This window comes from Musa acuminata, chromosome BXJ1-5, assembly GCF_036884655.1.
Source record: "Musa acuminata AAA Group cultivar baxijiao chromosome BXJ1-5, Cavendish_Baxijiao_AAA, whole genome shotgun sequence".
NCBI lineage: Eukaryota > Viridiplantae > Streptophyta > Magnoliopsida > Zingiberales > Musaceae > Musa > Musa acuminata.
The window spans coordinates 5,733,239-5,794,186 of NC_088331.1; the positions used below are offsets into that span (position 1 = coordinate 5,733,239).

Sequence of the window (60,948 nt, forward strand, 5' to 3'; positions counted from 1 at the left end):
ACAACGGTACAAAAGCTCACTATGTCATAGGCCTGCGCCGCTTGTTTGTGCTTACGCCTACTTCTCTTTTGGCGTCGGGCAATACTTTGATTATGCCTCTACTCGATCTTAAAGTCAGGAGTGAGTTTTGATCTCAATAGGATGATCGAGAACCAAGTCATGATTTTGTGTACCAGTTAAAAATTTTATTCATGATTTTGCTAATGCTAAATAGCTCCTAGTGAGATCCATGATTAGCAAAATCATAAATTTTATACACTTCCTCATGCTCTAGAAAAGTTCATGAAAAAAAATTGTTGAACTAAAACTATGATAATATCAAAAATAATTTAAAAAAATATATTAATTTTAAAATTCTTATTATATATGGGATCACACATCCTAATTAAATATTGATAAAGACATTTAGTGTCACATTAGTTGAGAAGTTAGAAAACCAAAGGACTTACTCTTAGAGGTACTTTTTAAGACTTATAATCCCGAGGACAAATCATGCAAGCACGCTTAAAACGAATAATTCCTTATGAGCCTACACAATCACACCATTAACAAAAAAATATTTAACTTATCAAATATGATAATAAAATATTAATAATTTTTTAAAATAATATGAAACAGAGCAACATATATTGTCTTAAATTATGAGATTGATTCTGTTTATGAATGAACCTCAGTGTCCTGATCATTAGACTTGGATTCCTCATCCCCTTGATATTATAATCTTTTGATGGAATCAAATAAAAAAATATATAAGGGCCTAAAAATAACTCGTCACTATTTTTTAAAGATTATTATCAAATAATTTACCTTGTCATAAGTGAATCACTAAGCACCAGCTTCTATCTGGATTTCTCACTTCTCTTTTTAATTTCCAGCTTCATATGTTATACACCATATGTGATAATGAGCATGGCAGATGATACAAACAACTAAAACTTCATCTATTATCAGGATTCGTAAAAAGCATAAAACCTAATTATAATTGTCAATATAAAAATTATTAAAATTCAGAAGGATTCGATCATAACCATTCAAGCGCGACTCAAAATGGTATTATGTCAAAACAATGAACGTCCAAAGATCCCCAAGCCATTTAAAAAAGGTATAATTTAGTTATCAGCTATCCTTATGTTACAACTGCTACCTATGTAAAGCCATGAGCTCAATTATATACTGTAATTAAATACAGTAATCTTATGGAATCCAGAGTGAGATGTCATAATGGTATCACACGTGATCAGTCCTATATGATGAGCAAACCTCCTCGGCATTGCCTAAAATGTGTTCGGAACATTTTCGACTAGATAAAAAATATTCCGTAAGTTTAAAATACCACATGCACATAACGAGGCTAATATTCCGTAAGTTTAAAATACCACATGCACATAACGAGGCTAATCAATGTGCTCACTTGTCAGCTTCCTTTGCTAAAAGATCTAAAATGGAGCATGTAGAGAGTAATTAGCTTCCAAAACTTTCTTCTCTGTGCCCTGATCAGCATAGCTTGGGTTGTTATAGACAGTTAGGATACATGTTATGTTAATTAAATAAGAGATTGGCACAAACTTCAAGCACAAATGATCATTAGGATATAGTGTGAGCGATCGGATAACAGAAGCATATCGCAAAGTTCTGATCAAGGAGTCAAAATTACCGACACCCGATAATGGTGATCAATTTTGATACTTTTTTATTAGTCAAGGCAAAAAAAGAAAATCAAGGTGGTCTATAACAAAGAGTCAACTAATTAAGCGACCAAATTAAGCCAATTTGTTACAACAAAGCAATGCAATTTTGCATTTTGAATAATCAAACATGGGTTGAACCAGGCACTTTATCGATCATATGTAACAGGAGTTTAACATGTTCTCCAAGTTCCTATTTTGGTGATTTTTTAATAACTTCTCAAAAATAAGTACACAACAAAAAATAGTAAATCATAAACCGATCCAATTAGTCAGATTTAACCATAATTAGTAACTATGGGCTTCATAAAAAATTAAGTTAAGAGTCATAATAGGACAACATGAAAGTTAGAATCATCAGATTTAACCATATAGGTATTTGGGTAATATCAACTAAACATTATGAAGAAAACCTGCAATCTTACTGATAGGACAACATGAAAGTTAGAAAAGATGATGGGAGGAATAAAACAAAGAAAGATAAGAAGCAAAAAAATAATAATAAAAAAGAAAAGAAAGGACCATGGGAAGTGTAAGACAACGGACAAAGCAAAATGACGATAATGAGAAAAGGAAATTGACAGACAAAGAGAATAAAAAAATTTGAAGGAAACAATATAAGAATGTACCCTTTAATATATTTTCTTGATATATGATTTAACCTATTGATTCACAGGTCTAAACAATTATCCAATAAAACTAAGATTGGTCGAGTCAATGATCAATCGGTTTTGGTAACTACGATTCAACAATTGGAACTGTAACTGTTAAATCGAAACCATCGACAGAAAAAATAATAATAATCTACTACGTGATCAATTGGTATTGTGGATAAGACTGCGGAAATCATTGGTCCAAATGAAAAAAGACGTGAGATGCAAACAAATTTATATGGATGTGAAAATTATAAGCCAAGTAACTTAAAGTAACGAAGGTGTCACCAAATTGCATATGCGGACATGGTTTTTACAGAGTACGTCCACCAAAACAGTAACAATCCAGCAATTATTTTTCCTAATGACTGAAGAAGAAAGCCAAAAAAAAAAATACCAGCAACTAAATTATATATATCAAAAGCTAACAATTTAAAGGTACAAAACATTCACAAATCCCTTGTATAACATAATTTAATAAGATCGTTCACAAAAACAATCCTATAAAGATATCCATAAAAATTATCATTATGCTTGGGGCAGGAAAAAAACATATGAGCGCCCTTTTAATCATGTAAAGCAGACATTAAGTTTCAACTGAATTAAATATAAATCTCAACTGGGAAATAAGAAATTTGAGACATGTAAAGCAGACATTAAGTTTTAATCATCTAGCTCAACAATACCATCAGTACAATCCCAGGCCCTAATAACTGATGTTAACAATTGTGCAAATTATACAAAGATGCATTTGATAGGTATGGGACATACCATTCAAGTCTTTTATAACAAACATATATCATATCAAAAGCTAACCATTAAACAGTGCACAAACATTCAATCAAACACATTGATGGAGAATGTAAATTATGATAGTGTCACAACCATTGCAATGAATACCGGATACTATGGTGCCAAAACATATTTGCACAAACCCAATGTAAAAATCATTCACATATATCCCACATTTGTACCTATGTGATTATAACTCATAAATTTGGTATAAGATTACCGCTACAAATGCTCTTAAAAGAGCAGCAACTCCATGAAAACAAAACATTTAGATAAATATTCAAACAAAACAAGTGGATGCATTCATACCAATCCCTTAAATATCATAATTCAATAACATCATTCATGAAAACAATCCTATTGATACCCATATAGATAATTCTTATGTTTGGGGAAGGAAAAAAACATGTGAGCACCTTGATTGACACATTATAAAATAAAAAATTATAATTCAAGTATAAATTACATTTTGCATCATTTAGCTCACCACTATCAACAGCACAAACCCAAACCCTAAAATTTAAACAAACATATGACACATTATAAACAAAGATGCATCTGCTTGGTATATGACATATCATTCAAGTAAATCATAATATTTAAACAAACATATGACACATTATAAAACAAAGATACATTTGCTGGGTATGGAGCATACCGTTCAAGCCTTCAATAACAAACACAAATCCCACATATGCAGCTATGTAATTACAACTCATAAATTTAGGATACGATCACCTTCAATAACAAACACATAAATCCCACATATGCAGCCATGTGATTATAACTCATAACTTTAGAATAAGATCGCCGCTATAGTAAATTAGTACTAATAGACTATACACAATTGCACATGTACATAACAGGTTCACCATTGTAAGTGCTCTTAAAAGAGAGCAAATAGATGATCCTTATGCTTGGGCCAAATAAAAAACTCATGACCCTTCATGTGCAATCATCCACTTTAACTAAATTAAATATGAATCTCAACTGAAAAACAAAAGATTAGAGAAAAAAATGTCGTCTAGAGCAGACATTATGTTTTACATCATCAAGCTCAACAGTATCACCAACACAATCCCAAGCCCTGATAACAAAAATAACATTTATGCACATTATACAAAGATGCATTTGATGGGCATGGAGCATACCGTTCAAGATTTCGATAACAAACACATCATATCAAAAGCTAACAATTTAGAACTACTCAAACATTCAATCAAACACATCGATGGAGAATGTAAATTATGTAGTGTCATAAACATTGCAATGAATACAAGCATACTAAGGTGCCAAAACATCTTCCACAAACTCAAGGTGAAAGACATTCACATAAATCCCACATGTAGCTAGGTGATGAAAATGACCAACACTTGTTTCGACAAAATGCACAAATGAAAAAGCTATCATATTTTAGGTCCTTTAGATATACATTACACTTGATTGCACATTTACATACCAATACAAAACCACAAAGGCATTTAGCTTGACACACCTGTATGATCATATAAACTAATAAATTCTGAATTGTACATAAATTCCAAATAACAAGTTCTGTACAACGCCTTTGTAGATATCCAAACTTAACACACGGATATATTTGGACCCACCATTATTGTAGGACAATTGAATATGATCATTGGAACGAAAGAAGTTCCTAGTAAATAACCATAGATATGTAACTACTCAATTAAAGATTTTCAACCTTACAACTAAAATGAAGCAATCTTCAAATGTAACCATCCACAATTTCTATTCATTTAAATAAGGATTCAATATCAAATTTGAAAAACTAGAGAAGAATATGTTGGCTAGAGCAGACAACATTCATCAGTTTACATCATCTAATCCAACCAACAAAAGAAAGAAGAGCAATGATATCATCAACACAATCCCAAACGATGCTTACTGAACAAACATTTATGCAAACCATAAAATGGATCATTTACTTTGAGGTGTACCATCCAAACCTTGAATAACAGACAAATATCAATAGCAACACAACAACAAACAAAATAATAGCTTATCTGAAACAGAGAGGAAGCAGCCAACAATGACACACACACTTCCTCTAGATGCCTCATTACTTCAAACAATAATGGTGCATCCAAACATAAGCTTTGCAAGTATAAATCCATGAGGAAGTGAACAGAAAAGATCTCCCAAGGAAAGTTCATTCAAACAAGAAACCCTATTACCACACAGCACGTCACACATTCTGCATATCGAGTAACAACTAGAGAGAATATTAAGCTAGACTTGAGCCATTGGTCTCAACTTGTTTACTTTCCAACAAACTCATAACAAATAGCCAAAGCAACAGAGAACCAGAATAGCAATGTACTGGACACCCAAGTTCGAACAGCAACAACAAAATAATGCAATATTTCTCATCAAAAAGGTGACATAAACCTGTGTCAAACATATGTATCTAGCATAACTCATCGTAGTATAAGACACTTATCAATCACACAATATGCTCAAGTTTCATTTTGAAAAAAAGCATATGCTAAAGCACTATAACATATCTGCGCAGACACAATATGCAGGCACTATGCATAATTCCAACATGAAGCTTATCAGAGAAAATATCTGAACAGCATGTTCTGCAGCACTCCTTTGCAAACAATGTCTTTTTTATATGAATCTCAAATGATAAATAACACATCCTTGGAGCAGACATTACGTTTTACATCATCTAGCTCAACAATATTATCAGCACAATCCCAAGTCCTAATAACATTGAAAATAACAAGTAAACTTTTTCTTAAAAGCATATAATGAACCGAATATTAGGAAAATAACAAAATTTAAGAAAAAGAAGAAATATATAAAGAACACCAAAAATATAAACAATAAAAAATAATCCTATTATTGAAAAGTAAACAAAAAAAAAGTCTTTAAATTGACATGTTAACTTTTCTTAAAGGTCCATCAGAAGAAACTACAAACAGGAATAACATAACTTCAAGAAGCATAAATTATAGAAGCACAACGACCATGAAAATGTTCAAAGTAATTTATCTTAAAAGAGATAAAAGGAGAAAAGAAGGATCGATTGGGCATCAAACTCTTTTATAAATTTGAAGGGTAAACATAACCGAAACAACAATTAAAAAAATTTGTAAGAGGTTCAGATTCATTTTCGTCCATCATGAGAAGAAGACACCATATGTCTACCTTCTTCTTGCCTGGATCCAACCTAAGAGGTAGACATGGGTGCAGTGGTTGCTACATGGGCCATCCAAACTGCCCCGCCATCAACCTGTTTTGGTTGGAAAACAGAGCATTGAAGAGAGGTGACAATGGTCATGCTTCATCCATACCATATGGATCTAGGCTTCAGCATCACCATGAACAATCAATCTGAGTTCGAACACCAACATGGTGAATGATCGAAACCATCATTTATTTTAATTTCATCATCATCACCTCTTAGTGAATCAACAGAAGTAGTAAGAAATTAACCAAGCACTATGAAGAGAAAATTAGGGAGAAAATAAATCTTCAATATTAGAAAGGGAAAAAAGAAGAGTGAAGACGATTATTTCAAAAACATCAATTATTTCCTCATCGCAAGACTACATCTTCAGCATCACCATGAACAACCGATCTGAGTTCGAACATCAACATGGTGAATGGTCGAAACCATCATTTATTTTAATTTCATCATCATCACCTCTTACTGAATCAATAGAAATAGTAAGAAACTAAACAAGAAATGTGAAGCGAAAATTAGGGGAAAACTAAATTTTCAATATTAGAAAGGAAAAAAAAGGAAGAGAGAAGACAACCTTTTCAAAGCTGTCAATTATTTCCTCATTGCAAGACTACATCCTCTGATCCCCAAATGTCTTGTGTTGTGTACTAAACTAACCAGCTAGCAAGGATGACATCACCACAATCCAAGTCAACCATTGTAATTACCTTTCCTTCCCCATTATCAGATAGATCCCTTCTATTATGAACAAATATGATACTCCCAATAGATCCTCCTCTTTTCCATTACATTTTTAATTGTAGTAATCATATGAGTGAATAGACAAGAAAATCTTGGTTCCAACAAATTAATTCACAGAATAAAACAAAAACATAAATTCTGCACAAGAGAACAAAAAGACCAAATCGACATAATGAGCAAAAACACCAAAGACTAACTAACCGAATTCCAAAAACAAAATCATGATACCACAAAATTTTTCACTGATATCATGACATGGACTTATACCAAACTTTTGTATACGATAAATCATGGTATAAAAAGATACTAATTTTCCCAAACAATATGACCAACTGTTGTTTCAAATTTCAATAAAATGCACAAATGACAAACTATAAAATTTCATGTCCTTAAGATATACATAACACTGAATTGCACATTTACATAACAATTCACCACTACACAGACATTTAACTTAACACAACTGCCAGATCATATGACCTAATAAATTCTGAATAGTATATAAACTCCAAACAGCAATAAATTCTGTACTTCTTTGCAAACAGTGTAGATTCACAAACACTAAAATTGTGTCAAACCAGGGCATTATTTGTTGTCAATTCCAGACAAATTTCTAGGACCAACGTATATTATGGCCAAAACAACTATTTATAACTTGCATCAATGTCTTACTCACATATCAGTGCAGATTATTAGAAAAACTACATTGTTGAGGGAGAGGCAATTGAAAGAAACAAGAAGAATAAGTAGCAAACATCCAAACTTAACACATGAATGTATTTGGACCCACCATTAATGAAGGATGATTGAATATGATCATTGGAACAGAAGATGTTCTTGGTAAATAACCATAGAAGTGCAACTACTCAATTAAAGATTTTAAACTATACAACTAAAGGCGGAGTAATCTTCAAAAGCAATCATCCACAATATCTACTCAATTAAATAAGGATCCCATATAAAATTTGAACCACTAGAGAAGAATATATTGGCTGGGGCAGACGACATTGATCAGATTATATCATCCGGTCCAACCAACAAAAGAAAGAGGGCAACAATTTTATCAACACAATTCCAAACGATGCCGCCTGAACAAGCATTTATGCAAATTGTAAAAAGAATCATTTTACTTATGAGACAGAGATACACCATCCAAACCTTAAATAACATATAAATACCAATAGCAGTGCTACAGCAAATAAGAGAACAGTTCATCTGAAAAAGAGAGAAGCAACCAACACCTACCTCCACACTTCGTTTAGGATCTTTAGATGCCTCATTGCTTCAAACAATAATGACACATCCAAACATGAAATTGCTTTGCAAGTATAGATCCACAAAAAAGTGATAAAAAAAATACCTCCCAATGATAGTTCATTCAAACAAGAAACCCTATTACGTCACAGTACGTCACAGCACATCACACATTCTGCATATTGAGTACCAACTAGAGAGAATAACAAGCCAGATTCAAGTCATAAGTCTCATATTATTTACTTTCCAACCAAATAACAAAGACCCAGCTTCATAACATACAGCCAGAGCAACAAACAACCAGAGTAGCAATGTATGAGACACCCAAGTTCTAACAGTGGCATTAAAATAGCATAATATTTCTCATCAAAAAGGTGACACGAACCTGTGTCAACCATATGCACATAGCATAACACATGGTACCATAAGATACTGATAATGTCACACAATACGTTCAAGCGTCATTTCAAAGAAATAGCATATGCTAGGGTGCTATAACGTATGTGTGCAAAGAGAACAGATTATCCGAAAAGGAGAGAAGCAACCAACAACTACATTGACACTTCCTTTAGATGCCTCATTGCTTCAAACAATAATGATGCATCCAAACATGAAATTGCTTTGCAAGTATGGCTCCACAAAAAAGTGAAAAAAAAAAATACTTCCAATGATTGTTCATTCAAACAAGAAACCCTTTTACCTCACAGCACGTCACACATTCTGCATATTGAGTACCAACTAGAGAGAATACGAAGCCAGACTCCGAGTCATAAGTCTCAACTTATTTACTTTCCTACCAAATAACAAAGACCTAGCTTCATAACATACAGCCAAAGCAGCAAACAAGCAGAGTAGCAATGTATGAGACACCCAAGTTCTAACAGTGACATTAAAATAGCACAATATTTCTCATCAAAAAGGTGGCACGAACCTTTGTCAAACATATGCACATAGTATAACTCATGGTAGCATAAGATACTGATAATGTCACACAATACGCTCAAGTGTCATTTCAAGGAAAAAGCATATGCTAGGGTGATATAATGTACGTGTGCAAAGAGAACAGATTATCCGAAAAAGAGAGAAGCAACCAACAACTACATGCACACTTCCTTTAGATGCCTCATTGCTTCAAACAATAATGATGCATCAAAACTTAAAATTGCTTTGCAAGTATAGCTCCACGAAAAAGTGACAAAAAAATACCTCCCAATGATAGTTCATTCAAACAAGAAACCCTATTACCTCACGGCACGTCACACATTCGGAATATTGAGTACCAACTAGAGAGAATATGAAGCCAGACTCGAGTCATAAGACTCAACTTATTTACTTTCCAACAAAGTTACAAAGACCAAGCTTCGTAACATACAGCCAAAGCAGCAAACAACCCGAGTAGCAATGCATGAGACACCCAAGTTCTAACAGTGACATTAAAATAGCACAATATTTCTCATCAAAAAGGTGACACGAACCTGTGTCAAACATATGCAGCATAGCATAACTCATGGTAGTATAAGATACTGATAATGTCACACAATACGTTCAAGCGTCATTTCAAAGAAAAAACATATGCTAGGGTACTATAACGTATGTGTGCAAAGAGAACAGATTATCCGAAAAAGAGAGAAGCAACCAACAACTACATGCACACTTCCTTTAGATGCCTCATTGCTTCAAACAATAATGACGCATCCAAACATGAAATTGCTTTGCAAGTATAGCTCCATGAAAAAGTGATAAAAAAAAACCTCCTAGTGATAGTTCATTCAAATAAGAAACCCTATTACCTCACAGAACATCACACATTCTGCATATTGAGTACCAACTAGAGAGAATATGAAGCCAGACTCGAGTCATAAGTCTCAACTTATTTACCTTCCAACCAAATAACAAAGACCCAGCCTCATAACATACAGCCAAAGCAGCAAACAACCAGAGTAGCAATGTTTGAGACGCCCAAGTACTAACGGAGACATTAAAATAGCACAATATTTCTCATAAAAAAGGTGACACGAACCTGTGTCAAACATATGCACATAGCATAACTGATGGTAGTATGAGATCCTGATAATGTCACACAATACACTGAAGCATCATTTCAAAGAAAAAGCATATGCTAGGGTAGTATGAGATAGCATAACTGTGTCAAACATATTGTGCCACCTCATAAAAAAGGTGACACGAACCTGTGTCAAACATATGCACATAGCATAACTGATGGTAGTATGAGATCCTGATAATGTCACACAATACACTGAAGCATCATTTCAAAGAAAAAGCATATGCTAGGGTGCTATAACGTATGTGTGAAAGAGAACAGATTATCTGAAAAAGAGAGAAGCAACCAACAACTACATGCACACTTCCTTTAGATGCCACATTGCTTCAAACAATAATGCGCATCCAAACATGAAATTGCTTTGCGAGTATAGCACCATGAAAAAGTGATAAAAAAAATACCTCCCAGTGATGGTTCATTCAAACAAGAAACCCTATTATCTCACAGTATGTCACAGATTCTGCATATGGAGTACCAACTAGAGAGAATATGAAGCCAGACTCGAGTCATAAGTCTCAACTTATTCACTTTCCAACCAAATAACAAAGACCCAGCTTCATAACGTACAGCCAAAGCAGCAAACAAGCAGAGTAGCAATGTATGAGACACCCAAGTTCTAACAGTGACATTAAAATAGCACAATATTTCTCATCAAAAAGGTGGCACGAACCTTTGTCAAACATATGCACATAGTATAACTCATGGTAGCATAAGATACTGATAATGTCACACAATACGCTCAAGTGTCATTTCAAGGAAAAAGCATATGCTAGGGTGATATAATGTACGTGTGCAAAGAGAACAGATTATCCGAAAAAGAGAGAAGCAACCAACAACTACATGCACACTTCCTTTAGATGCCTCATTGCTTCAAACAATAATGATGCATCAAAACTTAAAATTGCTTTGCAAGTATAGCTCCACGAAAAAGTGACAAAAAAATACCTCCCAATGATAGTTCATTCAAACAAGAAACCCTATTACCTCACGGCACGTCACACATTCGGAATATTGAGTACCAACTAGAGAGAATATGAAGCCAGACTCGAGTCATAAGACTCAACTTATTTACTTTCCAACAAAGTTACAAAGACCAAGCTTCGTAACATACAGCCAAAGCAGCAAACAACCCGAGTAGCAATGCATGAGACACCCAAGTTCTAACAGTGACATTAAAATAGCACAATATTTCTCATCAAAAAGGTGACACGAACCTGTGTCAAACATATGCAGCATAGCATAACTCATGGTAGTATAAGATACTGATAATGTCACACAATACGTTCAAGCGTCATTTCAAAGAAAAAACATATGCTAGGGTACTATAACGTATGTGTGCAAAGAGAACAGATTATCCGAAAAAGAGAGAAGCAACCAACAACTACATGCACACTTCCTTTAGATGCCTCATTGCTTCAAACAATAATGACGCATCCAAACATGAAATTGCTTTGCAAGTATAGCTCCATGAAAAAGTGATAAAAAAAAACCTCCTAGTGATAGTTCATTCAAATAAGAAACCCTATTACCTCACAGAACATCACACATTCTGCATATTGAGTACCAACTAGAGAGAATATGAAGCCAGACTCGAGTCATAAGTCTCAACTTATTTACCTTCCAACCAAATAACAAAGACCCAGCCTCATAACATACAGCCAAAGCAGCAAACAACCAGAGTAGCAATGTTTGAGACGCCCAAGTACTAACGGAGACATTAAAATAGCACAATATTTCTCATAAAAAAGGTGACACGAACCTGTGTCAAACATATGCACATAGCATAACTGATGGTAGTATGAGATCCTGATAATGTCACACAATACACTGAAGCATCATTTCAAAGAAAAAGCATATGCTAGGGTAGTATGAGATAGCATAACTGTGTCAAACATATTGTGCCACCTCATAAAAAAGGTGACACGAACCTGTGTCAAACATATGCACATAGCATAACTGATGGTAGTATGAGATCCTGATAATGTCACACAATACACTGAAGCATCATTTCAAAGAAAAAGCATATGCTAGGGTGCTATAACGTATGTGTGAAAGAGAACAGATTATCTGAAAAAGAGAGAAGCAACCAACAACTACATGCACACTTCCTTTAGATGCCACATTGCTTCAAACAATAATGCGCATCCAAACATGAAATTGCTTTGCGAGTATAGCACCATGAAAAAGTGATAAAAAAAATACCTCCCAGTGATGGTTCATTCAAACAAGAAACCCTATTATCTCACAGTATGTCACAGATTCTGCATATGGAGTACCAACTAGAGAGAATATGAAGCCAGACTCGAGTCATAAGTCTCAACTTATTTACCTTCCAACCAAATAACAAAGACCCAGCTTCATAACATACAGCCAATGCAGCAAACAACCAGAGTAGCACATACCTTTTCGCTCAACAGCAGAGACTGATTGTTTGTGTGTGTGAGACATACTTGTACTTCTTCAATACAAGCATTGTTAGTCTTAAATATTTGATGACATCAATACAAGCATATGCTAGGGTGCTATAACGTATGTGTGCAAAGAGAACAGATTATCTGAAAAGGATAGAAGCAACCAACAACTACATGCACACTTCCTTTAGATGCCTCATTGCTTCAAACAATAATGACGCATCCAAACATGAAATTGCTTTGCAAGTATAGCTCCATGAAAAAGTGATAAAAAAAAATACCTCCTGATGATAGTTCATTCAAACAAGAAACCCTATTACCTCACAGAACATCACACATTCTGCATATTGAGTACCAACTAAAGAGAAATGAAGCCAGATTTGAGTCATAAGTCTCAACTTATTCACTTTCCAACCAAATAACAAAGACCCAGCTTCATAACGTACAGCCAAAGCAGCAAACAACCAGAGTAGCAATGTATGAGACACCCAAGTTCTAACAGTGACATTAAAATAGCACAATATTTCTCATCAAAAAGGTGACACGAACCTGTGTCAAACATATGCACACAGCATAACTCGTGGTAGTATAAGATACTGATAATGACACACAATACGCTCAAGCATCATTTCAAAGAAAAAGCATATGGTAGGGTGCTATAACATATGTGTGCAAACACAATCTACAGGAATATGCAAAATTCCAAAATGAAGCTTGTCAGAAAAAAATTCCGAACTACAAGTTCTGTAGCACTCCTTTGCAAACAATATCTTTTTTGGGTAAACGTCTCCTTAAAAGCATACAATGAACCAAATATCAGGAAAAATAACAAAATTTTAAAAAAGAAGAAATATATAAAGCACGCCAAAATTATAAGCATTAAAAAACGATCCAAATATTCAAAAGTAAAAAAAAAACATGTGTTTAAGTTGACATGTTAAATTTTCTTAAAGATCCATCAGAACACAAACAGAAATAACATAACTTCAAGAAACAGAAATTATAGAAGAAAACTATCATGAAAATGTCCAAAGTAATTTGTCTTAAAAGAGAGAGCAGGTCAAAAGAGGAATTGATTCAAAGGGTAAATGTAATCAAAAGAACAATTAAAAAAATTAGTAAGAGGTTCAGATTCATCTTCTGTTGATCACTTGAAGAAGAGACGATATATCTACCTTCATCTTGACCATGAATCCAACCTAAGAGGTAGACATGGCTGCAGTGGTTGCCACATAGGCCATCCAAACTGCCCTGCCATCAACCTGTTACGATTGGAGAACAAAGCCTTGAAGAGAGGAGATAATGGATTCATGCTTCTTACATACTACATGGATCTAGGCTTCAGCATCACCTTGAACGACTAATCTCAGTTCAAACACCAACATGGTGAATGGTAGAAACCAATATTTATTTTAATTTCATCATCATCACCTCTTAATGAATCAATAGGAATGATATGAAACGAATCAAGCAATGTGAAGGGAAGATTAGGGGAAAAATAAATCTTCAATATTAGAACGGAAAGAAAAAAAAGATAAGAACCATTTCAAAAACATCAATTATTTCCTCATCACAAGACTACCTTATTTCCTCATCACCTTGAACGACCAATCTCAGTTCGAACACCAACATGGTGAATGGTCGAAACCAATATTTTTTTAAATTTCATCATCATCACCTCTTATTGAATCAATAGGAATGGTATGAAATGAATCAAGCAATGTGAAGGGTAGATTAGGGGAAAAATAAATCTTCAATATTAGAATGGAAAGAAAAAAAGATAAGACAACCATTTCAAAAACATCAATTGTTTCCTCATCATGACTACATCCTCTGATCCCCAAATACCTTATACTGTATACTAAACTAATCAGCTAGCAAGGGTGACATCACCTAAGTCCAAGTCAACCACCGCAATGATTTTTCCTTCCCCATTATTAGGGTTTTAGATGGAACCCTTCGATTATTGAAAAATATGAGACTCCGAATATCTCCACCTCTCTTCCAATATTTTTTTCTAATTGCGGTAATCATATGAGTGAATAGATGCAATTGAACAAGAAAATCTTAGTTCCAATAAATTAATTCACAGAATAAGCCAAAAAAATAAATTCTGAACAAGAGAACAACAAGACCAAATCAACATCCAACAAGCAGAAACACAACAGACTAACCAATCAAATTCCAAAAACAAAACTATGATACCATAAAATTTTTCGCACATATCGTGACATGGACTTATACCCAACTTCTGTATACGAAAGCTAGTGGTATGAAAAGCAAGCCCCAAACAATATGACCAACTGCTTTGTCAACAAAATGCACAAATGATGTTGAAACACACGGGCATTTAGCTTAAAACACCTGCACAATCAATACACCACACAAATGCTATTAAATTTTAGGTCCTTAAGATATACATAACACCCAATTGCACATATACAAAACAATTCACCAATACACGAGCATTTAGCTTAAAACACCTGCATGATCATTATTGTGCGTGTCAAACCTTCATTCTACAAGCATCGATTATTGTCAATACCAACCAGAGTTGGCTTTTCTATATGAATTTTGAGCTACATATATTATTGCCAGAACAGTTATTCATAACTTGCATCACTAAATATTACTCGTATACCACTGCAGATTATTTTAAGAACTATACTGTTAAGGGAGAGGCAAATGCATGAAAAGAAAAAATAAGCAGCAAAACATCCAAAACTCAGAACACATGAATGTATTGGGACCGACCATTAATGTAGCACAACTGAACATGATCATTCGAACAAAAAACATTCATTAGTAAATAGCCATAGAAATGCAACTGCTAAATTAAAGATTTTCAGCATTACAATTAACATGATAGCAATCTTCAAATGCAACCAACCACAATTTCTACTCAATTAAATAACTCAAGAGAACCTAGTGCAGATTATTAACAGAGGCAAATGCATATAAATGAATAAGCAGCAAAATGTCCAAACTAAACACATTGAATCTGATCATTCAAACAAACAAAAAAAATCCTATAAGTAACCATGAGGTGCCAAAAATCTGCTCAGTGGCAAAAAAACTAGAGAACAATATGTTGTCTGAAGCAGGCAACACTGATCATTTCACACCATATAGCTGAAGAATAACATAACCAGCACAATCTTATACCCCATTTAATTAATAAACACTTGTGCAAATTATGCAAAGAATCATTTAACTTATGGGCCATATCATCTGAACCTTAAATGGCAACTAAATGTAAATCACAGCATAGCAACAAACAAAAGAAACAGATTATCTAAAACAGTGAGAAGCAAACCCCAACAACTACATGCATGCTCCACGCAATGCCTGGTTGCTTCATAGGGTGATACATTGAAACACAAAAATGCTTCTCAGTATAACCTCTTCACAAACATATATCCCAACACAAATTTATTCAAACAAGAAACACTAGTAAGACCCTCATAAGAGAGTGTTGTGCTAAAACTTTTACCACGAGTTTCAACTTATCTTCCAACAAACGATTTCAGGTTTCACTTTACTAGAGGGCATATCTCATTACCACATTTTCTTCAGATGATTCTTCACAATGTAATAATAATCCTAAAAACACACTTAACGTTAGAAATAGCACGTCAACTTCATGTAGACACTAAAAAATGATAATACTACTGAAAGGTAATCGAGCTACGGTAGTGTTTGAATTGGCAGGTTTCTAAAGTTTTTTTTCCGACCAAACAATTCTCAACAGTAACAGAAACCTTAAAGTAGAAAAGAAAATGAGAAAATAGGAATCGAAATCTTTAAAATACTCTAAGGTTAGAAACAACAGAGAGATCTAGAAAAACGAGGCTCAGATTCATCTAACGTCGATCATAAGAAGAGAGGACAAAGAACAGAGGACAGAAACATCGTCTCCCTATTCCTGCCCGAATCCGTCTAGTATTGGAGAACAGAGAGGACAGAAGAGAGGAGACAACGGACTTAGGGTTAGGATCAGAAACATACGGACTCGAGGAATATGGGATTCGCCATCGCAATGGACGATCGATCCAAAAGAGCCAAAATAGCAGATGATTGAATCCATCATTGACATTCACCAATCATCATCGCCACTTAGATCGAATGCAACATTCACCAATCATCATCGCCTCTTAGATCGAATGCAAGAAAGGGAAAGGTAAAGAGAGAAAATTAGACAGAGGATTTGCGCCGGAAATTAAAGAGAAAGATTCATCGGCATCGGCATCGGCATCGGCTTGGAGAAAGAGAGGAGGGCGGGGAGAGAACAATACCCTCCTCGTCTTAATCTGTGATTCAAACTAACGAGCTGAAGAGAGCACCGCCTCGACGCCAGTTTATATAGTCGAGCCGCACCGACCTTGGACGAGTTGGATCGGGTAAGAAGGCCCTTGATCTGCCCCAAATTCAATTTACCCGACCCGTTAGCCTGCAAAATTCATTTTTAGTTATTTAATAATGTGGACGGCTTCGAAATTCGGTCATCCTAGCGGACGTCTCACTCTACTTTTAGGTGGGTCCCACAAGTTTCATAACTCACCTCGCATGTGCAAAACGACGGTAGTAGAGGACGTCCTCGTCCCCGCCATGCCTCCTCCGGCCATGCATTGCCTTTTAACTTCTATTTGCCTTTTACTCAACCGTCAAATACAAACAGCAGTTGCCAAGCAGCCCAAAGATGAATAATATGGATTCTTTATATGGAATATGACTTTTTAGTCATTGCCATTTAATGTTCTTCATCTATATGTACGAAATAGTTTATACTGCTCGTGAATGTTTATCCAACGTATATTGATCTATAAGGAGGTGAATCCATTAATTTATTTTCAGTGCTCTGTAATTTATTTGCAAGTTGGACTTCAACTTCGATCTTGATCACACCCAACCAATTAATTTGATGGTGTCTACACGGAGGATTCGACGTAACTTCTTGTAGACGTGCATGATGCGTGTGTACGACTTCGGAGTACGAGAGTCACATGTGCTTGGGAGTGAGATAAAGACCAGTCTATTATATGACCCACGTTCTTTGTTCGGTCAAAATTTGACTAAAATTGTGATAATGAGCTCAGGCGGCCGAAGAAGTCTTCACCCAACTCAATCCGGTGACTCGGTACGTCAGCACCGCCATACACACCTGACCCGCTTGTAGTGCCCACGTCACTTCACACACAACAGGTCCCACATCTCACAAGGCATGTGGTCGGCGAGTACTCCACGAGCCCCAAGGACACGTATTGATCACGTGCCACTAGTTCCGCAACGCTCCCCACGCGTTCGGGTCATGGCATCGACAACTTTTTGCATCCCCAAGTTGAACACCCCTATCGTCTCCGCATCCAGGTGGCACTATCAGATAGTTCTACCCATCTTACAAGTTCGATCTGTGGGAGTCATCTCTCGTACGCATACGTGGCATCTAACTAATTTGTCACGGAACGGTAAGCAAAATTACATATGCTATAAAAATAAAGCAAGTTACCTATTATTCCAAATCAATTTAAATTTAGCTCAAACGAAAAATTACTTTATGATATATATATATATACACACAAATTAAAATTATTAAATACCAAAGATATTTTGTTACATTAATAAAAATATTATATCTGAGTAATATTTTATATATTATTATTTTATAGTAAATGAATATAAAAATTACAAGGTTTCTCATAATGTATACCTAAAATTATGGAAAAAGCAATGACTTATAATCCTTGACTAAAAATATATTAAAAGAATTTTCATTCAAAATGATTCAAAAATTCTCAAATAAATGATTTATTAAAAACTTAAACATTATAATAAATTTAATATTTAATGTTGATGAGGATTTGAAGTAAATAAATTGTAATTGCAATATCTTTCAATGAACTTATAATATTTTTTTATTACTACATCAAAACTTTTTAACTTCATTGAAAAATAATGTAATCGGTCTAGTGAAACAAAATATCATAACTTCATTCAAAAATAATATATTTAAAATATAAATTATTCAATAAAAATATTAAATATATTGGAAAGAATCCAAAATATGAGACTTTTTCGAGTAAATCATTCGAGATAAAATACATTATTTCCAATTTTTAAAGGATTAATCTGTAAATATAAATCAACAATAGACATGTAATTTGTCGCGATTTATGCTCGAAAGTCGACTTTGCCGTGTTCTATCGGGGTTTTTAAAGCATCGAGCACAAGAGTTGACGCCCGAAGCCCGAAGCGAACGCCTCCTGTACGCGTCTCCGATCGCGAGAGGAAGAGAACAGAAGAGAGTCGCTAGGGAGGAAGGTTCAGAGAGGAGGAAGAGGGGATGGCGGATGGACTGGATTGGGAGTCGCTGACGGAGGCGACGTCGGGGGCGGTGGGGTCGCTGGTGAGCACCACCGTGTTCTACCCCCTCGACACCTGCAAGACCAAGTATCAGGCCGAAGTCCGATCCCACGGCCAGCGCAAGTACAGGTCGAGCCTCCTTCCTCCCTCACTCTTTATATATTGTCTTTCATGAGGAAAAAAATGTCATTTTTGATAGAATTGGACGATTTCTTTTCTATCTCTCGATCTTCCGTTTGGGCTTAATATGAATCGTGCAAGTTGGTGTCCTGATCTTAATTTGTACTTCGTTGTTAGTTCGTGTTGTCGTGTGGATACGTTTGCCTGATTGCTTGGTAATTGTTGTTTTTTCTTTTCTCTGGTCTTTTGTTGTTTTTTCTTTTCTCTGGTTTTTTCTTTGATAGAATTGGACGATTTCTTTTCTATCTCTCGATCTTCCGTTTGGGCCTAATATGAATCGTGCAAGTTGGTGTCCTGATCTTAATTTGTACTTCGTTGTTAGTTCGTGTTGTCGTGTGGATGCGTTTGCCTGATTGCTTGGTAATTGTTGTTTTTTCTTTTCTCTGGTCTTTTGGTTTCTTGAATTTTTTTTATATTATCTTATTTTGGATATTTATATTTTTTTCCTTCCCTTTTATGTTCGATCATGTGAGTTAGATCATCTTCAGGATTTCATAGTTTTGACTACTGGATGAATCTCTGTTCCGGATTTATGTAGTGAATAGACAAGTAGATTTGATGATGGCAAGGGGATATGTTTAATTTTCCTTCTTTTCATTCTGGAACTCCTAAGCATATAAAAGGAATATCCATGCTGTTGAATATATTCCTAATTCCCCTCGGTCGAACATCCTTGTGTTAAGAAATGCAAGTTCTTCGCTGTAAATATTCCTTCTCTTAAGCAATTTGAGTTGTTCTCCAGGGATTAAAAAGAGAAATTAGAGTCCGACTAATGACTAACGACTAACGACGAGACTTTTTTTTGTCAAGGACTTGTAACAGGTGGGTTTAGTTCATTGTGATGGGAGTGTTCATTAAATATAGAACAAGGTTGTGGATGAGAATTAGGATGGAACACTTGGAGTTAGATTAGACAGCCTAATCCCCACATAATTCTGGCCTAATTTTGTTCTCTGATTTACTTTTTTTATGCTTACAATTGTAATCTAATCTGCAGCAGGAATTTGACATTCCAACTCATTTGACTTCGATTTGACTAGAAATTTTAAAAAGGATCCTGATATTTGAAACATGCTGGATTGTATTGACTAGATATTAGCTAGTTAAGTCATTGAATGGACACCGAACTATTCTTTAAAACCAATTAGAAGTTGTCAGTAGCCTAACTGAAACTGTAACAGATGCACTTTGTGTATGGTAACCTGAAGCTAGAAGAGCTTTCTATAATTTAATCCTCTAAGCCACTTAATGAAGTTCACTTGATCCGAATGGAAACTCGGATTGCTGAATAGCTTTCTACTGCCTTAAGTCATAACTTTTGTGATGCTTCCCATGAGAAGATGTGCAAATTCAATTAGTTCATCTCAATAGATCTTCAACCAAAAACTGAATAACTAAAAAAAATTCTTTTAGCTGGTTAAAACATTTGACTGTTTGAGTAGCTTTGATTATTTTTAGGGTGGAATTTGGAGAAGCAAGGAACTTTGTGTGGTCCCCTTTAGTGGCCTGCTTGTAAGTTATCTGTAATTCTTTTCTGAAAATTATGGAAAATGATCTTGTGAGGTCATAACTGGTTTGCATAGATAAGTTGAAGTTATTCCTTGATTTTATTAATTAGCAGTGCAATCAGACCTATTCTTGTAGGGCTAATTGCTTCAACTGTTGCATCAAACAATTGGTTTGTTGTTTGATTCACTGATTTGAATTCTTTTCTTTTTAGGAACCTTTCCGATGTCTTGTGGGAGGCAATTTCTAAACGCCAATTCTTCTCGCTCTACCAAGGACTTGGCACCAAGAATTTACAATCTTTTATCTCGCAATTTGTCTATTTCTATAGTTATAGCTATTTAAAACGACTATACTTGCAAAAGAGTGGAGTTAAATCTGTTGGAACGAAAGCTAATTTGTTTGTTGCTGCTGCTGCTGGTGTTTGCACCGTTATCGTAACTCAGGTAAAAGCTTTATATGCTTTTTATTTGATACTGTGTTTATGTAGTTGAGATATTTTTTTCATGATCAGCTAGTTACATTTGGCTCCATCAATGTTTACTAGCATGATTTCTCGTCTTTGCAGCCACTGGACACAGCATCTTCCAGAATGCAAACTAGTGCCTTTGGTAAGTCCAAGGGACTATGGGAAACTCTGTCTGAAGGATATTGGAGTGAAGCATATGATGGTCTAGGCATCTCTCTCCTTCTGACAGCAAATCCTGCAATTCAGGTAACATGTTTTCCCTAATCCATAGTGCTGATTTCTTCGTGGAACTTTTAGTGCTGTGGGTTTTTGTGCATAGTTTTAGCTGATTTTATCACAGAAGCACAAGTCTCATGCTGAGCACAATTTATATTGACGAGACACGTTAAATACATGAACTAATGAAATCAGATAAACAGTGGTTTTATAAAGTATAAACAAGAAGGTTCCACTTCTTTAACCTATCTGATCTTTGCAATGGAGTAAAGATACAAGTGGATTTAACATGAAAAAGAGTCAGATAAATCCTGTAAAGCTGGTTCTTAGGTCATTGGCAGATATGACACAGAATAGAGATATAAATTGTTCAAATGTCTTGTTATGTTGCATGGGTGTTTTTGTGTATCATGAATCCTGGACAGCAAAAAGTGTGATGCGATAGCTATGGAGATTGGGTATTGTTAAAGAAAAATAATAGCTTCTAAGAATATTGGAAGATTGAACACTACAATATCAGCAGACGAATATAGCTAAGTCACTGTTATCTGTTCTTCTGGATTCTTTTGTAGGTTGATATGTAAAATGGATGAGGAGACTGGATGGATCTCCTGTCTGTTTTTATTGTGTCATTTTCTCTGACTGTTGATTTAGGAATTATGAGTTTTGTTATTCCCGTAAAACTCACAATTATGTTATTTTTCAGTGTATGCTCCATTTTTGAGTAATAATCTTATTCATTACTTGTTTGTTGACAAAGTTGTTAATTATTAAACCAAATGTTTTTCATGGTGGAATTACCAAAACTTTAATTTTTGATTCATTGCTATTAATAACCTAATCTCGACTTTGTTCAATTTTAACTTGATAAAACATGCAGTACACGGTATTTGATCAGTTAAAACATAAACTTCTGAGGAATCAAAGCAGTAAAGTTGTGCCGGCAAGCAAAGAATCATCTCCAGCAACTCTCTCTGCCTTCTCAGCATTTCTACTAGGAGCCATTTCAAAGAGTGTGGCAACCGTCTTGACCTACCCTGCCATTAGGTAGGCTGCACAAAACCTTAGCAAATGTATCAGAAAAACATCTGTGATGATTTCTTTCACTAGATGCTTCTTGTGCTTTTCTTTTTGCTTGTAGTTGATGTTTCTATAATTCTTTTTATTCTGAACATCATGCATCAAAAATGCAATTTGTTGACACCTTGTCTTGGTGAGTAGGTGTAAAGTAATGATTCAATCTGCCAATACAGAAGACAAATCCAACATGGATAACCAATCTAAACCCCCCAAGACAATGGTAGGCGCTTTATCTTCTATATGGAATAAAGAAGGGATTCCTGGATTCTTCAAAGGTTTGGAAGCTCAGATTGTGAAAACTGTTTTAAGCTCTGCCTTGCTGTTGATGATAAAGGAGAAGATCTCAAAGTATACGTGGATCTCCATGCTTGCTCTTCGTAGGTTTCTATCGGCTTCACCGAAGAGAATAAAGAACCATTAGATACATATTTCGGTATTTTTCATAATAACATGGCTGATCAACACTGAACTGTTTCAGCAGATTTATATTCTAAAATAGCAAAAAAAGAGTTGAGATGTGGCAGCTTATTGTTTTGGCAATTCATTTGATTTATTACTGTATTCAAATTCCTCAGGATGTTTGTTGGCTACCATTATCCTGACTGTGCACTCATCTTTTCCAATAAATCAAGCTTGGATGTTGTTTTCCTGACAATGATATGGCACAACATTTTCTTCACTTCTAGTTATTCTACTCTTCTAGTGTCAGCTAATTCTGGTTTAATTGTCATCATTATATGAGCTACACAAATGGGCATATAAAACTTCCATACGATGTGATTCAAGGAGCTAACAAGCTACGGTTATCAATTTTTTCTTGATGTTTCATATGTTTTTACTAATTTCTCCAAACATAGATAGCAAATATTTTTGGAGATGAATATGACATGAAAGAAAGCTTCCTCCCTTGATAATAAAAACACCTTATCATTTATTGCCATTTGTTCCATCATTGAGAACCAAAAATAAACAATAAATCATCCTCTCACATAGATGATTTTCATCAATCATCTCTCGTGGACTCGACTGATTGTGTAAACCACAATCTATCCTTGAGTGGATAAATTGCCGTTATATATATATATCCTTAGTTGAGCAATAAATCCTGCGACAACAGCTCAAAACATGTGATTAGTGGCGAGTCACTGTGTCTATATAATGACAAGCTCGGCGCTGGCAAATAACATGTCACGTGCTCAAAACATGTCTTTTTTTATCTCCACATTATCTAATCAAACGACTTGGCATGTTATCATTGCTCTAATCCGAACAGCTAGATTACAGCGCAGCAGCAGATGGGTGGGTGGGTTGGTCGCTGCTCGATGCTGTCACATCTCTAGCAGCAACGACGCGGTTCCACCAACGAAATCCAGACACACCTTCAGAGTAGGTGATCGTCCCCGCTGGCTGCTCGAGTTGTCCCTCACCACGTCACCCTACGACGCTGGAAGCCGTCGCAGATCGCGGAGCCGACGGTGGCGGGTGATCCCCGCTCACGTGCGTCACGGAGCAGATCAGGCGGGGATCCTCTCCAACTCTGTTTGTAAGCGAACCAATGTGCATCAACGGCATCTCAGCCGTTCGTTTCACAGGGCCCCTTCCACCTAAGCACATGGGGTCCGGTCACAGTTCCATTCGAAGTGGACAGGTGGCTGAGGCCAGAGATCGATGACGAGGGCACGAGCTTTGTCCAGTAGCAGGGTAGGCAAGCCGGTCCACACACCACCATCACCGACAGCAGCCGACACTTCACGTATTCTACCGCTTAAAGATAACATAAACTATACATAGCTTTTTCTTTGGCTGCCGTTAGATCTCATGTTCTTCTCTTGTTGCCTCCTCCATCTCCGTCCGCTCTCTTGCCCGCAATACTACTAAAGAATCAACAAAACTAAAAATAGAGAGACGAGAGAGCGCACCACCACCAAACTCGTGGTGGTTCAGTGGTGTTCCCATCAAGAACCAACCTTTGCCACCGCTGGGGAAGGAGGAGGTAGCAGAATGGCTGCAGATGAGAGGTAATTTTTCAGATCCGTGACATTTTTGTGGAGATAAGAGGTGATGATAGAAGGGGAGAGAGAGAACACAAGTTCCTGACCAAAAGTTGTAAGCAATTCTTTCACTTTTTTGTAGATTTCTTTTCGCAGTTGATTCTGGTTCAAGTTTGACTTCCGGAGCTAAGATCTAGATTTGCCATAGCTGTACCACCGGTGCTTGCATGATTTTGTGTCTGATTTGGTTTCTTTTGGGATGAGTTTTGGTCAAATCTTGTGCTTCTTTGGCCTTTTTATCAGGCTATGGATTTCAGGAAGAATGTGAGTTATAAGAATGTGGGATCACTTGTCCTTTATATTTTGGGTGGTAGAATAGAGTACAATGTCGTGTCTCTGTTTTTGTATGAATTTAGGCTGTTTAGCCCTCTGATTTAGTAACCAATTACCAAGCTGTGGAAAAAATTCATTGCTATATTCTATTAGCCTCTTATCAGAAACAAAGCTGTAATCTTAATGTTCGATTTTACTCTGCTAATGATCAGATTGCTTGGTTGCTATTCCACCTGTATCAACTTCTTTATGGAGTCTCATGTTGGAAGTCGTTCACACTCTAGATTAATTCTGAAGACAACGATGATCAGATACTTATTATATTAAGTAGGAATATTGAATATGCCAGATTTTCATGTCAAGTGTTAAGAGACAGAAGTTTCCAACATCAGTCTGTCATAAGAACAATTTTCTATTAGCTCATGAGGCATCCCAAGCTTCGTGGGAAACGCCAAAATGTAGCTCATATTGTGGCACATTTTGGTTGGGATGTAAGGAGATGTCAAGCCTTGAGAAACTGTGTTTGATGCTGAAAGATGCATCTTGTCAAGAAAGGAGGGGATGTAATGAACTTGAAAAAAGAAAATCAAATAGCTGAACATATTTATATAGGAGCCCCAGGTCTTATAATCAAATGTGGTAAGTTTTTTCTTTCTCCTTTACTTATGCTAGTTGTTGTTCACTGTTTGACCAGGCTACATGATTATGACATAATGAGAGAGAAATTTAATTCTCATAAATACTACTTCTTGTTCTCTTATATATTTTTTTCTCATATTTGGTTGCATGCCATTTGTCTTGACTCTTGCCATGCATTCATCAATGTCCATATAAAGTATGTTAATTTTGTTATTAGGTTTCTTCCCTTTGATGTTTTTGTATCACAGTGATAGATTCCTAAGTATTTCAATGATCTACTTGTTAGGTCACTGCTGACTAAGTATGAAATCGATGACACCTGACACTAAGGTTGTAAACCCAGAGGTTTACCTGGCATTGGGTCTGAGCACATCATCCAAAAGAGTTGCTGAGTTCCCAAGGGTATTAACCCTTCTATCCTCAATTCTCGAGGCCACTGTTCAAAAGAATGAAAAGAAACTAGATTCGCTGGAAATAAAGGAATTTGTAACTCTCTTTGATGGTCTGAGAGCACCAACCCTTAGCATAAAGAAGTACATGGAGCGCATCTTCAAGTATTCAAAGTGCAGCCCATCTTGCTTTGTCCTTGCTTATATATACATCGAAAGATTCCTTCAGCAACCGAACATATGTTTGACTTCCCTCAATGTTCATCGATTGCTAATTGCAAGTGTCGTTGTTGCCGCAAAATTCATTGATGATGCGTAAGTTTCAGTTGCACTAAGCCTTCTGAATATTTTTTCTCCTGTTGCTAAAGAAATTCGAGTCTGTTTATGCTCAATATATGTGAATCACATCAATCAATGTGTAAAGAATATCAACTAATCTGAAAGATCACTAGTATCTTTCTATTCACGGATCCAGTTTGATTGTTTTGCAGGCTATAGCAGAATGCTTGCTGTCAATCATTTTATTTAAGTTTGATGTGAAATATTAGACAACTACTTATACATACCATATACTACTAACTAGATTGCCATGAATAGCTGACTTTTACATCCTATTTATAGTTTTCAACATCTTTAGAGCTTTTTTTTGTGAAATTGTGCCTGCAGTGCTTATCTTTTGGTTTTTTTTTTACTTAATAATGCGTCTAAATTTGTTATTTATTGTCTTGGTACAGTTTTGGGTTAAAGAAAAATTTCCACTTGTTGGCACCTATCATGAATAGATACTTCCTCATATACTAGGAAATTATTTGTTAATGATGTGGATCTAAGTTTTAACTAAAACATATCATTAGGTTGAATTTTAGATTCCAATGAGGGAATGATTAGCAAAAGTGAAAATTCTAGTACTGCCTTCATAAAATAATTAAAATTGAGTAGCTCAGGCTTTTATAAACTCAGTCTTTTGGATGAACTGATCTTTCCAGATAAAAAATGGACCGAATTTGTCAAGTTATCCAACAACAAAGTCATGTTTCTCTATCATTGACCCATCAAGTTCTTTCCATCGATCCATATATTTGAGATGTTACCTGGACGATGGCAGTCGTAGGTCCAATACTTTTTGGACCTTTGGCTTGTCTAAGGTTGTAACTATTGACTGAGAGCTGTAGCTATTTTGATGTTTTTCGGTTTCAACCATCAAATTTGATTCTGCCGGGTCAGAGCTATAAAACAGGCTCAAACATGTTATTAAATTGGTTTTAATCATTTTGGGAAAACTGGTACGTCTGAAGTGAATCCACCAGAAGAATGAAAACTGATAAACTCCTAAAACACCTTTGTAATTGGAAGGGATTCAGTGGCTCCATAACACAAGTAACAAAGAGGCCTAAGCCTATAATTGGCAGTTTTCTGAATCTCATCTACCTGTACTTTGTCTCTCTGTTTACATACAACTGTTGCATGTCCTGAAATATGCACATCATGAGTGGTACATGATCTGCTGTGCACATATCGACAATCGATGCACATGATTTTGCATCTTTCTTGTCAGGAAGTGACGCTAGTCTTTTTGCTCCAGATTTTTCAGCAATGCTTATTATGCTAAAGTTGGAGGGATCAGCACAATGGAGATGAATAGACTTGAAATTAATTTTTTATTTAGTGTAGATTTCAGACTTCAAGTGACAGTAGGTACATTTGAGGCATACTGTCTGCGTTTGGAAAACGAAAACAAGGTATACCAAGTCGAGCGGCCGATCAAGACATGTGGACTAAATGAATGGTCAAACATCGAAGATTCCAAATGCCAGTCAGCAGTTCAGAGATGTAGTTGTGGTACCGTATAAATGTTATGTACTCTAGGGCACTTGATCAAGAACTGGAATTTCATGTATCATTTAAGTTTTCAAGCAATATAACTTCTGGGAACGTTTATAGCAAATATGTCGAATATTCATGTATCAACTTTGGAGCATCAAGTTCTTAGTTACAAATGAGCAAACTTCAAAATTGTTGTTATGGGGCAGATCAGAAATCTCTAATTAGTAAATAACTTGCTTTTCTCCATTCGCAAATACGACATCATCAACATGCACCCTTGGAATATTTCTGAAGTAGAAATTCATGTAAATGCACTGTGGTATTTTCATCTGTTGTGCAGTAGCTACTTGTTTGGTCGCATCAAAGAAGAGCTTGTTAAAGGCATTTCTCCCTGCGGAAACACAGGAAACCTCTTCTTATCATCCTTTTTTGTTGAAATGTGTCTGCTTGTCTCGACTCTTTTAACATCTCAAGAAGGTGATGGCATGATATGAATATTCCAACCTAGTGAAGACTCCTTTACATCTCTGTTTCCTAGTACAAGTATCAGAAGGCCTTGGCATCTACTTCCAAGTGTCTCGTATACTTACCTCTGATGTTGGACTCATACTTAAATCATGTTAGTACTGTTCTTGTTTAAGTTTCTTGTATACTTGTTTCACATTATACTTAAATCAAGATGCTGCAGTGGTGTGGGCTTCATGCATTGGTCTGTTATATATTTTACTTCCTTTGCTAGTTCGTTTTTTGGCTGAAATATCATGGAATCTGACTCACAGCACAAAGACTAAACAAAAGCAGATTCTAAAAGCTCCCTAAAATTGCCACTAAAACTAATAATAGAAAATTCATTGTTTGACCTTGAGAACATTTAATCAACTTTACTACGACAGTCAAAAGAAACATAAGCATGGAAGATAATTCTGTATAATGTAAGTGAATGAAGATACTTCTGTTTGATAATACTCTATTCTCAAATCTCCTAACTTTTATATTTATTTTTTATAATTTTTCTTTTTCACTCGAAAGATAAGATAGTTTAGATATTTTATTTCACTTGATAGTCTGAATGTAACATTTCGATTAATCCCATGTTGATAGTGTGCTAAATTAGGATAAATTTATAAGGGTTTAATGATTATATTATTATTAATTTTAATTTAAATATTTTGATGAAGATATATCTCACACGCATCGTATTAGGGTTCGATATACTATTATAAAGCCCTTAAGTGATAATTCACTAATAATTTTTTATTTATTAAAAATTTCTAACCATGTCACGCTTCCGAAAAGCATACGTGATATTTGGTTAGGGGGAATGGAAACCTGATGTCATCCGGATGGTCACATTTCCTGCACACAAATCAATAATAAATTACTTAAATTTGAAACATACTTAATTTCTTTTTGAGAAACGACAAATTAATATTTGAATCGACTATTACTTGTACTATATACCAAGTATATTACGTATCTAAAAATAATTATTTTTGTAGTATTACTTGGAATTAGAGAATCTGTATCCAAAAATAATTATTTTTATATTATCCATTTTGTGATCGTCGTTTGGTTAAAAAAGATTAAATGCCTTGATGAGATAATATTCTCCAGATATAGTGTCCAAATAATATTGATGTGACATGTCTAATTAGCGTTTGACTGAAGTATGTATGCGAGGACAGCTTATCAGTGCAAAGAAAGCACGGGCGATTCTACCTTTTAATGGTCATTGCAGCCGTTTATGTTGACCACATAATGGAGGGTTAATATCCCTTCTTATCGTCATCTCCGACTCTTTAAAAGCCCATTCGACAAGCCCGTTTTGAGCCCAATTCAATGGAGAGCTTCCGCCAGCCCTTGAAACCCCAAGTAGAAGCCCACAGCGGTCGTCGTCCGTTCCTCACTTCTCCATCTTGCACTCCCTCAGATCACTTCTTTGTGCTCCAAACCCCTCGCCTCCGTCCTCGCCGCTTCGGTAGCTGGGATCTATGAGCAGCTGGCAGACTCTTCTCCTGAGGGTCGGCGACAAATGTCCCGAGTACGGCGGCGCCGTCGACTACAAAGAACACATTGTCAGTTCCTCCTTCTCGTCTTCTCTCTCTCTCTCTCTCTCTCTCTCTCTCTCTCTATCTATCTATCTCTTTTTCCGTTGTTTATTTTGGTTGTGTCGTTTCTCCGATTCTCGGGAAGAGAGCCCCAGTTTGTGGTGGCCTCTGATTCTTGAAAAAAACCCTAGTTTATGGTAGTCTCTGTTTCTTGACAAAACCCTAGCTTGTGACGGGTCTCTGATTCTTCGAAAAAAAACCCTAGAACGCGGTGGCCTCTGATTCTTCATAAAAAGGAAAACCTAGTATGCGGTGGCCTCTGATTCTTCATAAACCTAGTTTGTGGTGACATCTGATTCTCGAAGAAAATCCTAGTCTATGGTGGTATTTTACGTATTCTACGATCCCGTTCTAGGGTTAAGTTGAAATTTGTGACGTGGAACAGAATTTGTCCAGGTTCAGCTTGAATCCACGATAGGCAAAATTTTGAGCAGTGTCGTTGTGGAATGCTATAGTGTAAAAATGTAGAAACAGCAGGCGTGATTCTTGTCAAACTGAATAATTTATCTGATTTTCTAGGAATTTTTCTTAGGAGATGTTTGTCAAAGTTAAAAATTACCTCTTGATCTCTTCTTCTTGCAAGAGCTTGATTTCGTGCACTTGTTACTGGAGTAATGATGTAGTTTCTTATAATTGTCATTGCAAAACAATATTAGCAAAATGTTGATAGTTTAGCAAATTTTCCATCGAATCAAGAAACATCGGATTCTCCCAGGCAGTGGTTATTTAATATTTGTTTAAAGCATTATTTTATTTGTCAATTCAAAGGATCAAGTAGGCTTCTCTTCCAGATATCTGGTCAAACTTCATAATAATAATTTCCAGATGCATAATTCATTTGTTGTCTTGATCATATGTTTTTTGTCACAGGAAACATGTTATGGTGTGCTCTGGCGAGAATTTGAACATTCCAAAGATGAAATATCTGAGGTAATGCCGTGTTCAGCTCATGATCTTTATTAGACGTTCGTTGATTGTCGTCACATGGCATAAATGTAACTCAAATACAAGGATGAAGATTTTTATTTGTCTATCTTTCAATATGAGAATCCAAAGAAGCACCCTGCAAAGACATTCTTAACACATCTGTAAAGTTTGATAGTTGGACCAAAAACAACTTTGACAAATTTGATCCATACATCAAACAAATGAGTTGACAAATTTGTTAAATGATTTTCAAGACATCCAGAAGTTACTTTAAGGCATACATCAAACAACTTTGACAAATCTGATGAATTTTCAGCTTCGGTAAATATCTTAAAATCCCATTTAAAAAATTCTTTGAAATTAACCTAAGGTTATTGGAAGTTTTAATAAATTATTCTTCTTGCATTTTAGATTAGAAAACGGTATAGTTGTATCTAAAAAAAACTATCGGAGTTTCTCTGGAAGAATGTGCTTTATGTAAGTTCTAGGAAATATATATTAGAACAGATAGATAATCTGAGCATTGAACTTGAAATTGTGTGAGTTTTTAAATCACCGGATACATGATGCCTTTAAAAATCCTTCTTGTTAGTTTTTTTTTTACTTTCTTGACAAACTACCTCCTGCTTTAGAATTCGTTTTAGATGCAAGATATTCGTGCTTCCAAAATGTCACCCAAAATTCTGTTTGTATGACAGTGTCGTGGGATCTAGAGTGGGGTTGTTACAGCAAAATTATGCTTTAAAAAGAAAAATAACATGCAATAATTTTTAAATGCAGAGATGTTTCAAAGTAAATAATTATAACTCAGAGCTAAATGCAGAAAAACATAGTTAATTCTGATGACTATCATCTTTTAAACATAGGCAATTGCTAGACATTATACAAACTAAAAAATTGTTGTTCCACAAATATTTTTCCATGGTAACGGCTGTGTAGATAGCTGATAGCTAATATAGATCTTTGTGTAATCAATTTCTGACTACATTGTTAGGTCGTCACTTAGAAGTGACACGATGCATCTTCCTTAGTTGCCTCGAAAAACAAAGACTGAAAGTGACCCATTATGTTGGTTCTCATTTGCGTTGAATCTTAAGCAAGGGTTCTATCTTTGCTTTTTGTTGGGGCCGGCTGATATCTTAGTTTGAGACCATAGGGTATGAGCACTGGCAGGAAGGAGGTTAGAACTAATTGTTATAATAATTTGAAGAAGCATTAACAAAATTTGTTTACAGGAATTTTAGCTAATAGCTGAAGTAGCAAGGGAAAATGATTGTTTTTAAATGTAAACTTGGTATACAGAAAAAATGATCATGTAAATGGCATAGGCATCTTGGCATTATTTTAATTAGGTTTATCGGAAAAATAAAACATTGTTGTAATTGTCAATTGGTGGTAGAATTTATCTATTGAAATTTGTTATTAGTAGAAGCAACTACCGCAATACTGAGAACTTTTCTTTTCAAACGAGACTAGATGTTCAGATCAAATTATAACTTTGGATAATCCCCAATTAATTCAAGTTTCATATGATGAGTTTAAGCTATCTTTCCACATGTGAGGGGTTGTGTTAAGAATATAAATAAAATCATGTGTTATTTACTACTATAAGCTTTTAGATGTAATGGCAATGATGAAAAGTTTAAGATGATATCAGAGCAAGGTTTTGATTGGGTTACCACAAGTCTGAAAAGTTAAGCTGTTACAAAAGAGTCCAGCGTATATTAAACATCCCCTCTCACATGTAAGTTAGATTAGGCTTGGTTTTTAAAACTGATCCAAAATACATCGTGCAAACCTATCAGAGAGGACATTTTACAAATATTAATCAAGCACTGAGATTAATAAGGGCAGATACATGATTTGGACTCGCAACCTATCATGATATTAAGATAAACTTTTTTATTGGGTTACAACAAATACCAAGCTGTTAGGAAAGGATCCAATACATTGAACTCTAGCAAAATGTTTGTCTAACTTTTTCTTTACCAATTTGGCCTAATTTTATGGAAAATTATAATGTCATCAGGTAAAGTTTGTTCTCATACTATTGAGTGTCGAAATAGGGCATGCAACAAAGGTAATTATCAAGATTTATCTTATTACTTTTCTCTATTCTGGATATCAGTGATTTCAATAGGTGCTCGCCTAGGCGCTCGGGTGAGGCGAGGCGAGGCCCGAGCGCCTCGCCTCATTTCCAGGCAGTGCGCTTTAAAGAGGCGACGCTTGGGCGCTCGCCCGAGCCCAGGCGCTGGGCGTTTCGGGCGAGCGCCTGGGTTAAACTAGGCGACCGAACCAGCGTTTTAGGTCTGGTTCGATCTCCGTTGCTTTAGTTGGTTCAATCGAACCAACTAAAGCACCGATATCAGCCTTCCTCTCGCAACTTCCCAACCCTAATCCTGCTCGCCGCTCCCGCTGCCGCTGCTTGCTGCTACCACTGCCACTTTCGTTGCTTGCTGCTCTCGCTCCCGCTGCCATTGTTGTCGCTCGTCGCTCCTGCTGCCACTGTTGCTGCTCGCTTCTACTGCTGCCATTGTTGTCGCTCGCCGCTCTCGCTGTCACTGCTCGCTGCTGCCACTGTAGTTGCTTGCCGCTCCTGCTGCTCGCTGCTATCGCTACCGCTGCCACTGTCGTTGCTCCCGCTCCCACTACTGTTGCCACTGTCGTCGCTCGCCGCTCGCTGCTCCTGCTGCTGCTGCCACTATTGTCGCTTTCGCTCTCGTTGTTGCTGCCACTGTCGTCGCTTGCCTCTCCCCCTCTCGCTGCCGCTGCTACCGCTGTCATTACTCTCAGTCAATAGCCTCAATCTTCCTCTTACTCACACTCTTCTCACTTCGATAGTATACTGTTAATAGTATATTAACAATATACTACTAACTGTATACAAGTAACAATATTTTTATTTATTAGATTAATAATATATTATTTTGATTTTAATGCTATTAATTTTTATTTATTTGAAATTATTGTTATTGTTTTGAGTTTTGAGACTTTTTTTAATGTGATATTGTAATTTTACAAGATTTTCTTAATTTAATATCATATTTTTTTTATTTAAATAATTATATTTATTAATTATATTATATATTTTTATATTTTAGCATCTCGCTTTGCTCGGGCGTTTTTGGACCTTGACGCCTATTGATGTTTAGTGCTTTTTAAATCACTGCTGGATATATGTGTGCAAATGCATATGTTTCTAAGTGCAAGCTAATTTTAGGAAGATGTGGGAGAAGTGCATCATGTGAGTATTTTTTTAAAATATGACCACCGGACACATAACTAATAAACAGATGCACTGTAATTTTTGTCTGCCATCAAAGATATTAATGTAGTGTTTTATCAGCTTGGTGCTTTAAATTGTCTCGGTTGAAGAATTTACTGTTTTTGACATGGACTTCATATAGTATACACAAGGTTCTGATCCTGATAATTTTCATTTTAATGTTGAGAATTATAAGAAGTATATTCTGCATGTTTTCTTTGCAGTGCATTATTTAGAAACTAATGTTTCTATTGATGTTATTGTACCTAAAAGCATGTGTTGCTGTTACGTTGATGGATTATTTTGTGCTAACATGGACTTTGTGGATTTAATCAGCTTCTTCTTCAGTGTGCCGAACAGTTGCCGCATAAAATTCCATTTTATGGAGTGTTGGTACGCTTAAATAATTTCTTTACCATTAGTAATATTCTTTTTTAAGATTCTTTATACACTTGTTTCACTTTATAGTTGTTATGGATCAATGCATACCTCTGCTTGCTCTATCATGATTTTATCTTTATTTTCTTCATTTTTTTTATGCCAATCACTTGTAGCCACCTAAAGATGCTGTAGTGGTGTGGGCTTCATGCATTGGTCTCTCTTTTCTTTTCTTTTTTTTTTTCATACAAACCATTCCCAAAATAGTCGAAGAAAAAATTTCAAATATTTCTGCCAAGGAGAGTAACTTTTATGGTTCTTTAACTGTGATATTAAATTTTTCGTTCAAATTTCTTTTCATTTATTTGGGTACTTTCTGGGATCAGCCTTCTTATAGTACATAACTTTCAAGGATTTCTTTTTAATTCCCTGGTTGGTTATATATATGTACATATATATACACATGCATATATATAAATATAAATATGTGTATATATATCTATATCTATATCTATATATATATATATATATATATATATATATATATATGTATATGTATGTATATATGTATATGTATCATTTTTAGGCTTTTCAGGACTTGACATAGCAACTGTAGTTGCCTACCCCTGACCCAACCCCCCCCCCCCAAAAAAAACCTGCACACTAAACTAAAATGTCATGATGATTCTTTATTTCTTTCTTGATTTTGGTTTTAACTGAGAACAAATGAACCCCACATTGGAATAAATGGTGGAAAAATCCAAACAGATTGTAATAAAAGACTGTTACTATTTTCATAAATTTGTTGGATATATATGATAGACTAACTTTGAAACTTTGCATTCTCCTAGCTATATAATTTGCATTTTGCAACATCATTACATCCATCTAGAAGCATTTCATCTGTTCATTTATCGCTTTATTATAGGAGAGTGCAAGTACACAGAAGAGCAATGTGCGTAATTTCTGAGTCAAGATTTGTGCAGATCATTGACAATGTTGTTAGACTTGCTTCATTTTTAATTTGTATGTTCACTTTCTCATCTTCAGGTTGGTATGATAAATTTAGAGGATGAGGACTTTGGAAAAAACATTGTGGATGATCTACACTGCAAGCTACAGGTGAGACCTTTGCTAATCTTTGACATCTTGTTCGCTATACACACACACACACAGAGGAGTTTCCTACTTATTTAGTTTCGCATTGGTGAAGCGTTGGTGATTTCTTGATACTATACGTTTTGGCTCATATATGCTTTTACATCCCTTTGCAACTAGCAAGGTCTCTTCTTTATGACTCTACCGTTCTAAGTCTTTGGTTGATAAATGATCTGTGATACTTCTTTCAAGCAGTGATTTCAATGCCTCGCTTCATTTCCAGGCGGCGCGCTTTAAAGAGGCGCCGCCTGGGCGCTCGCCCGAGCCTAGGCGCCAAGCGCCTGGGTTAAACCAGGCGACCGAACCAGCGTTTTAGGTCTGGTTCGGTCTCCGGTGCTTTAGTTGGTTCAATGCGACTTCCCCAAAGATTTATATCAATGCGACTTCCCCAACCCTAACCTTGCTTGTCGTTCACGCTGCTCACTGCCACTACCGCTCGTCGCTCCCGCTCCTCGTTGCTGCCGTTGCCACTGTTGTCGCTCCCGCTGCCACTATCGTCGCTCGCCGCTTCCGCTCCCGTTGCCGCTGCCATTGCTCGCTGCTACCGTTGCCACTGTCTTCGCTCGTCTCTCCCGCTCCCGCTGCTCACTGCTACCGCTGCCACTGTCGCCGCTCCCACTGTCGTTGTTGCTGCTCGCTGCTATCGCTGCCACTGTCGCCTCTCCCTTACCGTTGTCGCTGCTCGCCGCTACCGTTGCAACCGTCGTCACTCTCGCTCCTGCTGCTCGTTGCTACCACTCCCGCTGCCACTGTCGTCGCTCGCTGCTCCTGCTCCTGCTCCTGCTCCCGCTCCCTCTACCGTTGCTCGCTGCTTCCTCTTCTCACATCGACTTGATAGTATACTGTTAACAGTATATTAAATGTATACTAATAACAATATTTTTTTATTTATCAGATTAATAATATATTATTTTGATTTTAATACTGTTAATTTTTATTTATTTGAAATTATTGTTATTGTTTTGAATTTTGAGATTTTTTGTTAATGTGATATTGTGATTTTGTAAGATTTTTTAAATTTAATATCATATTTTTATTTAAATAATTATATTTATTAATTATATTATATATTTTTATATTTTAGCGTCTCGTTTCGCTCGGGCGAGCATCTAGCGCCTCGGACGTTTTTGGACCTTGGCGCTTTTTGGCTTCTAGCGCTTTTTAAATCACTGCTTTCAAGTATTATAGCTGTCATATTGTATTTGTACTGTTAAAAAATTGTTTCTTATTAATCATCTATATAGCTCACTTCTGTTTACTAAAATTTTCAGGAGGCATTGTCTTCAGAAAATTGTGACAAGATTCGTACATTGATGAGGTTTCTGACAGTTCTGGTATGCTATAGATCTGTGTTTTTAGAGACATTACCAGTTATCAAGCCCCTGCCATTTTCCTTTTTCTGCTTGGTTGTAGATAATTCTTCAGTTATTTGCATCTGTTTTTGTTAGGTTTTTTATGTGAGGTTTTAATTTTTAAATGCATCTTGTGGAGAAACATGCACTGAATCTTGATGTTTGTGACTCCAATTTTACTGATGTTGTCAAACTCGAAATTGGCTTTTTAGTCTCGTTTGAATTTTCATCTTGCTACATTATGCTCCATGTATGTCTCGCTAGTTAACATGGCAATCCTTATCTGTGTCAGAGAGTAATCCATTCTTTCTGAGAAATCGGGTATAATTTCAGGAATCAGCTGGAAGTAGGGAGAGAGATCAGCCGTCTTTGAGATCGGCTGATATCAACTTAATTTTTCCAAGAATTCGGATATATATCAGAAATTAGCCAAAGAAAATTGATCAAATGATTTGTGAGGAGCAAATTAAGGCACTAAGAAGTGGACTTACTGTGATGCCAACAGTCGCCTAGGTCATTCAGGTCCAATATATCTAGTATACACTAATACAAATAATTGTAATTGGACCGGACTCCTGTAAGTATTTTTAAGGTGCTGTGCTTTCATGGATTAAATGATTTAAAACCATTTTGAAGTTGCAAATAACATTAATGAACCAATGAATCCCAACCTGGAAAGAATAATGGGTAGAAAAAGCATGGTTTCAGATACCTTATGGTCCAACCAACATCAGTAACTGATATTTGGAACCTTGAGGAAAAGAACAGTAAATTATCACAACATAATTAAAGTTAAAGATGTGATAATACAAAAGCATGGTTATTTATGTAGTTCTATCATTTTATATGAATAAACTTAACATATTTTTTAAGAGGTATACCTTAAGGTTTTTTTTTTCCCCTGTAATATGGTATATAGAAAGAAGGTGCAGATAAGCTTCATCTGTAGAGCTTTTGAACAATTTTTTTATTGAGAGTAAGATTCTTATCTCCTGTTTCCAAACACCTGCTTTTGTATATGCTTAAGTGCTGAACTTTTCTCAAGTTCATTTGAGGCTCTATTTGGTTCTCTTAGATGCCATAGTATCTTAGCATTTTTAGAGTTATACTTGTGTGGGTGATATATTTCTTTGGTTTTTGGTGTAGATGTGCAGCAAAGTTATCCTGCCTAGTTCAGTTATTGAAGTCTTTGAGACACTTTTATCATCTGCTGCCACAATTATCGATGAGGATGCTGGTAATCCTTCTTGGCAACCATGTGCTGACTTCTATATAACCTGCATTTTGTCCTGTCTCCCGTGGGGAGGCACAGAATTGATTGAGGTATTACACAATATTTTATTTTGCAATAAATCCATTTAGGTAGTCAGTCCTATCTTCCCTTTCATTTAGGTAATTCTGCTTTTATGTTTATTCATTCAAATATTTTTTGTTATAAACATTTCATATGCTCTTTTGGTATTTCTTACTTTTATGAGGTCATAAACAATTTGATTGTAATTGAATTGAACATTTAGGTAGTCAGTCCCATCTTCCCTTTCATCACTGGTAATTCTGCTTTTATGTTTATTCGTTCAGATATTTTATTTTGCAATAAATCCATTTAGGTAGTCAGTCCTATCTTCCCTTTCATTTAGGTAAATCTGCTTTTATGTTTATTCATTCAAATATTTTTTGTTATAAACATTTCATATGCTCTTTTGGTATTTCTTACTTTTATGAGCTCATAAACAATTTGATTGTAATTGAATTGAACATTTAGGTAGTCAGTTCCATCTTCCCTTTCATCACTGGTAATTCTGCTTTTATGTTTATTCGTTCAGATATTTTTTGTTATAAACGTTTCATATGCTCTTTTGGTGTTTCTTACTTTTATGAGGTCATAAATTGTAATTGAATTGAACATTACCTGTTATGCATATCTTGGCTCCAATAGCTTTTTCCCATTATTGTCCTTGCCCTGTTGGATTTTTCAGTGTTCTTATATTTCAAATTCTAGTTTATGATATTCTCAAATTTGCTTATTTATTGTTAAAATAAATTCTAATATTCCATTTTTTTTGTCACTATGAAGATCTTTCTCTCTGCATTTGTATGTCTGGGTATATGTGTAGTGCCTCTTTTGCACTAAAATTGAAACAATGAAACAGAAAAAGAGGAAATATAACTGCCCCAGTGCTCAATACTGTGTTACAAGGGTGAAGTTGATGGACTGTACGGATCTATTACTTAGGCTTGGGCTAGTACCTATGCATCCTTTTGTTTAGTTAACACCCTGTGTTGGTTTACAACTAATTCGTAGGGGATGATTACCTGATTACCTAAGTACCTAAGTGACAACTGATGCCTTCTATAGGAATTGATTCACAGAAATCACGTAATAATAATAAGATTAAAAAAGGCTAAGTGGGAAAGTAAGAGAGAAAAAGATGAATGCTCAAAAAATATATTTCTATCGTATAATCACATACAAATCTCAAGCCACATGGTAGTTGAGACCCTATAGCAGTGAAATCAATAGGCGCTTGCCTAGGCGAAGTCTTAGCACCTAAATTAGGATTCAGGTGGCCGCCGCGTAGACTTGCGCTTGGGCCCAAGCGTTGGCCTGGCCCAAATCAGCTTTAAACGAGCTTGAGTCAACCCGAATTGATTGATTCGATTCAACCAAGCTATATTATCCAGCTCACTGGTCCTCGTCCCCGACCCCCCCCTTTCTTTGTGTGGGACCCCTCTTTAACCTAATCGTTGTGTCATCTTCGTCGTGCGAGGCGTTCGGATCTACACTTCCGAGTGGGTGTGGAAACCGACGATCGATGTTTGTGTGCAAGTCGATGGTCCCTCCCCTCATGAAAGGAGGTATCCATCGGTGCTAATCCTTATGCTTCTTCCATGTTGTCCCGTCCACCTCTCGCGACGGTACCTCCCTCTCTTGTCTCTCTCTTACCGTGTTGTTCCCTCCATCTCCAGCGGTGGTACCTCTCTCTCTTGTCGTGTTGTTCCCTCCACCTTCGACGGTGGTACCCCTCTATCTAACTCTTGATTGCTTCGAAGGCCAATGGTACAACTGCCATCCCTGCTCTATGCTTCTCCCTAATATAATCACCTTCCCTCTCTCTTGAGTCTGTCTCTCCCCTCGACCCCCTCATCTCTCTCCCTCTTCTGGTGGCTCTCAACACCATCGACGATCGATGGTACCCCCTCCCTCCTCTCTCCCCCTCCCGCCCTCTTCTTCTTTTTCTCTATGCTTCGGGTGTCTTAGAGCCTTGGCACCTAGTGCTTATTGACAACACTGCCATGTAGGACTTTAAATTTGACTGAATCACAGACATTTGACCTTGAGCTAGTAACCAACTTAGAACTTAGCTAGATCCAAGGTACACCTTGGACCTTGATTGCATCAAGCACTGGGGTTGTGATTTGGCATAGGCCTATCCTACTGCTATGTGCACTTACTAATAGGAAGAAACCTGCAAATTTTCTGTGCGTGTATTATGAGGCTGTCAGCTTAGGGACATAATTTTGGATGCTTTAATTGGAAACCTTGGTTCTTTGTTAATGTTTCATTTCTGATATATGATTTTCCAAAGACAGCATCACAGTCAAAATTATCTCAAAATCTGATAGCCCATGAAGCAATCAGGTAAACAAAATGATTGCCATATCTATATCAACTACATGCTGGATCTAATCTGTAGGTTACTTGTTTGGTACATGTTAAATGCTTGCTCAAAGCTTCCCGAAAGTATTTGATTTCTCAGTGATACTAGAAATATTAAACAGCATACACTTATTGGTAGAGAATTATTATTATTTTAATAACAGTATAGTACTAGTCTGACAATATGTCGAAACCAGCATCGGACCACAACTTTAAATTTTTGTTCAGACTCATGCTTTCCCACACTATGACCTTGCAGCCCTTGCATACTCATTTGTTTGCCTTTGTAGTGAGAAAGAAGTTTATGGTACCTTAACTTAGTCCAAGTTTCTGTTTTTCTTTTTTGTAACTGAGCAGACATATATTTTAATAAATATGTGATGAAAACCGCATGAACAAAAGACATGGCAAATTTATTTCATCATATATGCCCCTTTGTCCAAATAGGGAGAAAGTTCCTTGCTAAATGTCTTAGATCATATAAGGAGTTCCTTGCTAAGCATCTTCAATTGCTATGGTTTCTATAAGCATGTAGCTTTACTATTTCTATGTTAAATGGGTCATTGAGTTTGCTTGATGTTCTCTGCTGCCAATGATTAAATAAATATGTTGACTAATTTGTTTGTTCTTCATGCTATCTATTTTACTTAAACTGTAAGTCATTTTATGGAAGTTTCAGTTGTAGTAAAAAATTCAACATTATTTTGGACTGTAGCAAGTTCCAGATGAGTTTGATCGAGTCATTGTTGGAATACAATCTTATTTAAGCATCAGGAAGCATTCTCAAGATACAAGTTTTATCGTTTTTGAAGCGGATGAAGACAAATCTGCTAAAGAAAAGGTATTGTTCTTTTGATCTCTATGGCCTAGGTTTACTAACTTCTTTGCAGTTTATTACACTTCTTGTTTATCTATTGTCTATTTTTGTAATTTTAAAATACAATAAAAATATACCATGCCTTTATTACCCATAATATATGATGCATGAAAAATATGGATGTAACTATGTAGGTTGTAAACCCTGTATGATCTTAATGGAAACTTAGTTTCATAAAGAAAAGTTTGTTCTTGTTTTATCCAGTGATTTAAAAAGCGCTAAGCACCAAGGTTTAAAAACGCTCGAGACGCTAGGCGCTCGTCTGAGCGAAGCGAGGCACTAAAATATAAAAATATATAATATAATTAATAAATATAATTATTTAAATAAAAATATGATATTAAATTAAAAAATATTACAAAATCACAATATCACATAACAAAAAATCTCAAAATTCAAAACAATAACAATAATTTCAAATAAATAAAAATTAGCAGTATTAAAATCAAAATAATATATTATTAATCTAATAAATACAAAAATATTGTTATTAGTATACAGTTAACGGTATATTGTTAATATATTGTTAACAGTATGCTATCGAGTCGATGTGAGAAGAGGTAGCAGTGAGTAACGGCAACGGGAGCGGGAGAGGCGAGCGGCGATAGTGGCAGTGGTAGCGGTAGCAGCGAGAAGCGGCAGTGGCAGCGACAGTGGCAGCAACAACGACGAGCAGGGTTAGGGTTGGGAAGTCGCGAGAGGAAGGTTGATATCGGTGCCTTAGTTGGTTCGATTGAACCAACTAAAGCACCGGAGACCGAACAAGACCTAAAACGCTGGTTCGACCACCTGGTTTAACCTGAGCGCTTGCCCGAAACGCCCAACGCCTGGGCTCGGGCGAGCGCCCAGGCGACGCCTCTTTGAAGCGCGCCGCCTAGAAATGAAGCGAGACGCTTGAGCCTCGCCTTGTCTCGCCCGAGCGCCTATTGAAATCACTGGTTTTATCATAATATAGTATGATCATAATATAGTTACTTGAGGACATAATTACTTTTCATTATCAAGTACGACTATATAGTATGACTTTGCATAATATAGTATGACTATATTATGACTATATAGTATGACTTTTCACTATATAGTACGACTTTTCATAATATAGTTAGCTTGTCTGCATAATTACTTGTCATTATCAAGAATATAAGATGGTAAAGAAAAGTTTGTTCTTGTATTATTATTTAAGTGATCATATGTATGCTTGTTGTTCTATTGTTTTGTGCTTTTACATGAGGACATATTCCTTCTAAATACACTAATAGTGATGCCATTGTCATGGTTAAACCTTCTAAATATATAAATATAACTATGATTGTTGTTATTTAATATCACTAGTTGTTCTTTTTGTCAGGATTTTGTGGAAGATTTATGGGATCATATACAAATTCTTTCCACTAATGGATGGAAGGTTGATAGTGGTACGTGCTCTATTTGCATCTTTTTCACATGCCATTGTTGATCTAGATGGTTTCTATTTAGTGCTCATTTTTTGTATATCCTTGTTGTAGTTCTGCTTTGCTTGTGTTAATAGCAACAGTTTTTAATCATGGTCAAGCAAAAATGTGCATTTGGAAGTGGTGAAAGTAAGTTTGCCAAAATACTGACAAATTATTTAGATAGATGGAGTCCACACTCCACATGTTGCCCTCCGGCAATTAGTCATGATAACCTTATCATATTGTACAACTTTTCATGCCCAATACTTGATATGTAATCTTTTTATTGGAAAGTACCAACCATCTGTTTGCAAGGACGGACATTTCGCCTGGACTATTTTGTATTAGTTCAATATTTCATGGTTTGTGCATGAACCGGGATGCAGATTGCCCCATTTTAGGCAGTCGATCCTTTTTCCTCACTAAAGTGATAGTGGCTCAATTTTTGAGAAGCAGATCCCGTTCTTAGGGCTTGCGATTTGCTCTTAACCATGGCCCCCAACTCCACTGCCACTTCTGGTGCCCTCTCCTCTTTGCTTTCCACCATCCATCAGCCATCATCGACCCATCTATTTTCTCAATACTTCTTCTTGTCTTCCTCTTCCTCGTAGCTTTCCCCTGCTCCCCCCTTCAGGGTACCACGGTATGCTACGGCATATTATGTGTCCATATGCTGGCACAGACATGTTCAATACTGGTCCGTCTAATCTCTCGATACTTCTCCATCTCCTCCCTTGCTTTTCCTTTTCAAGTTATCAAGGTATGTGTCGATGTACTATGTGTTGGTATTCTAGCACGGTATGCTCCTATTCTAGTTATCATGGCTGGAACTGGAAATGTCAATACTTTGTGAGTTGGTGTATTGTACCACTTTTTTTGCTGAATGCTTGATGTGTAATCTAATTATTGGCAAGTACTAGGGCAATACGAGTAGAAGATACAAAAGAACCAGCCTTGGTTACAGTCCTGGTATTTGTGCACTATATGAACTTGTGCAACTTTGTGGAAGCCAACTATTGCATGTTATGACTGGCCCAAGTTATCATTGTGTGACATTTGATGATTATCATCTGATTGATGGCTTGCTGTAATCTTGTAGAGTAAAGGTGAACTATAGGCTTCAATGCATGAGGATTTTTAATACTTAATCTTGCCATATTGTTGTGTGCAATACCATGTTGGTAGTCTAGACTATTGCTAAAATGTGTTAGTTCTCCAAAGAAGGGAATAAGACGGCTGAGGATGTAGGTCAAGTTTTTCATATTCATGTTAATAAGTTTCATTGTGTTTTGTGCCTATGATAATAATGTGCCACCATAACTGGACATAAGAACTGCAGTTGTAAAATTGAAGGGCATGTTATTGGTAGTTTGGTTGTTCATTTCTGCACTTATCTTTATTATCAGTTTCTACTTCCTATCAGAGAACTAAGTTAATGGTTTTGTTGATTCTCATGGTCAATATGATTGGCTGTGATACCTAATGCATAGAGGTGGATGGAACAAGGCCATCTTTGAGTCTCAGTGGACTCATTTGTGTAGTTGATTTATTCAGGAACTTATGGTTTCTCATTGCGTAAACCATGGTTCGCCTTACCAATCCGTACCGGTGACACATGATACGGTGAGTGTACCAACAAACCGATATGCACCACCCATACTGATCCTCTGTATGACCAGTATATACCGCTCATACCAGGTGGTACACTGTGGTATGGCGAACCATGGCATAAACATCAAAAAAATTTCAGGCTTCTTAGAGGTATTTGATACATAGTACAGGAGAAACACCTGTCTCACATCTTGTTGAAAGTGGTTTCCAATCTATGTTCTGCTTCTTTTATGAAATGGTCTATCTTTCCATCTCAATCATTTAAGAATGTTGGTGAAAATGGGAACCCATATAGCGGAAAGCCACATAGAAGCATGGTGGGAAACATATCCAAGGATAGAGGGTTATTCATTTTACTCCAGAGAGAAACAGCCATGCAGCTGCGTGACAGATCATGGATCTCAGTCGTACACTAGTAGAAGGTTTTCTTGTTCAAAGGAAACCTTTTACTGTAAGATTTTAGTATGGATCTCAGTCTTACATAATAGCTTTTTAGTATCTAATCATGGACTAAGATTTTATTTGAAAAAATTACTTCAGCACTTCTGGTGGTTGAAATGGCATATTTTACTTGTGAATTTGTCACAAATGTGAAATACTTGGGGCTGGAGAGCTTGAGTAGATTAAACAGACGTATGGCATTATTCTGGTTATTTCGTGACTTGATACAAGTTCATGAAGCTGCCTCGTTGGTGGTATTCATACTCTCTCAGATATTCCAGATAAAAAGATTAAAATGTGGACCATCAAGATGATGCTATATCATGTTTTCTGAGATGGGAAAATTGTTTCAGTTCATAATTTGCATTATACGCTCACTTTTATAGTTTAGGTTTTCACAGGCAGTTGTGGTGCATAGCTAGATGCTAGATGGACTTCTTTAGGGCCAAGATATTTGGTTATGCCAACTAAAGAACTACCAACATGGATGGTCATACTAGAAACAAGGATAATGAATAGTGATAGCAACAGATCTTATTGTCTTGTGCTCAATTCAATTATGTAGGTTGAATTGAAAATAACTCATGGCTTATATGCAAAGGAGTCAATAGGTTTGCGAGATGTTGATAATGAAGTTTACAAAGTTATAAAACAGAAGCAGAAAGTTTAAGTGGAGGAGATATTATGTAGTAAATGTTTGGCAGATGATCCAGTTAAAAGGCCAAACTTTTCTGAAACATATATCAGACAAGTGCCAATGGTGTCTTTTATTGAATCTTCTGATTATTATTTAGGACCATAATAAGAGAACATGCCCATTTGTTTCTCTTAGTTACCATAAATCAATGTTTGATTAGCCATTTTGCTTATAATAAATATAAGTTGTCAATCTTAACTTCAAAATCAACCAAGTTTTGGATTGTGCTTAATTTTTGGATGCAGCTCTGGTTTTCTGATGAGTTTCATGTTTTTCTGTCTCATAATTTCTTTCCCATTAAAGTGACTTTGTATAGTTATTAAAAGTCCATTCATGTGTATCTTCTCTATGTCTTGTGTGTAGGTTCCTTTTTTTCTTATTATGTGTATATATTCTTTTGTTTTATAAGGAGTGTGTATTTATGTTTATGTGTACTTAGGAAATTTGTGCTTTTTTCCTTGCTCAGTGGCATAAATGATCATTATCTACATTATATGCACATGCTTGCATGTTTTTTATGTTTGTTGGTTACTTTAAACAATCTGACTATTTATTGTTAACTCATTATGTAAGTCAAGAAAATTCTTACTAAATTTTTGTATTTCTTTATTTCCTCCTATTATCCATGTTTTCTAATGTAATAGTAATTTAACCTTGCAGTTCCAAGACCTCATCTATCATTTGAAGAACAGTTGGTCTCTGGAAAGTCTTATAATCTTTCTCCTATTAGCTGCCCTAAGCAATCTACATCATCATCACGGTCTACAATTTCTAGAGAAAGAGAAAATTATGAAGCTAAGTTAAAGTATCCTCAACGGCTTCGTCGACTTCACATATTTCCTTCAAACAAAATTGAGGTAACTTGTCCTTCCATTGTTTGAGATTTTTTCCAACAATTAAGTCTCCAAGTAATCTTCCCATAAGATATTGCTAATATAAGCAATTGTTTCTCGCAAAAAGCACACTTGGCTAATGCTAAAGTTACTGATTTAAGTCGGCTCATGATGTTGACTGATACTGATGTTCTCACTTCTCAATCCATATTAATATAACCTAAGGTTGCTACAATTTTAGTTGATTTCTCTGTCATATGCTCAGAAGTTGGTGGGAAATTGGCTAGAATGGAAAAGGTTAACCGACTTTGAACTGGGTTTGGGCCATTCAATGATAGAGTTGCTTCTTGCTACATTTTTACCTCAATATATTATTTATTACCTTTTCCAGTTATTTGACAAATCTTATTTTCCTTGTAGTCTTTTCAATTATTAATTCTTCTCTGTGGCAGAAAATGCAACCAATTGATCGGTTCATTGTTGAAGAGTATTTGTTGGATGTGCTGCTTTACTTCAACGGATGGTTGGTTATACACTTCCTTGTCTTCATGTTTAAATCTACATAGTTTCTCATTGTATCTAAAATTTAATTTCACATTGTTTCTTGTTGCATCAAAAATATTGACACTACATGGTTTGTTCAAAAAGATTAGATCAGGATGGCCTGTTGTTGGAAGTGTTATTATTTTCAAACAATGGAAAAGTAAAAAGTAAATTATATACTAGATTTTGTCAAAAAGTATGCTCTGAAAGTAATGTGCACTATCACGCCATATGTTATTTAACTTGAGTCATGAAAATTTGATGTTTGGTTCAGTTAAGTTGCTATCATTATCATATGTCCTCATTAATCCTGTTTTGCCAGTTATTCATGTAATAGCAACCTTATTTGCCAGTTTTAAGCCTTTCTAACTTGCATTTTCATGATGCATGCTTCTGTTTTTGGTTATTGCTTTTAGATCCTCTGGAATAGACCACTATTGTCCAAACAGGGCCTTGTTCAAGTTTGCTTTGCTAATGCCAAGACCTTCAACTGTTTCTCCCATTATCCTACTGCATTTCTTCTTTCTAGATCAATGATGTTTTTAGATATTCTGCTTGCTCATCTTGTAGTTTATTTTGTTCATTTTATTGCTGAACGCATAAATTTTAAGGTACTAGCTGCCTTTTTCATTACATCTGGTTTTCACTGCCCTATTATTTTGGGTGCAGTACACTTTGTAAACTTTATTTCGATGCAAGAGAACTTTTTGAAGATGCATATTAAGCATTGATATAACCAACAATTTTTTGTTTATCATTTTTCTTGTCATTAATTAGTTTGTCAAGAATCTCGTTGTTTTCTGTAAGAGTTTCTTTTACTGCATAAAAAACTGCTTTAGTTTAAAGCTTGGACCTTACAAAAATTAATTTCTTCGATGCCATTGAGTTAGTTTAGCTTTAACCATAATTGTAGTTTCAATTAGTGTGGTTTGTTTGGTATATTTCCTGGTATATATCTGTCATGAGTTGCTAGTTTTACATAGGTATAGCACTGCTCTGGTTTCCACATTAGTTATTTTTTTTAATATCATTTTTCTTAGACATTCATATTACTACATATTGGTTTGACTGGATACCAAACAGGTATGCAGAACCTTAATGAAATTAAAGTAGTTGATAAACTTCTTCCTATGTGTAGTGGTTATTACCAAGGTTCGCCGTACCACGGTATGTCGCTTGTTACAAACAGCATGTAGAGACTGGTATGAGCAGTACATATCAGTTTGTCGGTGCTTCCTATCGTATCATGTGTTGGTACATCGGTATGGTTTGATACGTACTGTACCGATGGTCGATCGATACATTGGTATAGACCGGTAAAGAGAACCATGGTTATTACGATAACCTTTGTGAAGTTCTTTTAGATTCTAGCACATTGATTTTTTTGTTAAATATTGATCTCATTCATCGATTTGCTTATTATGTACTTTCATATATCCTAATTCTGAATATTCTAAAACAAGTAGTTAGATAACATAGGAGTTTATGTAAAGTAGTAAACATATAAAATAAATTATATTTGCTTCTGATGTTTTTGGAGGAGCCCTTAGTTTTGTCCTATTATATGTTCTTGATTTGTGAAATTGTGTTTTGTCGTACATCTAATCATTTTGTATATATGTTGGTAGACCCATGCCATTACCAATTTATTTGTAATGACTGATCAAGGATTGGCTGTTGATTTTGTGCATTTGCTAATCCTTGGCAGGCATGTATATATCATGTGGTTTGGCACACAATGACACGGTCTGCTAGAGGCATCCTTAGTCTTTCTCTCGCATGCACAATTTTAAATTTGATGCTTTCTTCGGCAATTTCAGGAAGTGAAAAGCAAAACAGAAAATAAATAGCTTTGAAGAACCATTTGTTTATGTTCCATATCATGCTAAATAGTTACCACCTTTGACTAATTTTGTCACTGTGCAATTTGTTGCTGTGTGAAAATGTTGATAATACCGACAGTAATCAACTCTGGCAACATTGTCTTCTAAACTATCTATGGTATTGTGTTTTGTTACTTGTGATCATGGTTCATCTTATTGGTCCGTACCAATCTAACAATCGGCCATCAGTATGACACATATCAAAGTATGCTGACATACTGACATATGGTACGGTGGGCGTACTGACCAGTGATTTCAGTAGGCGCTTGGGTGCTCGCCACGTTTCATTTCTAGGCAGCACACTTTAAAGAGGCACCGCCTGGGCGCTCGCTTGAGCCCAGGCACCGGGTGCTTTGGGTGAGCACCCGGGTTAAACCAGGCGATCGAACCAGCGTTTTAGGTCTGGTTCGATCTCCGTTGCTTTAGTTAGTTCAATCGAACCAAGTAAAGCACCGATATTAGCCTTCCTCTCGCGACTTCTCAACCCTAATCCTGCTCGTCGATCCTGCTTGCCGCTGCTCGCTTTTACTGCTGCCACTGTCGCCGCTCTCGTTGTCGCTGCTCGCTGCTGCCACTGTAGTCGCTCGCTGTTACAGTTGCCACTGTCGTCGCTCGTCGCTCCCACTGCTGCTGTCGCTGCCACTGTCGTCGCTCGCCGCTCCCACTGCTACTGCTATCGCTACCACTGTCGTCGCTCCCACTCCCGTTGCTTCTACCACTGTCATCGCTCGCTGCTACCGCTGCCACTGTCATCGTTGGCTGCTACCGCTGCCACTGTCATCGTTGGCTGCTACCGCTGCCACTGTCATCGTTGGCTGCTATCGCTGCCACTATTGTCGCTGTCGCTGCTCGTTGCTACCGTTTTCGCTGCTCTCAGTCAGTAGCCTCAATCTTCCTCTTACTCACACTCTTCTCACATTGATAGTATACTGTTAACAATATATTAATAGTCTACTATAACTGTATACAAGTAACAGTATTTTTATTTATTAGATTAATAATATATTATTTTGATTTTAATGCTATTAAATTTTATTTATTTGAAATTATTGTTATTGTTTTGAATTTTGAGATGTTTTGTTAATGTGATATTATAATTTTACAAGATTTTCTTAATTTAATATCATATTTTTTATTTAAATAATTATATTTATTAATTATATTGTATATTTTTATATTTTAGCACATTGTTTCACTCGGGCGAGCGTCTAGGCGAGTGCTTAGCGTCTCAGGCAAGGTTCGCAATACCGTACCGTACCGGTATTTCGACCTAGGCTCAGTACCGGTACGGTACGGTGTACCGAGCACTGTAGCACTGCTACAGTGCTACAGTGCGGACCGGTATCGGGCGGTCCGCGTACCGCTGGCCTGTCGGACCAGTACGTACCGCCCGTATCGGGCGGTACGATTCGGTATGGCAGACACTGGTCTCAGGCGTTTTTCGATCTTGGCACCTAGCGCTTTTTAAATCACTGATACTGACAAATTGGTATGTACTACCCCTATCGGACTAGTATGTACCACCCATACTAGGCGGTATGTCTTGGTACGACGAACCCTGCTTGTGATTGTTCCAGTGTTACTTCAAGAACCACTCTTAAGCAAATGCATAATCTTGAACTTCAATTTACAAATTCAATTTCTTACAAATCCTGTGTCTGCAATTTGTATATTCATCACACATTTTTATTGACAAATTTGTATTGTTTATTAGTTGATGCACTTCATTATTCTAAACATAAGCAAATGCGTAATCTTGAACTCCAATTTACAAATTCAATTTCTTATAAATTCTGTGTCTGCAATTTCTATATTCGTCACACATTTTTACTGACAAATTTGTATTGTTTATTAGTTGATGTACTTCATTATTCTAAACATAATTTGCTTTGATAATTATCTATTCTTGGAAAGATAGCCGGAAGGAATGTGCTTCTTACATGGCTAGCCTGCCTGTGCCGTTCCGCTATGAATATCTGATGGCAGAGACAATATTTTCACAGGTTAGCCTTATATTTTTTGTATAAGCTGCTTCTCAGTTTCAACTTTCAATTATCCTGTGTTCTTGGCTGACCATAGTCTTTTCAGCTTCAGTGTGTGAATTTTATTGGTCATTTGAAGTTTATTTATCTAAATTCATATGTACAAACCTATGTATATAGCAGTCTCCGGATGGAAGACAAAAAAGATAAAAGATGAAAAGGAGAAGATAATTACAAATTTATGGTATTTAGAAAAGGTTATATTGGTAATTTGTAACGATGGGCTTTGATGCACTGAATGGTACATACACAGGACATGGCATGATACAATATGGATACACCGACATGATAATTCTTGTAAAGTAGGACAACATAATATGGGCAGGACCAGTTTGTGTATATATTCATATCTTATTTGTGATTTTATAATTTATACTATATACAAAAATCTCTGATCATCAAATAAGACTTGCAGAGTACCTGTAGCCATATGCATATATATGTACATTAACAAGCCAATTGAAGGTTCTAATTACCCACATATTGCTCATATTTGACATGCCCTGAAGCATTATGTTAATGATTTGAGTGTCCAACATATATAAAATATTGGTGTACAGTGCAATAGCATTAATATGCATGAACTTCTAGACACATTTATCTGCATTCTGTATTGGTTTTGTAGTCTAAATAAGTTTTTCTTTTTTTGCCCTTTATATTTGATGCCATTAGTGTACTTTCGTATGTTCATTCCATTTAGTATTGTCATTCATTTTTTGCAGATAATGTTCCTTCCTCAACCACCATTCAAACCCATCTACTATGCGTTAGTTATCATTGATCTTTGTAAGGTAAATTCTGCTTATACACTCAGACTTTCTTATTTTAACTAAATGAGATTAAAATCATTCTATGCAGCATTCATGATATAGAGGCTTTGTCCTGCATATTGGAACTATTTTATGCTTATACATTTGTTCTATGATGTGCCCTGCAATATCATCAAATATTCTTGAAGTTCCAATCGTTTGTGTCAAATTGATTGTTGCTTTCTGCCATTTATACTAGCAAGGGTGACATTCTCATTGATCCAAGGGCTTCCACAAGTGGTACTTCTAGTTTCAGTTATACTTCTTAAATTTTTATGATTGCGGTTGTAGTATCAATTTTGGTTAGTTATGTCTCTGTTGGGACATCCCAGTTGGTTAGTGCATTGTTGTATAAGTAATATGTCTCAGGTTTGAGTTCACGTGTGAACGTCATGTATGCCTGTAATGGAAATTTCTTATTTGAGAAAAAAAAATTTGCTTAGCTATTGTGTTTTTAAGTTGCATAGCTTATGCCTTTATGAATGATGCAAATCAGGAGCTGGGGTCTCTTAATGAATCTGTGTGAATTCATCCTATTGGATAAAGCATATTTAATAGTGTCTAACAGTTTATGTGGTATATAAACAGAATATGGATCTTTCATAAGTTATGTTGTGGTAGAAATGCTTGACATGGATTTAACAGATGGCGAAAGGAAACAATTGGTGCAAGCAAAGAATCACTTGTCTCTTGAAGATGGAATTTCCAGGCTCATTGCTTTGAACTTTGAAGTCCTTGTGAAACCTATACATGCCCTGGCTGTGCATATTTTAAAAGAGATAATCTTTCATTTTAGAAGATATTAGAGAGGAAGAGAGAAGAATAGAAACCTAAAAAGATAAGCAAGTTTGGTGATGCTTTCAAACAATACAATTGAATGTTTACGTGTTTAATTTGTTGTAATTGGATTAAGGCTTTTCTATGATGAGAGCATGGTCAATCGTGGACTCGTAGACTTACACCGACACAAAGAATCTATTATGTCCCTACTATTGGGGGTTGGCTAAGTGGATCTTTTGCCACCGTTGTGCTCTTTATAAAGTAATATCCTTAACTAAATTAAGAGCATTTATTTTTTATTTATAGTTTCTAATAAAATCTTCTGAAGTCTCACTAGTAGTATTAATACTGTCTCACCTCTTCTTACTGTAATATGTAAGAAGGAACATTGTGGTTATAGATTGGAATATGAAGAGCATACCAAACTTTTCTATTAACCAAGTGCAAATACTCGTCTGCTTCAGGCCTTCAGCTGTAGAAAAGTGAGGCACAAAATGTCCTGGTCGTCGAACCATATTAAGGAGCATGGAGCAATGAGGATGGAGTTTGCATATGTGTTTGTCTGTGGTCTTAGTTGAGATGAGTTGTCCGAACTCTGAAGCTTGATGTGCTTGTAGGATATCAAGGAAAATTGGTGATCTTTTTCGTTTGGAGTTTTTAGTGGTTCTGCTGTCTCATGGTAAGCTGGAGTAGTTCTGCATGATGATCACATCAAGTTGATAACTGATTCTTTGACTGTTAGTCAAGGAGGGGGTGAAAGAAGACAATTACAAAAGCTTGTATGGGTTTCCAACTTTTTTTATTGCTATGACCAAGTGGCTTTAACCCATATCTTTAGCATGTTCACAATGCTGGATATCATCTGACAACGGCTTAAATTGGATCACAAGTTGAATCTTCTGCAGGAATCTAGATAACATTCCTTGGTTGCTAGGGTTGAGTGGGGGATTTCACAATCATATTTTTTGAATCAAATAAGGTGGATCCGTATTCCTTGTAGCTGTGGTACTGCAGATACTCGTACTCATTTCATGTGGTCGGGCATTCCTGTTAGGTACTTATTGAGGTGTTGTCATAATGGAAATTCATCATAATTTTTTCACAATATTTTCATATACAACTTTTAGTTTTTTTTCTCAGTCAATCTTGAGTGATTCATAATTATTTGCTGTTTTTTTGTCTTTGTCAATCTTTTTATTCAATTACCAAAAGTTGTTATTAATCCCCTTTTCTTATGCCTACTGCTTTGGGCCTTTGATTGTTGTTGGTTATGTGGATGGCACTCTAGAAGCATATGGGGGTCTTGGACTGCTACCATTCTTTAATCCTGTTAATGTTGTTGCATGTTCTTGTAATGAGGTACACTTTAGCATTTGTTCATATTGGCGGTATAGCATCACAACATCGAGATCCTTGATTGTAACAGTAACAACTATTTAGTTAATATGTGCTGGTTAATGCACAAAAGTAAAACTGATTAATTTGCTTAATGTATCATTGTATTGGCTGGAACTTAACTATTTTAAAGTGAAAGGTTGTTCTCAGATTCCTTTCTTTTGCATTTCTAGGCATTGCCTGGTGCATTCCCTGCTGTTGTGGCAGGAGCTGTGCGGTCTCTTTTTAATCGAATTGGTGATCTGGATATGGAATGTCGCACTAGACTGATCCTATGGTTTTCTCATCATTTGTAAGTCCAGTTTGATACTAAATGTTTCGGATGTAGCATATGTAAAAAGTAAGCTAGAATCTAGTTTTGACTTGGAAAGAGGCATGTGATTTATTAGATGTTATGATATGGTCCTTTTACTGGGAAGTATACCATTCTAACCTTTTTTTTAAATAAAACTTGACACTTCTTTTTGAATTTGATTTATTCAAATTTTTTATTACAATAATATTTTGTATCTGTTATGTGTGGTAATTACAAAAAAAACTACTACCTGCATTGTTGCTTTTCTGTCATTATGATCTTGGCTGACAGCTTGGGCTACTAGTTCTTCTGGTAAAATTTCTCAAAACATGGTCAATAGTAAGTACTGTGTGTCATATAGAAGTGCATCTTATCAAATGATCTAAGCTAATCAAAGATTAGTTATGATTAACATGATGAGAAATCATTGTGTGCCTGTAAAAAAATTATGTAGTTCATATGGACAAATATGGTAATTTCTATTTGAAATTTGAAAAGATTGGCATGTCATTGTGCCAGTGGTAGTCGGGTTCTATATTTGGGCTCCATAGTTAAAGACCTTTAGATGAAGATAAGCTTATGTATAAATGGCATATATAGCTAGAGAACACATTGGCACACTCCAAATGTACTCTGAACTTGGAAAAGGACAAGATACTAGCAGCGCGTTAACTTACTTGTGGGGTCCGGTTTCACATTGAATTGGAAACCATTACCTGAAACTCTATCCATTAATATAAGTTGGATTTTGTTTGAGTGAGGTCGAACTCAAGTCCAACATGAAGTTAAATTGGATGGACAGTATACCAACTTGTACCACATGTTATTAACCAGAAAATAATAATAATTGAATGTTATATTTGATCAGACCAATAAATACCAGTCAGGCTGGAAACATTGCTCGTCAAATATAGAGATATATTTTAAAAGGCTTTGGGGAACTTGTTTGTAATTGAACGCCATAACTTAGCACATTTTGATCATTTGACCTCCAAATTTAATTAAACATGTATGGCTGGGCTCCATTTTTGTTCTGATCTCAAATATAATTGGGGCATCAAGTCTGCCTAATGCATGTCAAATGCTATTTTTCAGTAACTGTGATGTAGAGGTCCGTATGCTCATACCAAATGTTACAAATGCTGATATATGACGTACAACCATCTAGCATAACATTATTTGCTGGTTTTAAAATTCATGTATTCTTCATGATTTTTGTCCTACCAAATGATGTTTTAGTTAATCCAGGTTAATACATAATTATTTAATTAATCATGATTTGAATATTTATTCCCTATATTAATCTGTGATATCACTCATCTGCTATGTTTGTCCTTTTCATCATGCTTAATTTTGTCTGGTAAATAAATGTAATATATCAAAGTTCATATATTTTCCATCTTCTGTATAGATTTTTAGGTAATAAACTCCTAATTTATGTCAAATATTTACCAAATATTCCTTGAATTTTGAACTTTTAACACCAAAAGTTATTATAAAATGACAAACTTGTGACTGTTATTGCTTGCCATGGTATACCATGGATTGTAGTTCTGGTTTCATATTATGCTATCATTGTCCACCAAGCTCTATGATCAGCTTTATAGAACATTTATTCCTTTGCTTCTTTTTAGTTGACTTTGCAGTGCAATGAATTCTTGTGCTTTGCTAATTTTCATAATACTTGAGTTGTTTTCTTGAATAACACTTTCATTATGGTGAAGGTCAAATTTTCAATACTTTTGGCCTTGGGAAGAATGGGCTCATGTTAAAGATCTTCCAATATGGGCCCCACAAAGGGTTTTTGTACAAGAAGTGTTGGAAAGGGAAGTTCGCCTATCATACTGGGACAAAATCAAGCAGGTAACAAATATGTGCTAATCTTCTGGCCACCCAGTATGTGTTAATTGACTTAATTCAATGAAAGTTGATAATTTAACAAACATTAAATGTTTCACCTACAATTTAGTTTATATACAACATAACATCGGGTACATTCTAGGGGAGAACAACATTTTTTAAGACCTTGTTTACTTCAAACTTTTTTTATCTCCTGTGCTTGGACAAGACAACGATAATGTACTTCAATCATCTCCTTTTGTTGTATTCGATTCATTTAGTTTAATTTTAGGCTGTGACGCTTTATCATTTATTGTTTGTCACTGTCAACAATGAACACTGATTTTGTATATGTATTTCCTTATGCTTTTATACTTCAGTATCTGGTCACCGTGCTGCATTCCAATGACTTGAACCTAAATAGAAAAGCCAGCATGTGCTTTTCTATTTAGGTTCACATTAGCTATTTCTGGCAAACCTATTTTATGGAGCTTCATGTTTTTCCTGTGATGCCCAGAAAAAGCAATATACACATATTAGTTATTACTGCTGTGTTTTTCCACATAACCTTCTCCATGGCACTGGTATTTTTACCAATAAGTCTCATACTTCTATACTATCCTTTTCAGAGCATTGAGAATGCACCTGAACTTGAAGAGTTGCTTCCACCAAAGAGTGTATCTAGCTTCAAGTACAATTCTGAAGAAGATCATGGCTATACACTTTCTAAGGAGTTCCGTGAAATGGTTCGAGGAAGGAAGACTGCCCGTGAGATTACTTCATGGGTAGAGGAAAATATAATTCAAATTCATGGCTCAAAGTTTGCAATTGAAGTTGTAATTCAGACCCTTCTGGATATTGGTTCAAAGAGTTTCACTCATCTGATCACTGTCTTGGAGAGATATGGTCAAGTCATTGCTAAATTGTGCACTGATCAAAATATGCAAGTGTTGTTAATAGATGAAGTGAGTTCCTACTGGAAGAATAATACTCAGATGACTGCTATAGCCATTGATCGGATGATGGGTTACCGAATTATATCCAATTTGGCTATTGTTAGCTGGGTCTTTTCTCTTTCCAATATTGAACAATTCCATGTTTCAGATCGTCCATGGGAGGTAAGCCCTATATTTATCATTTTTTATATTGCATAAACTTATAATTAAGAACTTGGTCACTGTAACATCAGTTATTGAACATTGAAAACCTTGAGTTTCTTGGCCATAAATTCGCGCAGACATCTCCACCTAATAGTATATAGTCCTATGTTTTGCTTATGTTCTCTCCAAGCATTTACTGGTTTCATTTGTATATTGTATTTTTAGTTTGTTCCAAGATCACAATTTGGTGCACAGGTAGTCAACTAGTCAGGCTCGGATTGATACCGTACCTGTGTACCGACTCGATGCACTTATATGCACCAAGTTTTGGTAAAAGCCTGAAAAATGGTTTGAAAAAACAGGAACTGCCCAATGCAGGTTTTGTAGTGGGCAGTCTCGGCAATACAAGTCTTGTATCGGATGTACTGGCCAGTTCACCTTGGTCCACGTATTGATAGGCCGTTGGACCAGTAAATACTGCCCAAACAGGATGGTATTGCAAACCTAGGTTTGTTCCATTTAAGAGTTCATGTTCTTTCTTGAGTGTAAAGCAAAAGTAGTTCGACAGAATTTTGCGCTTGCAGCAACCTGTATTATCTAATTTCATCTTTATGTGAAAAATGTGATTTTGTAAAATGTTAAATTTCTATAACCTTGTTTCTGTGAGCAGTATTATAAGTTTCATCATAGTTTGGTAAATCTGTGTTTATGAAAATAGATTATCATTTTTTTGTTACTTGTTAGTATTTGTCCTTGAAACTTTGGTCTCCGAACTAATTAATAACATATTGCTAGCAATTTTTCTGAATTGTAGAGAGTAGATAGTATGCTAGAAATTTTCTTCAATGGTGTCTCAGCCATGACCAATTCCAGCATTCTGGCTATTTAGATCTTGGTTATTCTGTATATTTAAGTTTTAAATTCTTGTCAAAAAGCATGTGATTTATGATGTGACTCTGATCTGCTTTTTTTAGGTTAGTGTTCTAAGCAATTATATTTGGTGTTATCTCTTTTCTTTATTAATCAACATGGTTGGCAATTTTTAATAGGATTCTCCATGATCACAAGACAATGGCCTAACATTCCTGTTCTGTGATTGCAACTTGTCAATTCTATGTGCCTGCTCACTTTTTTAATTGAACTTTTTATTTGGTTTTCAGTTCTTTATTTCATTAAGAGTCCATGAATCATCTGCACTCTTATTCATGCTTGGCTTAGCTGAAACAAGTAATATTTTGTAAGGGTTTTCTGGTTTAGATAAATCCTTAAAGGTGTCAATCAAATTCTGTCTCATAGATTCTTAGGAATGCCATCAACAAGACTTACAACCGCATCGCTGATCTTAGAAAGGAAATTCAAACACTTAAGAAGAGTGTTTTGTTAGCTGAGGATGTTGCAGTGAAGGCTTTAAAGGAGTTTGAGGCTGCTGAAACACGGCTCGAGGTTGTGGATGGTCAACCTGTCCAAGCTGAAAAACCAGGAAGATTGAAGCGCCTAAAAGGATATGCTGAGAAGGCAAAAGATGATGAGATAGCTGTAAGAGAAGCTTTGGAAGCCAAGGATGCTCTCCTTGCTCGAGCACTTGAAGAAAATAAGGTCTGTCTGACTTGTGATTCCAACTTATTATATGTATTTTATCATATAGTTGACAAGAATGGTGATGTCCCATCTGTAGCATTTGAATATTTAATGCGAATAACATATTTGCTAAAGGGAAAATAAGCAAAATAAATTGTTAACAATGTGAAGTCGGTAGCAAACATCTAAAAGTCACAATCACCTCCTTCAACTAAATGAGTCGATGCATTGCAAATCATGTATGCTTTTGCATGTATTAAAAAAAAATAGGAGATGAAGATGTTCAACAGGTGCTGTAAAGACAAATGTGTGTTGCATCATGCCTTTCGATAATCTCCGGGCCTTGTTGTTTATTGACCTTTCTTGATAAACAGAGTTTATTTGTATCACTATATAAGAGCTTTGCAAATGTGCTTACGGAACGCCTGCCTCCTGTGTCTGCTGATGGAGCTTTTCCCAAACTACGGGATGAGGAAGATATAGATTCCATGGCGATTGATTTGGAGGAGTCATCTACCATGGAGATGGACCATGATAACAGGAGAAAGGATGATAGGTAAATTCTGATAATGGCATCTTTGTTGCTTGTAATTGAAATTTTAGTTTCACAATTTTTGAGATTATTTATGAACCTATTTCGATGATCCAAGGAATGGTGAAAAGGTAACTCATCGCTACAGTCTTAAAGAACAAGACCAGTGGTGCCTATGCACATTGGGTTACGTCAAAGCATTTTCAAGGCAGTATGCAACAGAGGTTAGTTTGTTTGATCAATATGTTCCTTAAGAGTCAATATTGGGCAGTGTATGCCAGATCTGATATATCTCATAGTCTCTGTTCTGTTTTATTCACCATGGTTTACTCCAACGTTGGCAGGTTTGGCCACATCTTGAAACACTGGAAGCTGAGGTGTTTGGTGGAGATATCCATCCGCTTTTCAGGAAAGCTGTCTTTTCTGGTTTATGCCGATCAACCACAGAAATGTGACATCTTTGATTTTTCATTTCTTTGTTTAGTTGATTCCTCACTTAATAGTTTAGTTTCTTTTTTTTTTCTTCCTCTTCTGGATGTATACTATTTATTCCATCTTAATTTCAGTCTTGTAACCAAAGTTCTGTATTGAAAAGAATTTTGAGATGTATTTCTTTTCCTTACAATGTAATGTATTTTAACACAATGGTCTTTTTTTTTTGCCCATCATGTTGCATTAATTGGCATTCCCAATTGGTGATTGCTGCACACAAATAAATGATAGATGTAATTTATGATATCGACGGTGGCATTTTATAGGTAAATCGTGTATCGGTGGAATTCCATGACGTCGACGGACAGTGTGGCCTTCCAGAGATATTAGCGCTTGGTGACATTTTGACGAGCATGGTACTTGTGCAATTGTGATCTTCCTAAGCGATCCATCTGTTAGAAATTATGAGGCGAAGTGATCGACCAATGTCTGTTAGAAATAATTTTTAATATACATTAATCTTAACTTTCAATGATTATTAATGAGATTATAATAGCTAACCATTAATGTGTGTTAATCGTTGACATATTTAGAGAGAGGTTAATCTAAGAACTTGCTAATTATATAATTAAGAAAAATATTTTGAGGGTCTTCATCTGCTATTCTACAAGCTTTGCTATCCTTCTTTAAACTTTGTTCTTCCTTTCCACTTTACTATCCTCTCAGATGATCTACCAAACAATATAAGTGGTGATCTACCAAATATATATATATATATATATATATATATATATATAAAACCAAGATGCTAAACATAACTGACTATAGAAGGTAATATAAGGTAATATGTTATTAACCAACGCAAGGGTTATTGGGTTACTTAAAAGCTCTTGAAATCAACTGCAGCTAGCAAATCATGTGAAGCAGACGGTCAGAAATAACTAATAAGTCTGATCGTTTAACATAAAAGTGGAACAATGTCCCTCACCAACAAGATAGATATGATGAAACGATGACCAAGTGCAACAGATTATTCCAAGTCTAAGAAGATAATGTTCATTATAATAAATAAATACAGCATGTAAGATGGGACTAGGTTGCCAACTTAACAACATTAATCAACTTCGCCAGCTCTATCAAGAAGAAACCAAGTGTTGTATGTTGCCAATGATGCAAC

General features: G+C 35.8%; 3 protein-coding genes across 4 annotated transcripts; all 3 read left to right on the forward strand.

Annotated features, from left to right (window-relative positions):
- The first annotated feature begins 19,021 nt into the window (after window positions 1-19,021).
- Window positions 19,022-23,284, forward strand: LOC135673322 (peroxisomal adenine nucleotide carrier 1-like). The gene is made up of 5 exons (XM_065182189.1): window positions 19,022-19,307; window positions 21,079-21,310; window positions 21,433-21,579; window positions 22,430-22,596; window positions 22,771-23,284. Exons 1-5 carry the CDS (start codon window positions 19,159-19,161, stop codon window positions 23,048-23,050), a joined length of 975 nt encoding a protein of 324 aa, XP_065038261.1. The 5' UTR covers window positions 19,022-19,158; the 3' UTR covers window positions 23,051-23,284.
- A 1,155-nt stretch (window positions 23,285-24,439) lies between these two features.
- On the forward strand, window positions 24,440-27,926 carry LOC135673323 (cyclin-P3-1-like). Of its 2 annotated transcripts, none has more exons than XM_065182191.1 (3): window positions 24,440-24,735; window positions 25,879-26,296; window positions 27,564-27,926. In XM_065182191.1, the coding sequence occupies exons 2-3, from the start codon at window positions 25,896-25,898 to the stop codon at window positions 27,829-27,831; spliced, it is 669 nt and encodes a 222-aa protein (XP_065038263.1). In that variant the 5' UTR covers window positions 24,440-24,735; window positions 25,879-25,895; the 3' UTR covers window positions 27,832-27,926. The 2 variants fall into 2 exon arrangements, with proteins under 2 accessions (XP_065038263.1, XP_065038264.1); XM_065182192.1 differs by having other exon boundaries at window positions 24,457-24,647.
- A 1,722-nt stretch (window positions 27,927-29,648) lies between these two features.
- LOC135673324 (nuclear cap-binding protein subunit 1-like) lies at window positions 29,649-60,004 on the forward strand. The gene is made up of 19 exons (XM_065182193.1): window positions 29,649-29,880; window positions 30,784-30,843; window positions 34,442-34,498; window positions 35,534-35,605; window positions 36,913-36,975; window positions 38,140-38,316; window positions 41,367-41,492; window positions 42,877-42,943; window positions 46,371-46,567; window positions 46,996-47,066; window positions 50,888-50,972; window positions 51,734-51,802; window positions 54,169-54,287; window positions 56,015-56,153; window positions 56,759-57,247; window positions 58,526-58,825; window positions 59,182-59,363; window positions 59,458-59,563; window positions 59,684-60,004. The coding sequence occupies exons 1-19, from the start codon at window positions 29,797-29,799 to the stop codon at window positions 59,792-59,794; spliced, it is 2,574 nt and encodes an 857-aa protein (XP_065038265.1). The 5' UTR covers window positions 29,649-29,796; the 3' UTR covers window positions 59,795-60,004.
- The last annotated feature ends 944 nt before the right edge of the window (window positions 60,005-60,948 follow it).

Bases quoted from the DNA above. Each gene is read 5' to 3' on its own strand.
- LOC135673322 (XM_065182189.1), top strand. From the start codon at position 19,159: ATGGCGGATGGACTGGATTGGGAGTCGCTGACGGAGGCGACGTCGGGG. The intron at 21,311-21,432 runs GTAAAAGCTTTA...TCGTCTTTGCAG, and splicing joins GCACCGTTATCGTAACTCAG to CCACTGGACACAGCATCTTC. The intron at 22,597-22,770 runs GTAGGCTGCACA...CTTGGTGAGTAG, and splicing joins TTGACCTACCCTGCCATTAG to GTGTAAAGTAATGATTCAAT.
- LOC135673323 (XM_065182191.1), top strand. From the start codon at position 25,896: ATGAAATCGATGACACCTGACACTAAGGTTGTAAACCCAGAGGTTTAC. The intron at 26,297-27,563 runs GTAAGTTTCAGT...TTTTTGCTCCAG, and splicing joins GCAAAATTCATTGATGATGC to ATTTTTCAGCAATGCTTATT.
- LOC135673324 (XM_065182193.1), top strand. From the start codon at position 29,797: ATGAGCAGCTGGCAGACTCTTCTCCTGAGGGTCGGCGACAAATGTCCC. The intron at 35,606-36,912 runs GTGAGACCTTTG...TAAAATTTTCAG, and splicing joins ATCTACACTGCAAGCTACAG to GAGGCATTGTCTTCAGAAAA. The intron at 57,248-58,525 runs GTAAGCCCTATA...TCTGTCTCATAG, and splicing joins TTTCAGATCGTCCATGGGAG to ATTCTTAGGAATGCCATCAA.